The sequence below is a fragment of the Hipposideros armiger genome, unplaced genomic scaffold, assembly GCF_001890085.2.
Source record: "Hipposideros armiger isolate ML-2016 unplaced genomic scaffold, ASM189008v1 scaffold_287, whole genome shotgun sequence".
NCBI lineage: Eukaryota > Metazoa > Chordata > Mammalia > Chiroptera > Hipposideridae > Hipposideros > Hipposideros armiger.
Window position 1 is genome coordinate 36,339 of NW_017731637.1, and position 72,089 is coordinate 108,427.

Sequence of the window (72,089 nt, forward strand, 5' to 3'; positions counted from 1 at the left end):
CAATTCTGCTAAGAGCAGAGTATTTTCAAAACTGGAAGACAGCCAGACATTATTCAAAATCATAATTCTCAAACTTTGAATTAATAAAGGACAACTAAAATAAATTAAGAATTTTGAAAGTGTATTAAATTATTATGTATGGTAAACATGAAAAGAAGTCATTAGTGGGATGATTTAAGATATTGACCAATAACTAAACAAGTGTATCTTTTTACCCCCTTCTTTAATAAAAACTTATTATTAACTGACGAAATATGAAGCCAGCTTGTATCAAAGAAGAAAGCTTCTACAGAATTTTTGGAGGCTTTAAAAAGAATGAAGTTGCCCTGTATATACCAATATGGAAGATCTTCAGAATATATTAGTCTTTCAAAAAAAAAAAGAGAGAGAGAGAGAGAGAGGTTTGCACAGGAAATAGGTTTAATGCGCTACCTTTGATATATAGAATGGATAGATAGATGATATATAGATAGATGATAGATAGGTAGATAGATAGATAGATAAGTAGATAGATATGCTCATCTATACATAGTATATTTTTTGAAGACAATACAGAAACTTGGAAAGAATGGATAGGGATAAGAAGGAGATTTACTTTTAAAAAACATGGTCATCTCTGTACTTTGTATTATTGCCCTGTATATTTATTACCTCTACAAAAACGTTTTTTGAGAAAAAAAAAAAAACAGAATACTCTATATTATACACCTTAGGGCCCTAAGAAAAAAAACCAAACCTGAAACTCTTGATTCCCAATGAAGTTGTCTTCTTTCAGTTTTACCATACTGCCCATCAGGCCCTCAAGTCTCTCATAAGTTATTTCTATTGGTTTCATCCCTAATGATTTCCTAAATAAATTTAAGTCTTCAGCAATCACTCATGTTGCAGGGTTAATAGAATCAAACGTATAGACAAACAATGGACTCAATTAATGAAGGTGCTTTGAACTTACAATAGGTTTTTTGTTTTGTTCCAACTCATGTCAGAGCCTTATCAAAGGACAGTGCATCAATCACCTAATCAGTTTATCATCTTCTCACATATATTGTATTGCACAAAGAATTGGGTCAGTATGTCCATGTTTTACAGGCTTTATTCTAGATTTTTCCATGGTGAAAACTTTGATATTGTTTTTTGAAGCTTGGTATTTTGCTTTGTAAGAGTCCCTGTTTTAAACAATCAATCTTTTATTTTTCTTTTATTAAATTTATTGGGGTGACTTTGGTTAGGGAATTTTTATAGGTTTCAAGTATACAATTTTATAATACATCATCTATATATTGCATTGTGTGTTCACCACCCAAAGTCAGCTCTCCTTCCAACACCATATCTTTGACCCACCTCTACCTTCTTCTAGCAACTCCCTTCCCCCTTATCCTCTGCTAACAACTGCACTGTAGTCTGTGTCAATTTGTTTTTGTTTGTTTCTCTGTCTGGTTCATTTGTTGTTCTCAGTTTTATATCCCACATATGAGTGAAATCATATGTTTCTCGACTGTTTTCTGTCTGCCTTATTTCACTTAGCATGATAATCTCAAGATCCATCCATGTTGTCCCAAATGGTAGTAGTAGTTGTTCATCTTTTCTTATGGCCAAGTAATATTCCATTGTATATATGTAACACATCTTCTTTATCCAATCATCTGTCAAAAGACACTTTGGTTGTTCCCATGTCTTGGCTACCATGAATAATGCTGCAATGATACGGATAAATGTTTTCAGATTTTTGGCGTAGATACCCAGAAGAGGGATTGCTGGGTCATATGGTAATCCTATTCTTAATTTTTTGAGGAACCTCCATACTGTTTTCCATAGTGGCTGCACCAATCTACATTCCCATCGGCACTGTATGAGGGTTCCTTTTTCTCCACAGCCTTGCCAACATTTGTTATCACTTGTCTTGTTGATAATAGCCATTCTAACAGGTGTGAGGTTGTATCACATTGTGATTTTGATTTGCATTTCCCTAATAACTAGTGAAGTTGAGCATCTTTTCATATATCTGTTGACCTTTCATATGTCTTCTTGGGAGAAGTGTCTGTAATGGATTGTTGAGTTTTTTGTTGTTGAGTTGTGTGAGTTCTTTATATATTTTAAACAATCAATCTTTTAGTAAAAATTGTGGTTACTATTTCTGGATTATTTATGTATAACCCAAAGAAGATTCAATAAAATATAAATGGCCTAATCTAAACAAAATATTAAAATGTAAAAGAAAATTAAAGTGAAATACAATAAGAGCAGCTATTTATTTGAATTTTAACATAATACTAATTTTGAGCACTTGGTACCAGATAGCAGAGACTATAGTTTTAAAGAATGTACTTTCTCAACTTCATGATTTTATTTTTTATTCTTTCTAGGTCCTAGTCAATTTTTTAAAGAAATAGAACAAATAATCATCATATTTGTATGGAACCACATAATAGCCCAAATAGCCAAAGCGATCCTAAGAAAAAAGAACAATGCTGGAGATATTATACCCCCTGACTTCAGCTTTTAATACAAGGCAACAAAAAATCAAAACAGTATGGTGTTGGCAGAAAAACAGACACACAGACCAATGGAATAGAATTGAGAACCCAGAAATAAACCCACATTAATATAGACAGATAATTTAAAAAAAAATCCAAAAACATACAATAGAGAAAAGACAGCCTCTTCAATAAATGGTGCTGGTAAAAATGGCAAGTCATGTGCAAAAGAATGAAACTAGACTGCTGTCTGTCATCGTACACCAAAATTAACTCAAAATGGATCAAAGACCTAAATATAAGACCTGAAACAATAAACTGCATAGAAGAAAACATAGGTACTAAGCTTACGGACCTTGGGTTCAAAGTTTTTAAGATTTTAGCAGTAGAGAGAAATTAACAACTTCCTTCGTCATTATCCTTTTGATTATTCTGAACTTCCTCCAAAACTCTGCCCAGTGCCTTTTCCCCTTAACCTGTGCCTGTGGGTGAACTTACTTTCTGTTCATAAAGAATATTCTGGCTTTTTAATTTTGGTAATTACTCACCATCAAATCATAAACCTTTACAAAAATATCTGTTTTGCTTTAGAAAGGGAATATGGAAAGCATGCATTCTTTATGATGAAGTAATTTACGATGTGCCTTGCATTCTAAACTCTTATCCAGTTCTGTTTACACTGAGTTAAAGCCAGACATTCCCCAAATCAGTGCTGAGGTTTTTGATGTCGTTTCTAGACTTTTCACGTTTTCTTTGCTTTTCATTTGTGTATAGCTCTTGATATAGTTGTTCATATTTTCTCAGGGTTTGGCTTGAGTAAACTATTCCATGTCCTCTGAAGCTTGGAAGTGACTAATATATTGTATAAGCCTGTACAGATGGTGTAAATTGATGTTTAGGTGTCTTGATCCCAAAGGGAAGATCTCAGAATGTAATGGTTTTTGTTTTAATGGTGGCTCATGAAACTCTTGTGGATGTTCAAAAGCAATGTGGTTATTTTTTTAGAAAACTGAAAAGGGATCCAAACTTAAGAGACTGGATAGTGCCTCTGCATATAGAAAAGAAGTCATAGTTTGAAAACACTTTACAGAACTTATCATAAGAATGGAGATAAATGCATTCTTTACAGCATTTTCCTCTGCTTTTTTTTACTCTTTCCTCTTGCCGTTTTAGTGTCAATGTAACATAAAACTGATTTAATCTCTATTTTAGTGTAATCATTCTAATTATCAATTTACACCATTACATTAAATGCCATAAAGACTTAGCACAATTTTTAATCAGAAAAAAATTATATTAAAAAAATCAGGGTATTTGAGTAATTTAGCTTAAAAAATTTTGCATTTGCCTGAATTATACAAATGAGGATCTTGTCTGCCCCAGGTGACCCTGACCATAATTAAAATAATTGTGAAAAATAAATACAAAGCATATAAAGGAAGACAGAAAAGAAAATGACATATCTAAACAAATATTTCAAAATGCATTCATGACTAGAGGAAATTGTTTTAGGAAAATTATTTTATGAATTTAATTTTAATAATTTTAATTTCTCTAATTTCTTCCAGTAATAAAAAAACTAAATTCCATAGGTTTGCTGTATTTCTTGGCATGCAAATTATATTCTTGGAAGGCATCTTTACTTGTTGTTTATGAAATATTGTAATCTAATTGTGGTGGCAGTTGAGAATTTTGTGTCTTGAATGTGACCAAGATGACATAGCTGTTTTGAAGAGAATCCAAAGTTAGTTCCCTCAATTCCTTTCTCGTTTAGTCATGAGCCCTGTTTAGAAATAAGATGAAAACTGAGTATTTGATCTAAGCAGGAAGGCTTAGATATCATGAAGTGACACAGACAAATAAACGAGATGGCCTCAAAAATGCAGAGAAGATCAGAGAATGGTTCACTGAGATATTTCCAAGGTGGGAAGACAGCAGACATAAAAATCATTGGCTTCATTTTAAGAATTATAGCTCTAAAACTGTATTGCCTGAGAGGCACTAAAACTTCTAAGTATTTTACTGTGGTTTTATTCTAAGTTTTTCTATAGCAAGGTGGCATGTCCTTTCAGAAACCAACTACTTAGCAAAGCATTTATCATTATGATGAATAATTCTGAAAATGACAATCAAGCTCTGTAAGCTTGGGACCTATAAACTAACTAGAAGATATCAAAATAAAAATTATAGTGTACTCTTTCTTTTCCCTCACCTTTTAATGACAAACAGAGTGTGAGAAACAAATTCTGAGTGTGTTTGCAGCAGGAAGATTGTTTTGTTACCTGTTACTCATTTGAAGACAACAGAAGGTCTGAATAGATATCTTCAGTAGGGAAGCAGAGGTGAATAGAACACCTATTTTGAAAGCCTAATCAGATTTAAAAATGTACACATAAGACTGTGCCAAAGGCTATTTTTGTTGTTATTTTGCCTTATTTAAAGGACAAAGAGACTTTAATTATTTTTTTCACTTTTAATAGTAAGGCCAAAAACTATGCCACGTCAAAACTTGCAATGATTATTTCACTTGGATTAGCCAAACCATAAGGAATAACAGTTTTCTTCAAAAAATATGCAGCCTATTTTGAAGAAAATATGGTTATCATTAAATGTTACTTTTTCTTTTCCTCCAATCATCTATCTGGTTCAAGTAATGAATTTGAAATTTTTGTTTGGTAATTTTATTGCAAATGTGCCAAAATTTGACATCTGCAATTCCTAGTATATGCTCTGTTAAGAAAAACAAAGTGTTCTTTTAATTAGGTATGATTTCAGACCCAAAAACAAAACAATGAAGTAGTTTTTTCCTTTGCTTCCCAGGAATGGATGTTCACCCAGATCAGTAGTTTTCATGGAGGTTGGCATATTGGAACTAAGGTTCAGTTGGGAAACGCCTATAAATTGTAAATCCTTTTCTCCCCCCATACTCTTTCCAGTTTCTTTCCAGCTATTTGATTGTATCTTATGTTAAGAACCGTTGCATCATACTGTCTTGAGGCTACAAGGATCACGATCCTTTGTTCTTCCTTTCAAGGGCCTTCTATTTTCTTTCAATTCTGACAAGACAGCCAATGGTATGATACAGTAGGATTAGTGCTATGATTGGTAAGATGTACTTTATGCAACCAGAATCTGTAAGATGTGAACAGAATAAGAAAATCTTTCTGGAAAAGGTGACATATGAGTTGAGAGTTGAAAGATGACTGGATGTTAGCTAGATGTACAAGGGTTTTTATGTGTGAGGGTGTATGTATTTATGGATATGGTCTGAGTACTAGGATTATTGCAGAGAGCATTCTAAACAAATGTGTATTCTGAGCATACGCACAAGTATGAAGGAGACAGTCAGAATATATTGACTACATCATTGTAGTTTGGGGAACTGGTACATAATGAATGATGTGTAAAGAGATGTTCAGAAGGTAGGGGCTGATTTGGCTAAAGTAAGGTGTTCAGCCTTTATCAGGAAAGCTTAAGGAGGACTTTAAACAATGGTGAGACATATTTGTGAGTGGCTAATGTAGTAATACACATGAGAAATTATGGTTAAAAGAAAGTATCATAAAAGTGGCAATGAAGAAAAGATGAAAGAAACAAATGTTTTATCCATATTTACCTCAACTAGATGTATAATGAGGTCTTTTAGAAACATTTTTAAGCTGTCTACCTTTCAGAAAAGTTTTATTGACAGTTTGTGATACAAAGTGTCTTGCTTCATATAATTTATATTGATTTCTCTTCACTGAATCATTCCAGTAATAATAATAATAACAATAAAATAATAAAAACTTTTCCTTAACAATCACTTCCCTTGATTTCTCAGCCCTCTCCAAGTACTGCCTCATTTTCTGTTCCCTCCAAAGATGAATTGGTCAAAACGTGGTATACGAGTATTTCTGATGGCTTCATGCTCTTACTTTTCATCTTCTCATCAATACACTCTTGGCTTCTGCTCCCAATACTGACTGCCAGGCCTGCAGTAGCATCTCTGTTGGGATTATCAGTGAGCACCCTTCTGCCATTCTCCTTCTTCTTGTCCCACCATTGCTCAACATATGTGTCCACTTTGTTCTTGAGACACCTGCTTCCCTTGAACTATGATCATGTTGTCACTCTGTCTCAATGTCCTTTTCTCGCTTTTCCTCTTCCAACTAGTCTCCAGTTAATGAAGTTCTACAAGATGAGTATAACATTTTTTTCTCTAATTTGTCTCTTTATGTAATCTATTTTATAATTTAAATAAACACCAGTATGGCCAAATTGGTAGTTACAAAATAGTCACGGGAATGTAAAGTACAGCATAGAGAATATAGTCAATAACGTTACAACAACGATAAGTAGAGCCAGGTGGGAACTAAACTAATTGGGTGGATCACTGCATAAATTATATAAATGTCTAACCACTATGCTGTACAAGTGATATAAAATAATATTGAATGTCAACTGTAACTGAAAAACCAATGTGGTAATATGAGCATAATTTATATCAACTCTAGTTAGATTTTCTTCTCTGAATTCTGAAGTCCTGTGTCCAAAAATCTATTTGATCAGGTCCTCTGCCCATTTTTTAATTGGACTGTTTGTTGCTGTTGTTACGTTGTACGAATTCTTTATATATTTTGGATATTAACCCTTTATTGGAGATGTTGTTTGCAAATATCTTCTCCCATTCAGTTGGTCACCTTTTTGTTTTGTTGACAGTTTCTTTTGCTATGAAGAAGCTATTTAGTTTGATATAATTCCATTTATTTATTTTTGCTTTTACTTCCCATTGAGGTCAAATTTATAAAATCCTCTCAAAGACCAAGCTCCATAAGTTTAGTACCTGTTTTCTTCTATGCAATTTTTTATTTGAGGTCTTATGTTTACGTCTTTGATCCATTTTGAGTTAATTTTGGTACATGGTGACAGATAGCAATCTAGTTTCCTTCTTTGGCACGTGGCTTTCCTATTTTCCCAGCACCACTTATTGGAGTGGCTTTTTTTCCCCTGTTGTATGCATTTGACTCCTTTGTCAAAAATTATTTGCCCATATATATGTGGATTTATTTCTGTGTTCTCAGTTCTCTTCCATTGGTCTGTGTGTCTGTTCTTCTGCCAATACCATGCTGTTTTGATTATTGTTGCTGGATGGATCTTGAGATTTTCATGCTAAGTGAAATAAGTCAGACAGCAACAGCCAAGAACCATATGATTTCATTCATATGTGGGATATAAAACCAAAGGCAACAAATGAACAAGATGAACAAGCAAAATCTCATAGACACAGACAACAGTTTAGTGGTTACCAGGGGGTAAGGAGAGTGGGGAGGGGTAGAAGAGGGTAAAGGGGGCCAAATATATGGTGACAGAAGGAGATTTGACTTTCAGTTGGAACACACAATGCAGTATATCGATGATGTATTATAGAATTGCACACTTGAAACCTATTTAATTTTATTAACCAATGTCATCCCAATAAATTTAATAAAAAAAGAAACAAAAAAAACACCCCTATTTGATATATCCACTTGTATGTTTTTAGAGAACACAAGAGTTATCAAATCCAAAATTGTTCTCTTAATTCCGCCCCCCGCCCCCACAATAGGCTTTCCTATTTTATTAAATGGCACCATCATCCAGCCAGGAACCTGGGGTTCAGTATCATCTTCGATTCCTTTCTCTCTTTTCACCTCCCACCCAATCTGTCACCAAGACCTGTCATTTCTACCTCCAAAATATATTTCCTTTTTTTTTTCTTTTTTTTAAAGATTTTTATTGGGGAATTGGGGGAAGGGGAACAGAGAAGTTGCTGTCCTTTTGTTCTTCAGTCTAGTTGTGGAGGACATTGCTTCACTGGCCCAAGTTGGCACCATCATTGCACTCTTCCTGGGTGAGGCAGATCAGTCCTCGGCTTCTGGTCGACTGCTCATAGCAGCTCTTGGCAGCTCACATCCGCTGCCTGCCGGCTGCACATGCTGGCTGCTGGCTACACATGGTAGCCCATGGCAACACACTGCAGCAGGGGCTGCAGCCTGTGCTGCCGCCAGAGACTCAGGACAGCCCTGCTCCAGGTTGAGCTGTTGTTCAGCATCTTAGCTGTAGAGGGCAGTGTCACTGGCCCTCATATGTAGGATCCGAACTGGGGCCCTCTGGTGTCCCAAGCCAGCTCTTAACCATCGCGTCACTCGGCCGGCCCTCAAAATATATTTTCAAACCATCACCTTTTCTTCATCTTCATTGCCACTAGCTTTGTTCAAATCACCCGGATTTCTTACCCTGATTGCCTCAGTAGCTTTCTAACTGGTCTTCATTCTTCTGTTATAGTGGATAGTTGGTCAGATGTTTCTAACTCCGTTCCATTCATAGAAAGCCTTTAAAGAGTCTACACCTAGTTTCTGCTTTTATAAACAAAAGGTAGTGCCTGTCTTCATAAACAGAAAATAATACCTGCCTTTACCTTCCCTTTTGTAAGTCGGAAGAAGGTCTTCCTCTCTGTCCTTAGTTCTGCCTCAGACACATTATCTCATATTCTTTCACACTTGGATGGAGTACATGTAAATATATTACAGCATGAAATTAAATAACTAAAATTTAATTTTTATAACTCTTTTTTATTTTAATAGTGATGCAGCTTAGTTTTTAATTTTTCTTAGCATAGAAAGTTTAATTTTACCACTAAAGAGATCACTTTTAAGACACAGGCTTTCTCACTTCTGAAAGTAGAGTTGTTCCTATGAAAACTTCCATAAGCCAAAATGGTGTAAAGCAAAGAAGCAATCACCTTGGCACACATCTTGCCAACAGATGCACAGAATAAATGGAGATAAAGCACAAATACTCACAGACAGTTCAAAGCTCTGGCAGCTCGGTGTCGCGATGTTCAGTGTGGTTTCCTGGGAAGGAGCTTGGCAGTGTTACTCTCTGTGCTCTGGGTGCCACTGCCATTTTTAAGGGCTCACTGCAAAACAAATGCTAAATGTTATTCTCATTGTTCACCTCCTTTTGGAAATAGTCTTCAGGTTTCTTTTGGTTAGTGAGACAGGTACTAATGCAGGTCTTTCATAAAAGCAAAGTGGCATAAACAGAACTTTCAAAAAGTGGAGGATTACCAAAAGTTGTATTTTTTCCTATGCATACATATTTTATTCAAATAGATCCATGCTGTATATTCTCTGTTAGTAACCTGTTGTGTAACATATTGTTATGTTCTTTTGATTGTTCCATCAGAATCATCAAGAAAAATGTATTAAGACATTTTCTGCCTGAATATTATTCTAACGGCCATAATTTAACCATTCTCTTGAAGTCTGACATAAAGGTTATTTCAATTTTCCACTATTACAAATTACTTTATAGTAAATATTTTAATAATGTGCTTCTCTGATTATTTCCTTTGAAACAATTATTGTAAGTTGAATTACTGGTCTAAAGGGTTGACATGTTTTTAATTCAAAATGACCCCTGGAAAAACTATCTATTTATGTTTTTACTACCAAAGTATGAAGGTACACAGATGCCCAGTCAGAAAAAGGGTGATGGGAAACAAACAAGAAAAACCACATCTTGCAAAGAACATTACTAAAGTTACTATTATAAAGTATATTGTAACTTCTGTCATGTGGATAACTTTTCTATTTTTAATACCAAATTATCAGAAAGTTGTTAACTTTTATATTAAGTGTATGGTGGCCACAGGCCCATACATTTCAGTGACAAGTATTAGGGGGAAATGTCTAAAACTCATGAGTAACAATAGTATTCTACTAAGCAGACACTAGATTGTGTAAGTCTTAGCTTGTGACTTAATATACTATATTTAATATTCTTTGGAAATTTGCTTTAGACTAAGAAGTTAAATCTCATGTTTTTGGTGGTGACTGTTAAAAATAAATCCAACAATTTCTAAAATTGGAGAGATCATGTCCCCTTCAAATTACATGATTACTCCATTAAAATATTTTATAGCTGGAACAATAAAAGAAGTTGATAATGATTTTTAATTGTTTTAAATTTTTATTTTTATTTTTCAATTACAGTTGGCATTCAGTATTATTTTATATTAATTTCAGGTATACAGCATAGTGGTTAGACATTTAAATAATTTACAAAGTAGTTCTCCAATAAGTTGAATACCCAGCTGGCATCATAATTATTACATTATTGACTATACACTCTATGCTGTACTTTACATCCGCATGGCTGTTTTGTAACCACTAATTTGTACTTCTTAATCCTTTCACCTTTTGTCCTAGCCTGCCAATCCACCTATCACCTGACAACCATCACTTTGTTCTATGTGTCTATGGCTCTGTTTCTGTTTTGTTTGAACTTTTGTTTTGTTCTTCAGATTCAACATGTAAGTGAAATCATACAGAACTTTTTTTTCTCTGTCTGGATTCTTTCACGTAGCGTAATACCCTCTAGGTCCAATCATGTTGTCATAAATGGTAAGACTTGGCCCAGCCGACTGGCGTGTTGGTTAAGAGCTGGCTTGGGACGCCAGCTCTGAGCAGCAGGTCCCTGGTTCGGTTCCCACATTAGGGCCAGTGACACTGCGCCCTCTATAGCTAAGATGGTGAACAACAGCTCAACCTGGAGCTGGGCTCCCATGAGTCTCCAGCGACAGCATAGGCTGCAGCCCCTGCTGCAGTGGGCTGCTATAAGCTACGGTGAGCAGCCAGCAGCTGGCGTGAGCCTCCATGAATGGCCATCCAAAGACCAGCGACCAACTGCCTCAGACAGGAAGAGCTCAATGATCATAATACCAACATGGGCCAGTGAAGTGACATCCTCCACAACTAGACTGAAGAACAAAAGGACAACAACTTGTCTGTTCCCCTTCCCTGATTCCCCAACACTGATCCCCTCGCCCAACTCCCCAATAAAATCTTTAAAAAAAATTGTAAGACTTTATTATTTTTTATGGTCAGGTAATATTCTATTGTATATATGTACCCCTTCTTTAATGATCTATCGATGAGCACTTCAGTTGCTTTCATAATTTGGCTGTTGTAAATAATGCTGCAATGAATATAGTACATATATCTTTTTATTTAGTATTTTAGGTTTCTTTAGATAAATACCCAGAAGTGGAATTGCTGGGTCATAAGGTAGTCCTATTTAATTTTTTGAGGAACCTCCAAACCATTTTCCATAATGGCTGCACCAATTTGCAATCCCACCAACAATGCCTGAAGGTTCCCTTTCTCCACATCCTTGCCAGAACTTGTTTGTTGATTTATTGATGATAGCCATTCTGACAGGTATAAGGAGATATCTCATCGTGGTTTTTATTTGCATTTCCCTGATGATTAGTGATGTTGAGCATCTTTTCATATGTCTATTGCCCATGTGTATGTCCTCTTTGACAAATGTCTATTTAGGTCCTGTGCCCATTTTTTAAATGGATTGTTTGCTTTTTTGGTGTTGAGTTGTATGAGTTCTTTAAAATTTTTGGTTATTAACTTCTTATTGGATGTGTCATTGGAGAATATCATCTTCCAATCCCAGTCAGTAAGTTGTCTTTTTGTTTTGTTAATGGTTTCCTATTTAGTTTGATATAGAACCATTTGTTTATTTATTCTTTTGTTTCCCTTGCCTGAGGAAAAATATCCAAAAAAATATTAGTTAAACAGCAATGTCAAAATGTTTACCGCCTACGTTTTCTTCTGGGAATTTTATGGTTTGGGGTATTACATTTAAGTCTAAACCATTTTGAGTTTATTTTTGGTTAAATTTATTCCTAGGTATTTTTTAATGCAATTATAAATGTGATTCTTCTCTTAATTTCTTATTCTTATAGTTTATTATTAGTATATAAAAATGCAGCCGATCCCTAAATATCTCTTCTATGCAATTTATTGTTTCAGGTCTTATATTTAGGTCTTTAATCCTTTTTAGTTAATTTTGGTGCATGGTGGCGGATAGCAGTCTAGTTTCATTCTTTTGCATGAAAGTTTTCCCAGCACCATTTATTAAAGAGGCTTTCTTTTCTTCATTGTATGTTTTGGCTCCTTTGGTGAAATTTATCTGCCCATATATATGTGGGTTTATTTCTGGGTTCTCAATTGTGTTCCATTGGTCTGTGTGTGTTTTTCTGCCAATACCTTGTTGTTTATTGGCAATGATTATTGTCAATTTGGTGTATAATTTGAAGTCAGGAGTATGTTACCTCTGGCCTTATTCTTTTTTTTTCAGGATTGCTTTAGCTATTCAGGGTCTTTTGTGATTCCACACAAATCTGATGATTTTTGTTCTATTTGTTTAAAAAATGCTGTTGAGATTTTGATGAAGATTGCATTAAATCTGTACATAGCTTTGGGTAATGAGGCCATTTTAACTATGTTGATTCTTCCAATCCATGAGCATAAAATATCTTTGTTTTTTAATTTACTTTTTCACCTGTTGTCACTAATTTATTTTTTAATAAGCCTTTTAAAGAAAGAAAGAGAGAGAGAGAGAGAGAGAGAGAGAGAGAGAGAGAGAGAGAGAGAGAAAGAAAGAAAGAAAGAAATTTATTTTACAGTTCACATTCAATATTATTTTATATTCGTTTCAGGTGTACTGCATATTAGTTAGACATTTATATAATTTATGCATTGATTTTCCCAAATTAGTCTAGTATCCGTCTGGCACTATACATAATTGTTGCAACACTATGGACTATATTCTTTATGTTTCACTTTATATCCCTGTGACTATTTTGTAACTACCAATTTGTATTCCTTAATCCCGTTACCTTTTTTGCCCAGCTCCTGAACTCCCCTTGCCCCACATCTTCCCATCTCTCTCTGTCTTCTTCTATTTCTTTTAATAATGTTTTGTAGTTTTTAGTGTGTAGGTCCTTCACATTCTTTGTTAAGTTTATTCTTAGGTATTTTATTCTTTTTGTTGCAACTGTAAAATAAATTTTTCCCCTAAAATTTTATTATTAGTGTATAGGAACACAAAGGATTTTTGTACATTCATTTTGTATCCTGCAACTTTACTGTATTTGTTTATTGTTTCTAAGAGTTTTCTGGTGGAGTATTTAGGGTTTTCTGTATAAAAAAATCCTGTCATCTGCAAAAAGTGACAATTTGGCTTCTTCATTCCCAGTTTGGATGTCTTTTATTTCTTTCTTTTCTCTGATTGTTCTAGCTAGGACTTCCAATACTATGTTGAATAGCAATGGTGAAAGGGAGCATCCTTTTCTTGTTCATGATCTTAGAAGAAGAACTTTTAGTTTTCACCATTAAGTATGATATTAGATCTGAGGGTTAGTCATATATGGCCTTAATTATGTTGAAGTATTTACCTTCTGTACCCATTTTATTAAGTGTTTTAATCATAAATGGGTGTTTTATCTTGTCAGATGCTTTTTCTGCATCTGTTGATATAATCATATGATTTTTATCTTTTATTTAGTTTATATGGTGTATCACATTGAATGATTTGCATATATTGAACCATCCTTGTGCCCCTGAGATAAATCCCACTTGATCGTGATGTATAATCTTTTTAATGTATTGTTGTATTCAATTCACTAATTTGTTGTTTAGGATTTTTGCATCTGTATTTATCAGAAATATTGGCCTGTGTTCAGTTTTTTTGTGTTACCCTTACCGGTTTTGGTGTCAGGGTAATGTTGGTCTCAAAAAATGAGTTGGGAAATAGTTTTTTCTTCAATTTTTTGGAAGAATTTTAGAAGTACAGGATTAAATCATCTTTGAATGTTTGGTAGAATTCACTAGTAGAACCACCTGGTCCTGGACTTGTACTTTGTGTGAGGTATTAGGTGATCATTTAAATTTCCTTACTGTTGATTGGTATATTGAGATTTTCCAGTTCATCAGGATTCAGTCTAGGAAGGTTATATATTTTAAAGAACTTGTCCATTTCTTATAGGTTATCTAATTTGGTGGAATATAGCCCTTCATAGTATTTTTGCATAATCCTTTGTATTTCTGCAATATCCATCATAACTTCTCTTTCATTTCTGATTTTGTTTATTTGTGTCTTTTCTGTTTTATTCTTAGTGAATCTAGCCAGGAGTTTGTCAAGTTTATTAATCTTTTCAAAGAACCAGCTCTTTGATGCATTAATTTTTTCTATTTTCTTTCTGTTCTCCATTTCATTTAATTCTGCTCTAAATTTTATTATTTCCTTCCTTCTACTGAGTTTGGGCTTCATTTGTTTTTCTTATGCTAGTACTTTATGATGTAATGTTAGGTTGTTTTTTGAGAATTTTTCTTGTTTCTTGAGATAGGCCTGTAATGATATAAACTTCCCTTTTATTACCGCTTTTGTAGCATCTCAAAATTTTTGATATGTTGTATTTTTATTTTCATTTGTCTCTATGTATTTTTTTATCTCTTTTCTTTCTTCTCTGACTGAGTCATTCTTTAGTAGCATATTGTTTAATCTCCACATATTTGTGGTTTTCCCCCCCTTTCTTTTGAAGTTGATTTGCAATTTCAAAGCATTGTATTTGGAGATTACACTTGGTATGATTTCAATCTTCTTAAATTTGTTGAGGCTAGTTTTGTGTTTCAATGTATGGTCTATCCTTGAGAATGTGCCATATGAACTTGGTGTTCTGGGATAAAAAAAAAACTCTATAAATGTCTATTATGCCCAGTTGGTCTAATGTGTCATTTAAGGCCAATATTTCCTTATTGATTTTCTGTTTGGGTGATCTATCCATAGCTGTCAATGCACTATTTAGGTCCCCTACTGTAATTGTGTTTTTGTCAGTTTCTCTCTTTTGTTCCATTAATAGTTGCTTTATATACTTTGGTGCTCCCAGATTGGGAGCATGTGAGGTCAGACAATTAAGTTCGCAAACTCATCCTAGAAAAAGTACTAACTACATACCTCACTGCTGAATATCACTAAGTTCACCTTCGAAGAACTCTCCTTGGGAAGCTATGCACTGATGCCAGTGCCTAGTCCACCATTCAAAGCAATTTTGGAACTCTTTTTCTAGAATAGCCATCAGAGCTGTTGTATTATTACCCTTGATGTGCTGAATGTCATCAACATGTTTTCCTTTCAATATTTCCTTTATCTTGAAGTAAAGAAAGAAGACATTGGGGGCCAGATCTGGTGAGTAGGGAGGGTGTTCTAATATAGTTATTTGTTTACTGCAGCGGTTCTCAACCTGTGGGTCGTTGTGCCCTTTGGGGGTCAAACGACCCTTTCACAGGGGTCGCCTAAGACCATCAGAAAACAAAAAGATATTTACATTACGATTCATAGCAGTAGCAAAGTTACAGTTATAGAGTAGCAACGAAAATAATTTTATGGTTGGGGGTCACCACAACATGAGGAACTGTATTAAGGGGCCGCGGCATTAGGAAGGTTGAGAACCACTGGTTTACTGGCTAAAAATTTTCTCACAGACAGTGCCATGTGAGCTGGTACATTTTTGTGATGCAAGAGCCATGAATTGTTGGCAAAAAGTTCAGGTTGTCTAACTTTTCACACAGCCTTTTCAGCACTTCCAAACAGTAAACTTGGTTAACTGTTTGTCCAGTTGGTACAAATTCATAATGAATAATCTCTCTGATATTAAAAAACGTTAGCAACATCATTACAACCAGTTTGTGAACTTAACTGTCAGGCCTGTGTGTGTGTGTGTGTGTGTGTGTGTGTGTGTGTGTGTGTATCAGTGTTATGTCTTCTTGATTTATTGTTTTCTCATTACAAAATGTCCAGCTTTGTTTGTTGATACTTTTTTATCTTGAAATCTATTTTGTCAGATATAAATATGGCTATACCCTATTTGCTCTGAATGCCATTTGTTTGGAGCATTGTTTTCCACCCTTTCACTCTGAGTCTATATTTGTCCTTGCAGCTCAGATGTATCTCTTGAAGGCAGCATGTGATTGGGTTTTGTTTTTGTGATCCAATATGCTACTCTGTGCCTTTTTATTTGTGAGTTTGGTCCATTTATATTTAGGGTGATTATTAGTATATGAAGATTTTCTGTAGCCATTTTTCTTTTGTTTTCTGGTAGCTCAGTGTCTCTATTGTTTCTTTGCCTTTGTGTTTCTGTCTTTTATTTTAGTTTGGTGGTATTCTATCATATTTTCCTGGGTTTCCTCTTTCTTTATGTTATGTATCTCAGTTCTGGATTTTTTTTTTAGAGTAGTTACCATTAAGTTTATGTAAAATAAAGTTTCATATACACAGGAGTGTTTTTTCTTTAGCATGTTTCTTATCTCTATTCCCCTTTAGAAATTTAGATTTATACTCCTTCCTTTTATGTTTGTGTTGTCATTATCCCTATTTATGCTGTCAGTTGATTTCTGAGTTGCAGTAGCAAATTGTCTTCTTCTGCTCTTTTCCTTTTATTATGTTTTTATCTTCTTTACCCTTTATGTCATGTTTAAGTGTATAATGCCCTATTCTCTGTAGAAGTTGCCATTTCCTGCTTCTGTCTGTCTGTTTGTAATCTTGCTCATGGTTTTTTATCTTTCTGTCTTTTTGTTTCAGGTCAAATATCCTCTTTTATTATCCTGTAATGCAGGCCTAGTGGTGGAAAATTCTCTCAACTTCTATATATATGGAAAGGTCTTTATTCCTCCTTCATATCTAAAGGATAACTTGGTTGGATATATTATTCTTGGCTTGTAATTTCGCTCAGTAGTTTGAATATTTGATTCCATTCCCTCCTGGCTTGTAGAGTTTCTGCTGAAAAGTCTGATGATAATCTAATGGGTTTTCCTTTGTAGGTTACATACTTCTTTTCCCTGTGTACCTGGAGGATTCTTTCTTTGTCACTAAGTTTGACAGCTTCAATATAATGTGCCTTGGAGAAGGCCTGCTAGGATTGAGGTAATCAGGCATTATGTTTGGTTCTTGGATTTGAGGATCCAGTGCTTTGCATAGGTTTGGGAAGTTCTCATTGACTATTTGTTTGAATATTCTCTTCTGTGCCCCTCTTCCACTCTTCTCCTTCTGGTATAACTCTTATCCTTATATTGCTCTTTCTAATGGAGTCAAATAAATCTTGTAGAGTTCTTTCATTTCTTTTAACTCTCAAGTCTTTGTCTTCTTCCATCTGTATCATTTCCAGATTTCTATCTTCAATATTAATTCTTTCCTAATTTGGTCAGCTCTATTTTCTAAGCTGGTTCTGTTATTGAGTTCTTCAGGTCCAGAATTTCTATTTTTTTAAAATTTTAATCTCTTTGGTATATATATATATATATATATATTTGCTTATTTTATTTCTGAGTTTATTAAACTGCCTACCTAAGTTTTCTTGCATTTCATTGATTTTTTTTCAGAACTTCAATCTTGAATTCTCTGTCATTTAAGTCACATATTTGTGTGTCTTTAAGTTTGTTTAATGGAGATTTATTATTTTCTTTCCGAGCTGCCTTGTTACCTTGGTTATGCATGGCAATTAATGGACTGTTTCTCTTCCTAGACATCTTCAGGAGTGGATTCTGCAGCAGGTTGATATAAAGAGGCCTTTCTTTTGCTTTCTAATAGATGTTGCTGGAGTGTTTTATTTTCTCTTGTGCTGTTCTGGCTTCTCACACAGCGGGAGAGACCCTGGGGAGGTGGGCTTCTCCTCTGTGACCAGGTCGCCTCAGTCTCAGGGCACCACCCCCATGGGAAGATGTGATGGGCAGTGGGGTTCTGAACCTCTGAAATGCCAGTGCTGCCCCTGCAGCCAGATGCAGAGCTGTGTGCCTCAGCAGCACTGGTTGCCCCCACTGTGATCAGCTGGGAAAGGTGGCAATGGGGTGGGCTGGAGAAGCAGCAGGTGTGTTTGTTGCTTTCTACTGTTTTGAGTAATGGTGAATGCCAGACCACAGCTGCCTCACCCTTATATCTCCTCCTTTGTCACTGGATTTAGCTGCACTGCGTGTCTGCTACTCACGAACTATCTCTGCAGTTCTCAGGGTTTAGTTATTCTGCTCTTCAATCTGACACTGCTATAGTGTTTTTTCTGCTAACACTGGGAGGGTGTGGGGGAGGCGAGCTCTGGGAGGATGGAGGAGAGATATCCAGGCTTCATGGCTTTGTTTTCTGCCTGGCAGTGAGGGCTGTAAAACCACAGTTGTTGTACTTCTGTATACGGTCTTTGCCCCAAGGTCTCTGCCCCAGTTGCTGGGTTCAGCTGTATTCTATGCTGATCCCTCAAGAAGAATTGCTGGGGCTACAGACGGTGCATCTGCAGTCTCAATCCTCCCCTCTCCTGGACCACAGTGAGCTCCAAGCTCTGTTCTGCATCCTCCATCTCTTTATTTCTCCCTTCTTTCCCTCTTACCTGTTTGCCCTGATTCACCCACCTTCAGATGTTTCAATGTGCGGATCTCTCAGACATGTTTGTGTGTTGTGCAGGCAATGCTTTGTTCAATTTGTTGAAACTTCAGGGGGAGATATCAAGGAGAACCCTTCACACCACCATATTTCTGACATCACTCTTCAATAATGGGATATTTTTAACAACATTATGCCAATAAATTTGAAAATTGCGTAAAATAGGCAATTTCCTTGTAAGACACAAACTGCCAAATTTCACTCAAAAAGAAATAATCTGAATAGTCCTATATCTATTAAATAAATTGAGTTTGTAGTTAAAAACCTTATGTCAAAGAAAACTCTAAGTGTGAATAACTTTACTTGTGAATTCTACAAAACGTTTAAGGAGCAAAATAATATCAACTTTACACAAACTTTTTCTAAAAACTGAAGAGAAGAGAATTCTTCCCAACTCATCCTGTAAAGCTTGCATTACCATGATACTAAACTCAGAAAAGGATATTAAAATAAAATAAAACTATAGGCCAACATCCCTCATAAATATACGATATAAAATTTTTAACAAAATTTTTGCAAATTGAATACATCATGACTAAGTGGAATTCCATCCAGAATAAATGAGGTGAATGTAATGAGGGATTTCACATTCAAAATTAAATCCATGCAATTCACCATATTAAAAAACTAATAAAGAAAAGCCACAAGGTCATTTCAATAGATGCAGAAAAAAACATATGGTAAAATCCAATGGTTATTCCTGATTAAAAATTCTCAGGGAATTTTGAATAGAATATACTTTCTTAAATATGAAAGTGGATCATGACAAAAGTAGTGATTGCTAACATCAAATTAAACATCATACTTAAGACTAAAAGACTTAATGAATGTTTTACCTCTAAGATCATGAGCAAAAAGAATGGCCGCTCTTTCCACTTCTATTCAGCATTATACAACCATTCAACATCAACCAATAAAATAAAGCAAGAAAATATCAAAGGCATCGAGATCGCAAAGGAAGGAGTAAAACGGTCTTTATATGCACACAACATGATGGTCAATGTAGAAAGTATGATGTAATTTTTAAAAAGTTACTCGTAGAACTACTAAAAAGTTGTTATTAGAACTAATTCTGGGTGGTGAACACACAATGTGATTTATAGATGATGTACTTGTACACCAGAATTGTACCTGAAACCTATGTAACTTTACTAACCATTGTCACTCCCATAAACTTAATTTTAAAAAAAGAACTACTAAAGCACTAATAATTGAGTTTAACAAGGTTGCAGAGTACAAGATCAATACACAGAAAATGAACCATCATCAATTGAAATAAAAACAATGCTACTTATAAAACTGTTAAAAATATTAAGTATTTAAGGAGAATCTACAAAAGATGTGCAAGATCTGTACACTTAAAATGATAAAACATTGGTAAGGTAATTAAGGGAGACCTATATAATCTGAGAGATGTATTGTAGTCATGATTTGGAGTCTCAATTTGATGAAGATTTTAATTGTCCCTAAATTCATCTGTAGATTCAACACAACCTCAATTAAAAATCCAACATATGTCTTATTTTGTTTTCTAGAAATTGCCAAGATGATTTAAAAATTTGTATGGAAATGCAAATAACTTAAAATAGCAAAACAAAAAGTCTTTGAAAAAGATGAACAAATTTGGACTACCTTATAAGTCATGATTTCATGACTTATTTTAAACCTACACTAATCCAGTCAGTGAGGTATTTTGATTAAGATAGACAAATAGAATAATGGAACAGAATAAAAAGAATAGAAAAAAGAAAGAGATATAGAACCACAAATATATGAATTTTTGACAAAGCTATAAAAGCAAATCAGTAGACAAAGAATAATCTTTTTAGAAAATGGAGCTGGAATAATTAGCTATTTATAGGGAAAAAAGAACTTCAGCTCATACCTGAATCATAAACAAAAATTAATTCAAAATAAATCCTATACCTCAATGTAAAACTTGAATAAAACTTCTAAAAGAAAACGTATCAGAATATTTTTGTGAACTTTAGTTAACAAAGGATTTCTTAGATATGACACCAAAAGCACAATTCATAAAAGGAAAAAAATAGATAAATGTGACTTTGGTATCTTCAAAAACACTGCTAAGAGAATGAAAAGACAAGTCACATACTGGGAGAAAATATTTGCAACTTATATAGCTACAAAAGGAATTATATCCATAATATGTAAGGAATCTCAAAACAATATTTTAAAAAACTAACCCAATTAAAATATGGCAAAAGATTTGAAAAGAAACTTACTTCACCATAGAAGATATACAAATGTCAGGCATATAGAAAACATACATTAGGGAAATGCAACTTAAATATCACAATGAAATATTACTACACACCTATTAGCATAGCTAAAATTAAAAAGATTGACCATGTCAGTCGTTGGCAAGAGAAATTGGAACTCTTATATGCTTCTCTGGGGAGTGCAAAATAAAGCTTCTCTGGAGTATGATTTAGCAGTTTCCCAAAACGTTAATCAAACACCTTTTATATGGTCCTGCCATTCCATACCTACATATTATTCCAAAAGCCAGGAGAAAAGCCAGACAAAGAAGCCATGCATACTGAGTGATTCAATTTATATAAAAGTCTAGAAAATGCTGTTTTGTATAGTGATAGAAAGTAGATCAGTGGTTACTTGATTGGGGACTTGTGTTTTCAGCAAAAATCTCTGTAAAACAATATTTCTCAAAGTTAAGGCTATGGACCTCGTGCATCAGGATCAAATAAAGAGGCTTATTTTAAAATAATCTTAAATTCAGTGCGCTCAATCCTGCTAAATGCAATTTATGCAGAGAATGGCTAGAAAAAGAGCTGAAATCAGGTAGTACAGAGTCAGCACAAATGTGAAAACAAATCGTGTTTGCTTTGTTCTAGTTTGTACTTTCGTAATGGACATGTGGCAAGTTGATTGATGGCCTGATTTAAGTGTACAGGGCAAAACAAGAAAGAAAAGTTAACGTAAACTCATTAGGACTCTTTCTTTTTTCATAAAAAACTAGAGATAATGATACTCTTCAGAATTTTTAAAAGATTAAATATTGTGTCTAAAGGTATATACTACTCTGCCTCTTCAGTTTGAAGAAAGTGAGTAGGATTGGTATCTATCTATCATCTGTCTATCTATCATCTACCTATCTATCTACATATTTTAAATAGTTAGGGTTTTAAATTATTATTTATTTTCACATATTTTAACATTGTTTCTTTGTATTGTTTAATTTGTTTCTATTTTGTTAACAATTCTTGAAATTTTATCTTTAAATATATTTACATGTGTCACTTGAAAGACTCTGTCCTTTATCAGAGAGAGGGATACTAGGTTTTCTATGTGTACGAGCCAATACTGATTTCTTTTTCTTCTAGGGGAGAAAAAAAAAAGCCTTAAAGTTAGAAGTCTTTAAAAAGACCTCAACCTTTCAACCTCATTCTTGCTGTCCTGGATTATTATGTTCAAAATTTAACACTGGAACACTTGGTTCATCATCAAATGGAAATCCTGAAGGGGGTGAATGAATGAACGTATTTACTGTTTGTGTTATGCAATTAACTTGTGATCTTCTAGGGGATCACGACCAACATGCTATCTGTTTGGAATAGCCATCTGTGTTGATGATAGTTTAGTGTTTCCTGCCATGCTCACCTCATGTCCGCCTCTTCTGAGTCATTTTGGGAAGATCACAGCCACACCCCATCCAGTTGAGATTGAAGTCCCAACATTCTCTCATGAGAACCAAGTTGTAGGAGATTTTGTTTCCTGGTGTGGGTTGTATATGCTAGACATTAATCTCATCACTATTCAAAACTAGAAAGCATTCTGTAAAACCAAGGCTATTGACACGTCTTCAGTAAGTGGCATTATCAAAATTTTATATCCCACTTATTTATCCCAATCCCTCCTCAGATGCAGAGCCAATACTTTCAGCTACCCAAAAAGCTTTCCAGGTTCTTTAGTGGCACCTTAGAACTGAGCCTCTGATCCAAGGTGGGCATCTATGGTCTCGACTGGTATCTTCAGTTTGGCCTTCCTCAGTTTCATAGCCTCTTATTCACTGACTTCCAATGCATGACATAATTTTATTACATAATCACCACTCCGTTTCTTGTCACTATGAATTCTATTCCTTGAATGTTCTTATATCAACTAGTCCAAGCCAGCATGACACTTGTTGAGACCTGAATAGATCAAACTGATACCTTTAGCATTGTCAGCAAACAAATATTTTTCTTCCCCTCTATCGTCATGTAATGGACTCTAGTGTTACTTCGGTCTTGGTTTAGAGCATCTTTCTGGCTCCTTCTCATACTAGCCCAATCCTGGGAAAAATTGATTGATGTACTTGTGCTTGTGTAGTGCTGATTAAAGGACACAGTGCCTTGTAGATTATTGAAGATTTGCCTCTTTACCCTTTGAGGACAGTAACTGCCTAATTAATCTTTTGAATCCTCACACCTTAGTATAGTTCTGTGGTTATATTAGATACTCAGGTCGTGTTTAATGATTCCTTTATTGTATAATGATCATAGTACTTTAAAAATTCAAGAAACACTAAATTCATTCAATTTCCTTTAATGAGTATTTGTTATTGAAAAGGAGTATAAAGTCCTGTTTCCAACTCCAAACTTATTAACTTAAACCTTGAGTTTTCTGAATTACCCAATTTGAAGTAATTCTTTTTATACCTGAAAAATGGTTTTATTAAAATGTTTGAGATAAACATATGTATTGAAAGAAGCATATGACAAACATTTCAAGAGTACAAAATTAGTTGTAGAAATAGCATAATTTACCGGTAGATCCACATTGCATTAGAAATGTGCAAAACAGTTTGATGTAAAAGCTTTGTTTGTTTTTCTAATACTGATCACTCTTTTTTATAACTTAGCTTCCCATGGGGAGGTAACTGGTTGCATGCATTTTACCTATCCACTACAAAAAAAATTCAAGGCTCAATCTTTTCAGTGGGATAACCGCTCACCACTCTGAGATTTGAATTGCAATGATTCCTGTGATAAGGATTTTCTTGGATGATCCCAAAGTTAGCCAGAACTTCTAATGAAAAGATGTGAAAGCCTGTAAGATATTCTAATTCCCTCAGTTCCCATCCCACAGGAGGCTAACTCCACATTTTTCCTCATGTTCCTCATTCAGAAAAAAAAAATTGTATTCTGAATTGTTCAGTGATTGCTTTTTTGTGCTGACAGTTCATTTCCTGAAGTCAAAGTGACTCTCATAATTTTCCTTTAAGATCAGGTTATCATTTTAGGGCTGCATAAACTTTGTTGTCTTGTTTGGATTTTCACTGAGAACGACCTTCTCTTGATCGTCTTCTGGATCCTGGTTAGGAAGAAGGGAAAACATATAGATTGTAAATGTGATGCAACTTTAGAGTTTAAAAATATGATATTCTATACATAACTATATCTATAAAAGACCATCATTTCTGATTGTAATAAACTTTAGATTTGTTTTATTATTAAAATCCTTCACTTATGATGATGAAATCAAGGTTATCCTCCATTTAAAGTATATGAAAATAATAATTTAAAGTGCTGATTTCAGTTCTTCAGAAAATTTGAATGAATTTAAATGTTTAGAAGAAACACTCAATTTAAAATAAATACTTCATAAGGCTTCAATTAAAAATTACTTGTACAATTGATTATTTAATTTTAAATGTCTACATTGGATTAACATAAAATCAGATATGCTCATAATAAGCCATGCAACTTCTTTTGACTATTATTATGTAATTACTTTAGAAATTCCAAACTTGTAATTTATTCTAAGTTCCACAAGGGGAATCTTTGATTTTTGAATGTATGAGAATGTAAGGTGATTTACGTAGAAGATTAGAAAGTGCACATAAGAATAGCTATGAAAAATACTGTAGTGCATGAATGATATATACATGATTATAATCTACAAATTATATCAAAATGTGATACATAATTATATTAACAACTTTCTGTATGTGTACAGTGTTTATGCTTCAAACTGTAGCATAAAGTTATCTCAGTTAATAACATTTAACAGAGTTTGGGTCCTCCTGAACCTGCTTTTGCTCGGCTCTGATAGTCAAGGATTTCTTTTCAGTTTAACTTTATTTGAGTCTTCCCCGCGCGTTCAATATATTTAGCAGTTTACATAAGCATGATTGTCTTTCCTTTAACATTTGTTATTCTTATATTTTCCTGATAGTGCAGAACATGAACAATTTATTTTCTGATTTTTGTTATTAAAATACTTTGCTCCCACACTGGCTATCTTTTCTCCCTGACAGACTGAACAAAGTCCAGTAAAATGTATGAAGGCACTCTCCTTTTCATTGGTTTCTCTTAACATAAAATAATTGTGATATATGCTCATTACTGTCGTCAATGCATTTACCTTGAGCTCTTTTGTTGGCTTGTATCTTCCTCACAGGTGTGTCTAAAATTAAATAGTTGTAGTTAGAAAAAACTTTGAAATTATGGCTAACATCAGACGGGAGACCATAGTAAAGTGGAAAAGTATAAAGTCTTAAATAAACATCACTTAAACATGTGGATTATCTTTTGGAGTAGTGAATTTCATAAACATGAGACTTTTGCATTGACAACAGACAAAGCAGACACTTGTTGTTTTCCACATAGCATGAAAATGTTCACTATTGCAAAGCATATTGTTTCATTATGGCATTTGGAGCCCATATAGCGAGCCACTTTTGCATGGAGAAAATACTTACATGACTTTTTCATCTTTTTTGTAAAAAGTATGGCTTTAGGATGAAGGGATGTAAAGTTTAGCAGGAGTATCGTCCAAGAGATAGCCACTAATTCCTATTCATGATGTGTCAGACTACTTACTGCCTCTATAAATTCTCATTGTAAATTAATTCATGATTACCTTATAGCAAATGAAGACAACAAAATAGCATTGGCCTAATAAGTCAAGAAACAGATTTGAAATGTAATGAATCCAGTGATAAGGGTTTTCTTTGATGGATCCCAAAGTTAGCCAGAACTTCTAATGAAAAGATGTAAAAAACTGTAAGGTTATGATTATATAATAATAAGCAATTCAGGAAATGTATGACAACATAACCCCAAATTTAATTCCAATCCAACATGACCATTTAAAATAAAAAATAACTAGTTAAAAATAATAAAAGCTTTCATATTTAAGAATTTCACATGTCCATCACTATGCAGTTTTGGGTTTTTACAGTGGCAAAATGTTTCTCAATTCCTTTGTTTTTCTTTTAATTCATTAATAATACCCAGCTTGTAGGTCTAGGGTCAAATTTTCACTCTTGGGCATTTGTTCTTGGGCATTTGAGATCAAAGATGCTCTCCAACTTCATTTTTCTGCTTACCTTTATTTTTTTCTCCAAATTTTGACTTCTGGTGTTTTATATATCATCCATATTAAACACTTAAGTCAAATTTTTTCTATTATATATATTTTTTCAATTCTCTTAAATTCCATAAAATGTAAGGCATAAAATAGTCACCCACAGTAATTTTGACTGTATGTCACCAAATACAAAAAAAAATTTACAAATTTTTTTAAAGAATTCCCTTTCTGTCTATGTGGCACATTTCAAACATGTTCTTTTTTCCTTTAGACTATGAGATGAATAACCATATTAATGCTGTAACAAAATACTGAACTGTGGAAAAACCTCATTAAATTGGATAATGGGGGAAAGTTTATATGGATAGGCACTTTTGAATTTTGGAATATGCTCCAATTGATATACTTTTCTTAACCTTAGATTTAATTGGTAACAAGTTATGACTTATAAAGTGTTGTCAAGAAAAGATGGATCCAAACTTTAATTAGTGAATAAGACCACTGGTTATAATAGACTTATTAAACTCCAAATAGCTGTTATTATACAATTTAAAACAAGATCATAGAAGTATTCACAGCATTACTTTTCAAATCAAGGTCACTTACACTTAGATTATCTTTCATACACTTGACAGTGTTCAATTGATGAGAAACCAATTAACTATTTCATTAATTTATTACTATTTTACTATGATAATAGCAAAATATGTGTTCATTGTGGCAAACATACATCTTTAGAAGAAAACGTGAATAAAGTGCACAAAATCAGATTTCTTCCCACTGGCTTCCTGCTCTCAAAATGAAGAGTTGTATCAGGTCATGTTTAGAGAAGCATGTTTTTTGAAACATGCAAAATGCTTCAGCTCAATTATTTGCAACATTTTTGCGTTTTTCTGTGGCTATCACTTTGGAAATTTAAAATACTGTGTAAAATATTACTTTATTGACCAGGTTAGTGTTAATTGAACATAATTCTGATAATATCTAACATTACTGAGAATTTATATATGCTGAACATTATTCCAAGCACTTTTCATATATTAACTCATTTGGACGTAGGTAACATTACTATCCCTACTTTTCAGAAAGGAACCAAGGCAGAAAAGAAACAGCTTGCTTAAGTTAGTTTGAGTTGGAACCCAGATTGGGAGTCAGATCTACAACCTGATCCCCTGTTCACTAAAGAAGCCATAAATCTTTACATGTTATATTGGTAGATTTGTCAAAACCTTCCAAAACAACTCTTTTTGGTTCCTTTCTCCATAGCCAAATATTCTCCCTTTATTACTTTAGCAGTTTTAGTAAACGCAGTTCTATCTAAGAATGAAACTCTTTATGCATTTTGTGAGAACATTTTTTACTTTAGGGCTCTGAAGCGTTTCAGTGACAAATCAAATATTAGTACTGAAAGGACCACTTAGCCATATTGATAGTCATGACTTAAATGACTGAGGAACACACTCAGTTCATCAAAATGTACTGTACGTACCACAACATGAGTAGTTCAGATAGAAAACTCCAAGCTCAGAGATGAAGACCATAGTTTGGATATAGATCAATTATTTATACTCTCAAAGAAAAAAGCCAGTGTCATGTGACATAATCTTTATTCATGCCAACTTCTTTGTAAATCTGTGTTTCTTAGGATCTAGGCAAGAGGATACTTGTAACTCAGGGGTGACCTAATGACTTTACAGTGATGGAAGAAAGAAAGCTAACATGTCCAATCAATGTCCAGACACTAGTGGCTATACTGAATATACTGCTAAGAAGATAAATCTTGGAAATGTTTTGGTAAAAATTTATGGCATGCATTGTGGAATATGATGTTTTATTGATATGTAGATAAACCATATATTAGGAACTAAAGGAACCAACCTCTGCAATGAACGGAATCATGAGTTAAGGGAAAAGTCCATTAACTAAAAATAGAATATCATATTCTTAACTTTTAGCAGGTATATCTTTTATTCTTGGCTGAAGCTATTCTTTAGTTATTTTTTATTGTTTATAATGGACTTGTTAACAGGGGGCTTATTAAAGGGAAGGAAACATACTTACCTGAAGTATAAGCTTAAATAAAGCAATATAAACAAGTACAACTAGTAATCAATTCATTCTCTAAAAAGCACTGCTATTCTACAAAGCTGCTTACTATGGCAAGGACTAAAAAAAAAAGAATTCAATTTACTCTTCATAATGTCTTCGCTTCTTCCCTCAAATTTGTGTGTTTACCTAGCAGATTGTTAGGCATTTGGAGGTAGACGAGTGAATTTTGTATTACATCTCACAGAAATCTTTTGTTTCATTATGCTTTATGTATGTCATATACTCCCTGTGGTCTGAGAGGAAATCCTATAATTTTCAGACACATACCTTTCTATTGAGGGGAAATTCAATCATTGGTTGAACTAAAATTATTTATTTTTACTATTGCTGAACAGTGTTAACACTATATAAAAGGTTTTATCTACATTACACTAAGGAATAAAGAAACAATAATTGTCAAATGTGCAAATGGTCCCTAGATAATTTACATCTTTTTGGACATAGTGATACAATTTTTAAAATTTTAAGCAGAAAAACCATCTGGACCATACTTTGGATAAATACCCAAAAAAATATAGATTTTTCTATATAATTTAAATACTTGTTTCTCTAAAATAATCTGTCATCTAAATGCTTTTGTTCATAAAATGGACTAAAAATTCATTTATTCTAACGAAAATTATCCAAATTATATTTATAACATTTACTATTTCTTTGAATAATTACTGTTTTGAGTTTTCATAAGATTTTGAATTCTTTTTTTTCTCTTTTGCTTTCAAAAGTAGGTCCTTTTAATGCCATAGACAGAGAACATTCCATATTTTAAAGATTAAGATTAATTTCATATGCAAAATAATTTACATCTCCAGCTATAGATTATTACTCAAACTGTTAGAAGAAACAGATACCCATTCCCGAGAATGTAGTTTTAGAAAATTACTAAGTGCACTGTTGGTTTTTCTTCTAGATCTATGCACTTAAAGAATCCATAAACATGCCTTTATTATTGTTGTGGGGGCAGTGAATACATTTTTTTAAAATATAAAAAGTGTGTCCATTTGAGCTTGTTTAAACAACTACCAATTTAAAAAGTTTTCCCCTTTCATGTACTTAAAATATCCTTACAATTATCTGTGTCAAAGCAGAAAAAAAATATTCATTGCTCCCCAAGTTTTATATCATAGAACTTTTTAAAGACTGCTTAAACTAGTAATCATTTCTTTATAAATATGAATTAAACTACCATTGAACAAACCAATGTGTTAAGACACTACATGATGCCATCTTAAAAAAAAAAAATCCTGAATGCTCAGTCTTTAAAAAGTTGAAGAACTCAGTCACCAGAACCTGTTAAAGGGTTAGTTATTTCCCTTTTACTAACCTCCCTGAAGCAGTCTTTTAATATCTTCATCTTCAAATAAATGACCATCACCACCTTCAATGAATTTGGTGACCTTGGTGACCTCTGATAGGATACATGTTTATAGCAGAAATAGGTTTATGTAACGAAAAGACAGGAGACGTGTTGTGATATATAATGGCATCTAACCAACAATGAATTCCAGACCAACACTTGGTTCTTTCTCAGTTTCTAGTGCTGTCTTTTGATAAACCAATTTTCTTATAAAGCTGTTGAAGAATATATAACAAATATATAACATAACAATAATATGACTGTCATTTAAATTTCAGTCTATACCTTTGGACTTTTTCCTTATGTTGGTATGGAACTTAAACAAAGAAATGACATAGAATAGAAAACAAAATGAGGCCTCAAAGATTATTCAGACTTTGATACAGGTAGCTTAGGTAAAGTCATATACTTATTTTTTTAGAATGCTGACCTTCTTGAAATAATTTCTTCAGAGTTTCTTCTGTTTCTCCACCACCAGTAGTAATCCTAGTGTATTTTATTTCAGGACCTAAAAGAAAGACAATTAAAAAAAAAAGTCTAATACGGGCAGGCAAACTCCTCTAGAAAGAACCAGACAGTGAGCATTTTAGACCCTGTGGGTAATATGGCCTGTGTTGCAACTATTCAACAGTGTCACTATAGTGTGTAAACAACCATAAACTTTAAATAAATGAATGGACACTGTGTTCCAATAAAACTTTATTTACATATGTATGTGGCACAGGCCATAACTGCTGACTGTTCATTTAAACAAATACTTATAACATAGATGTATTCAGAATTTTGGCTAATTTACTAGTGGAGACTGATACAGAGGTTGACTAATCTTATTGATCAGTGGTTTTATACAAATTTGCGTACATTTTGGTACATAGATGTGTAGACCTTAAGAGAAATGGAAAATCAAAGGAGGGAATGGTTTTGATTCTAGGTTATAATAGTATATTATATAATATGCATGAATACATATAATAAAAATACTTATAGATTTGTCTAAAAATTTCTAATTCAGAGAAAAACATAGATTACATATTTGGAATATTATATATGAAAAAAAGGTGATGAAACAACTTTAGTAACCACCACTAAAATGACTTACTCTGTCTCTCAAATGATTCTATACAGCTATTTTAGGTTAACTGTAGTTTGATCTTTATAATTCAAGTATAGTTCCATGTGTAAAAGTAAAGATTACCTGTAATGATTCGTTCTTCCCTTGTCTCTTTTTCAGTTATTTCCATGGGCACTCCATCAATGATTTTGGTGTACTTTTTAATTATTGGCTCTGAAAGTAAGGAGAGAAGAATGCATTTGATTTATCCCCTGATGGGGTCTAAACTGTCACAAACTAGACATTTGAATGATTAAATGTATTTCTCAAAACAATACCATTTAAAATTAAATCATAATTATTTTAAGGGATGTATCTCAAATAAATTTAGATCAACAGAGGTCTAAAAGGTACTAATTATGCCCTGAATCTTGGGTGGGGTAAGAGCTGGCTGTCAGGCTAACTTTCCATGTCATATTTGTTTCCTGACTGGAAGGAGTGTTTAGTGAGAATCCAGGGAGTTAGTTCTATTGTACCTTATTAGAATGAGAACCCTATGATAAGTCCTAACAGTGGCCTGTTAGTCAGTCTTATACAATGGCCATGTTTTTTCTTCTAAGTCCAATATGTTCTTTTGTATTGACATTATTGTTATTATATTTCATAGTCATCACTGCATATGCAGAAGTAATGACAGTGTTATTGCACATGATGACTTAATGGGTAAGTTAATTCCAACTAGATCCATTAAAAGGTAAACTATATTTTATTTGACAGGCCCATAACTAAGAAAAGTAGTCCCACAATTTATATAAAAGTCCAGAGAGAACATCACATGTTTAGTATATTTAAACCAACACAGTTATGGCAACTAGGCCCCAGGAAACACATAACACACCTCCATGGATCACTTCAGTTACTGTTTCACCTTCTTTAATCAGCCTGAATTCAGGTTCACCTTCAATTTTCACCTTTGTTATTATGGGTCCTGAGACATTGTTTTAGGAGACAAATTATCATGTTAAAGCAGTCCTTTAAATATACCAGAAGAGGAAATTTAATTCAACATTTGGTGTTACTGAAACATCGAAGTGGTTTCAGGCTTTATGAAATCCATTTAAAACATTTCCTATTTTCTTCAAATTAGGCAGTATTTATGAGAACAAATGCCTCAGTCAATTTGTGTGCTGCTAAAATTACTTTAATCTGAAATTAGCATTTAAATTGATATATAAATCCATCCACTGATTCATAGTTGTAAAGTATGATCACACAAAATGTTATATGTAGCTATACTTTCTGAACCTAATTGTATGTACAAATTTGAGTTGCTCTAATGATAACTAGTGTAGATCTTACTTACCATACTGAGATTGTCTATTACTCCTTCCTTATTAAAATTTAATTTTAATTTTAATCACTCAGTATCTTACACTTTTTCTCTAATGGGCATAAAATTGAAAATTTAAAAATCCCAACATTAAGCCTACCTCTAAGATACTGAATTTCAGGTTTTATGAAAAAATGGATTTGCATACTTACCTTCTATATGCAAATGATGTAAAATTTTACTAATTAATAATTAAACAGTCCTTCAAATGCAAAGTTAAACTAGTGTTGCATTTGACTTGCAAAATGGTTTTTCTCCCAGAGAAAATCATTTTGAATGTTAGAAAGCTGATTATTAGTTAATCAAGACTATTTCATAGAGAAGAAAAATGAAGTTCAGTACATTTAACTCATACTGTAACACCTTTTAACAGTTGAACATAATTGTATTTGCTCATCTTTGAGAGGGTTTATTTGCTTGCCCAGTAATTGTCAGAGTACACCATTACCCAGAAAAAATAATTTAGAACAATTTCAAATAATGAAACTAAAAGTATAGTTCTTTCAAACAACAAATACTTCACACCATGATATTTGATCTATGGGGCTAAGAGAGTATCAAAACATAGGCCAGGTTTTTAAGATGTAGAAATTTCAAAAGGAAAGTACACTTAAAGAGTTTAAAAGCAGGAAATAAGTTAATATATTATCCAAATCAACATTTATTTAAAAGAACCTAAATTGACATTTCAAAAATACCCTCTATAGTTAAACTCTATGAAGGCAGGATTTTAATCTTTTTTTTTTCACATTTATTCATAGCATTTAGGAGAGTAATTAACACAAGAAGTGCTCAATAAGTATGTGTTGAATTGAGTTTCAGTCGATTTATTCTTAATTCTATAATTTTATTAAGTATATTTTTTAATAAGAAACATCTCAAAATTGTTTCTTGGAGCCTAATTTATTTAGTGAGAATTCAAGTCATCAATTAATTTCCAAAAGTGCAAACTGTGAGAAACAAATGCCAGTAGCAGTCTTAGAGCTGGATGATTGTAAATGGCTGCCAAAAGAAGTATTGGTTTCCTTCATTATGTTACACAAAAGCAGAATTTCTGAATTTTTTAGTTGAAGAGTTATTAATGCTTAGATGACATGATTCCATTTTTCATCCTTGTTCTCCTTATAGGAAGAACTCAAATATTGTTGATGCTCCACTGTGTTCCTAATTGAATTAAGATTAATACAATAGAATCCCACTGACAAGACTGGAAAGATAAATGGATTGAATGAAGAAGCTTGAAAGAAAAGATAGGAATCTCCGAAAATAAGAACAATAGCACATGTGAATGATTTCAATATAGAAGCTCTGTACTAGTGATTATATAAAATTTTAGGGAATCTAATTTTTAAAAACTGTACATGAATTTTAAAATCAAATGTACTTCAAAGGATCATTTGATCATTTTTTCATTAAAAGGATCATTTGATCATTTTTTCATTAAAATGATCAAGAAACATTTTCTCAACAAAAATTTTTGTGATTTAATTTCTTCTTAAGACACCTAATTTTCTTCATCAATATATAAATCAAATGACCATAGTATACTATTTTTAAGAAAAGAAGCACAGGTTTCAAGGAATACCTGAATTTTAGTTCTCAAAAGTTAGTAAAAATGTAGATAACTAATTAGGTAGGAAATAAACTTTTACATATGTGTTTCCAATGTACAAGTTTTAAGCCATAGCTAGTTTTTAAAGGCTTAGACAAAAGTATTCAAGAAGTTTCCATCTCAATTCAGAGAATGAGAAGAAATATGAAAATCAAAGATAATTAAAATAGTAGTTTTCTTGAGATTCAACTGAGAACATGGTCTACTTTTTTTTTTTTGAGGTCTGTTTTTATCCTTTTTACAAAATAAGTAAGATAACATCTTTTCTCTGTGGTAAGCTGCCACATTAAGATGTTTAGGCATGGAAATAAATTACCAGAGGGTAAGGGCAGAGGGTAGTAGAAGCGGGTAAAGAGAGTCAAATATATGGTGATGGAAGGAGAATTGACTTTTAGTGGTGAACACACAATGGAATATATAGATGATGCATTATAGAATTGTACACTTAAAACATATCATTTTACTAACCAATGTCATCCCAATAAATTTAATTAAAAAGAAAAACTCAAGCAGTGTAGAAAGGCTTAAAATTAAAACAATAGTCACCCCACCGCCTATAAAAGGAGATGTTTAGACATGGAAATAAAAACATCTTAAGGTCTGACCCTTAGCAATAATTAAAATACATGAAATGAAGGAGGGATTAACGATGTTGAAGTTGGCTAACATAAGCAGTAGGGTTAGAGAGAAAAGTGAGTGTTTGTTTAATGTAGTCTGAACATCAGGAGAGATGTTTAAATATATTATATATAATACAAATTATATATAATAAATATAATATAACATATATATATTATACTTATATATATATATATATATATATTCTCATATATATAAGTTCAGGGCTGGATTAAGGATTCCAAGGTTTGACTCACTGCACCAGCAGCTAATTATTCCCTCGTCTGTTTCTGGTGGTCTAATTTCAAAATATATCATGTGTGGTTATAATTTTAAAAGCTTTCATCAATGTTCAGCTTCTGTGCTTTATTTCTTAAGTTGTTGAATGAAAAACGCCTGCACTTTTTGGAAGAGCTTCTTGTAACAGTACAAAAAAGATCCATGTGAGGACTGGAATTAAAAACTACACGGAGTATACTCTGACAGAGTCTAACTGCAATAAAAAGCTCAGGATTTATTTGTTTAGCGAGTATCTGGGTACTAGTGCTAATGCAATGGCCAATTAGGTTCATTTGAAACTACTGTTCTGTCTCAATACAGAACAAGCAAATGTACTGAAAGGATTAAGAACGCACCATCTGCTCGGCTAAACGATTTGCATTCCGCATTCTGCAATAACACGAGCATGCCATTGGTATAGAAATATTTAGCATGTTAGTTTCGAAAAGAATGTAGATACATTCATAGAAACCAGTCTGTTATATGATGTTTTTCAGAATAAAAGGAACCATATATAACACTGATTTTTTTTACCTTCAGTTTTGATAATAGGCTGAAGACTGCCTTCAATCACTTTAATTTTGGGTTCCACAACTTTGGTTATAATTTTAGTTGCTGAAAGTATAGAAAGTGGAACATAAATGATGTTTGCATAAAAAACATCCTTAAGAAAATTGTTCTTTTTTTTTTTTTTTGGTTTTTGGTGGGTACTGAGATATCGGATATGGTAATATGAAGAGGCAGTCAGATACAGGAATTATTCATGGTACATTATCTAGTATTATCTTCTCATGTCCAGATGGTGAACTCTGACGTCCAGGGACTTGGATTTGTTCCAGTGAAATATACACTCACTAAGTGAGGAATTCTATCTAGAAATCTATAATTTTGAACTGTACCACTAAAGCTCTTTACCTTCTTTTGTACTTCTTGAAAATATTGGCTGCATAGCAACAGAAGACAAATAAACATGATTAATTTCATGCAATTCATAATATCTCAAATTGCATTGTTGAATTCTTTCTCAATTAAAAGAAAAAAACTAAAGGAAAAAGACTCAAAAAGTTTTCATGCATTTTATAACAGTAATGTAGAAAGGAAAATATGAAAAATAGATCACTATACTTAAAACTAAAAATAAATTTCAGCCAGCCAGATATGAGCTCTATGCAACAAGCATAACATAATCAATATTTAAGTTACAGGCTAAAATATCTTTAATTTTCAGCATTATCATCATTATTTTTTTTAATTTAAAGGTATGAATTTTGAATGTATGTCATCCATCCCACAAAGATAATAATATTCAAAATTTACTTAAGGTAATAGCCAACGATTTGGTTGGCTTTTGGTTGTACAGAATAACTGGAAAGGAGCCTCTGGAGCCATTCAACCAGAGCTACTGGCTTGTTGCCATTTCTAATTAGAAGCCTGAAAGGATGGCTTCATTCGGAAATAGGCTGCATTAAAGCTAACAGTACAATCATTAACAGATTGTGTTGACACTTTAGAGGTGAATGGTTAGCATTGTTTAGAATACGGCCACATTTTTACCTCAGGTGTCTGAGATATTTACCTGAGTTCTGGGCCTTAATTGTGACTATGTTTCAGTCATATCAGATTTTATATCTTTTTTTTTTTTTTAGCTGAGCCATCCTGCCACCTGTTGGCAGCTCAGTGGCAGCTCAGCTCTGGCCAGGAATCGAACCGGCAACCCTGTTGCTCAGAGCTCACATTCTTGAGTGAGCTCTTTACCAACTGAGCCACTCGGCCGGTCCTAGAATTTATATCTTGAAATCTCAAATTATGAAGCTCTAAAATTCATCAAATTTGTGTATCCAATTATTGATTCCACAGGTGGTCTTTACTATAGAGGAACCTTTCTATGAAGGTCAAATCCACAGGTCAAATCTGCAGCTAGTATCAAAATGGATTAATTACTTTTTGTCTTAAGGACTTGCAATTTTGGATGTTTAGTTGGTTGTTAGTTTCGTTTCAATCTTGCTTTTCTGAAGACTTAAATAGTTTTGATAGGTCACAGGCTGAGGAAAATATACTGATTTTACTTCTTTCCACTTCAAATATTATATAGTTCACATACTAAAGAGCATTTTTTCCCAAAACAGTTTAAAATGTGTGGGTTTTTTTGGGAATAACAATAATATGTATCAAGGAAATTGTATAGACAAATCAAGCAAGGAGCATAAAAATGAAATCTTTGCTTTAATTGGCCTCTACCTCTATTTGAAGCACATCTAAATAACAGTATACCCATCTGGAGAGGAGTTAAATAAACATCGACATCAGACTGTAAACCTCAGAGCTATTTCAAGAGCTCTGAGTTGGTAGGTGAGATTCATTGGACTTGCATCATCTCATAAAGAGTAACTTATTCTCTGTGAGTGAGGATTCCATTTCAGTAGATGAAAATAAAGGGATTATAATATGTTGGCTTATTGTAAGCAAAATATGACATTGACATATGTGGAAAGTGGTGGACCTATTATGGATAAAATAAGAAAAGTAAAGAAATGTAGCGCAGATATACATCTTTAGTGGAGAAAGATGACATAACATTTCTGATGAATAGAGCCCATAATTTGTTACAAAATATATCTTTAACAATATTGTACACTCCCATACTGAAATTTATACCATGTTGAATCATAACTATTCCAACTATATCTTTCAAACAGTGCTGGGCTGGCCTGATACTGGATTTGCACATGTTACTATTACATAATTGAAATCAGGAAGAGCAGCAGACATTTTGTTTTGCTCCTTACATTATTTTTATTCCTTTTCTATATCTAGTGTAAATCTTAAGAAAATTTTTCTTAATTAAATAACAGGATATTCACGTTGTAAAATATAATAATTTTCTAGCCAGGATAAATGTGGGAATTGATGTAATGTTTTAGCTACTGATACATTTTGAGTGTTTAATTGTAGAGTCAAAACAAAATGAAACAAATTTCTGCTTTGAAAGCTACAAGAAAGAAAGAAAAAACACAAATGAAGAAAAGTCACATTGAAAAAGAAATACCACAAGTTATGTTTATGAGAATGAAATACCCTTTACCATTGTTAAGTAGTAGAGGTTTAATTTTGATAATCTGGTAGTCAGGGATAAAAGGATATTGAGATCTAGAAACTTTAGGTTTGTTACCTAGCAATTTTGTTATTCCTTTATCTAATTTTTGGATGGAGAGAGCTTTTTAACCACCAACTCATACACATTAAGACTCTTTGGCACACTGTGTCCCACTCTGCCCTCAGATGGCTGAGGGCTTGTGAGTGGAATGAGTGACAAATCCTTCAGCAATGTTATTTGTGTGTCCACACATCTGAATTTTCAGATTGCTCTGGAGTGCCTTTTATTTATCTCTTCCCTTTTATGATTGTGTGCCTTTTTTTCTGCTTCTTTGTCATGATAGCTATTATATTTTACTGTTATTCTTATATATCTTACCACTTCTGTTTTTTTGGATGAATAAGGAACCGGTTCATTGGAGTTGGAGGTTATGGCTAAATTTGGAGGTCTCATCCAGACCTCAAGCCCTATTTCAAGTGGGATGAAATTTGCCATTGTTTGGAATTCTAAATACCAGATTATCAATAGTCTCTGTTTGTAAATACAACAAATACTATTATTTTAATTGTGTTACTTATATATGACAAATATACATTAGTACTTACTATAGACAGTCATGGGGATTTCTTTGAAGGTGCTGCCACGAACAAACTGAAAATAAATGTTTATACTTAGTAACATAAAATGTAGTAGTTATATTAATAAAATCATGGCACTACTTTAATTTTTACTAAAATAAATAAAGTGAAGCTATCATTACACTTGGAAATGAAGCCTTCATATGTTTCATCTTTCAATTTCATGCTATGGTGCAGATGGCATAAAAATTATTGGAATTATTACTCAAAAATTATAGAATAGTAAATCCAAAGTTTAATAGATTTATAAAATAATATTTCATATACTTTCTGACACTTTGACCCTATACAGATAAAGAAGCAAAATATTCCTTTGTCTTTTAACTACTGTGATTAATGACAACTTTTTATAAGTAAATACTATATCTTTTCTTTATATTTAGTAACAAAGACAGTTGATGATAGAAAGATTATAGGTTTTTTTTTTAATGTACATGTCTTAACTGCCCAACTGGACTGTAAATTTTTTAAATAAAGGGTCCTATCTGATTCAACTTAATATCTCCCATAACACTTAATACATGTAGATTTTAATAGGTATTTGTTGAGTAAAACCATAACAAAATTATGTCACTTCTTTATAGGTGGACTAGTGGTACACAATCAACAGAGACCAATCCAAGCTTAGGGTACATCTACTCATTAATGTATACATTTGTAGTCTCTTACGTTCAGCATATTAGAAATAAATCCAATAATGTTCTTTACCTTAATTTGGATGTATTTGATCAGTTTATTAAGGATTTCCAGGAGCTGATCATTTCCAATAGGTGTGTCTATGAAGAGGAATATTAAATGAATATTGGCAAGAATGTGTGAAATAAAAACCTAGGTTTCTATTGAAAAAAATTTAGTCCATTAATTAATTAAATAATTACCAACCTGCTGGATAAAGGAGTTTATCTACAACATGAATGACACCATTTGTTGTCATGATGTCAGATTCTTTTGATTTCAATTCATTCACCAGAAGCGTGTCATTTACCTATCAAAATAGAGGATAATGTCAATGAGAAATTTAATGAAAAATGAATATTAAGATAATTAAATGATGGGTGAACATTATCATAAATTCATTCTAGAAAACTCACTCCTTTCAGATAGATTTTGCTTCCTTGTGTGGTCTTCAGAATGTTAGTAACACCAGGTTCAAATCCCTTTCCAATGAAAACTCCTGGTGTCAGGTGATAAAGGATGATGTTTTGAAGGGCATTTTTGTCCCCTATTGGGAAAAACATATATTTATTTAATAACATGTCATTTTTTGTATATTTTGATACTGTGAAGACTAAAGAGAAAAATATTTCTTTGTCTTTATTTTTTCCACACTGTAATTTGTCATAATGTCATTCTCTTAAGTTGATATCAATGCTATGTTAAAATATATAATCACTTCAATCAACTCAATCAAAATATTATCCAACTTACTGGGAGGAAAAAAACCCAAATTATTTTTGAAATTATGACTGTTTCCTTCTTTTTCACCTAATTATGTGGCCATCAATAGAAACAACATAAGTGAACATCTAGCCCAACTACATGCCAGTATGCAGTTAATTAAGAACATTAATTGGTGACCCTCCACATATCCCAAGTAAAATTAAAGAAAACTATGGCTAGACAAGAATATGAAAGAAGAGACGTTTTGGAGGCTGATGTCTGGGCAGGGACACTTGAGGGAGAAATGAGATCCTGAAATCAAGGGGCAAATATCTGGTATTCACTTCTACTTACGAATCAGAACTTCCTTTTCTTCGTTAGTCATTCCCTTAAAGGCATCATTAGTTGGAACAAATAAAGTCCAATCCCCAGGTTGTGTCAGGAGCTCTTTCAAGTCTGCAGCTTCTAGAAGGCTGAGGAAGATGCTAAGCAGGAAGAACATATGTTTATTTTGTTAGATTTAGATTTAGGTATCATATGCTCACCCACAGTGCATGGAATAGAATAGAATCCATGTATTGCAGAAAGCATGATAAAATTATTCATACATTTTCATGTTTCAAATGCAATTTACCTGTTAAGAAAGCTTTATCATGGGAAAATTATTTAAATGTACATATGATTTTTAAATTTCCTATGTTTTGTTTTTATCCTATGAAATTAACAAGATTATACTTTATAACAAATAAGCATTTTTTTAAAATGTAATATTTCACAAAACAGTATTTGCTGGTATATATTGTTATTTTTTTAAAAATTATAGAAAATGTGCAAGAAACAGTTCAGTTTATGAGATTTTTTTTTACTCACTTAATTATATGTATTATGGTGCACCAGGAAGCAAAATAGTGTTAAGAACATATTCCAATTTTGAAAACATTTGCATAGACTTCTCATTCTAAATTCTATTCTCAGCAATACTGAATACTAAATACATTTTGGAATACTAACTGTGAAACAAAAATATGCCTATAGCTCTCATTCTTTTGTGGAGGTGGAACTAATAAGCTCACCTAAAGCGTTTGTCTTGTTTTAATTTTTCATGGAGAGATTTCTCTGCTGGTTTGATGATCTCTCGGAATATGTGAATGGCACCATTTCTTCCTTGCTTGCTTCCTCTCACCATGCATGAATTTTCAATGCAGACAGCCTATAAAGAAAAGAAAGATACAGCTGTCCATTTCCTCACTTGAAATTTCCTATGTGAAAATAGTTGCATAATTAAGTTTCTGGACTGACTCTACTAAGAGTTCACCGAACTCCCTGGCCAGAGGAAATAGCTTCTGTCCTCTGTTTTTGAGATCTTGCATAATCTGACATCATACTTCTTATTCAAGCAGGTTTTCTACTAGTCAAGCTACCCTATGTGTCAGGCAGGTAGTTTTTTCAGTAAATAACAAAAGTTCCATAGAATTCTACTTCTACATTTTCTATCATTCCTTTCCATGTTCTAACCATTTTTCTAACTCTGTTAGGAAACTGTAACCCTTTAACTCTTTAGGACCCTTTTTAACCATAAAGTTTCATGACTTCAGTGCCTCTTATGATCTTCAGAAATATTCACTATATTTCCTTGACTATAAGATCAATTATAAGTGAAATTATTGATTTTGTTACAGTATTTTTGAACAAAACATAGGTATATCTATAATTTAGAGTGGACCCATATTCTGCATCCTTTAAAATTTGTGTGTTGTAATTGTGAAACTATACTGAGCAGCTGCTGAGTGTCACATTCAGTTGTAGGTAATGCTTGGCTTCCTGTGAAATATTTTAGCTATAGCTGCATGTGTTGCCTGGACAGAAAGTGAACAGCACCACTAGTTGCATTGTAATTTTGATAAGCAATATTTTCTAGAAATTTTTCTTTAGATAAAGTACATTAGAACCATTTTATAGAGTTCAGAATTTTTATATGTCTAGAAAAGTTTACCTTGAAAGTCATTCAAAAGAGATTCAGTAGCTGAATTGTAATCTTACAGTAAAAGACCATCCTTCATATTTGAGTCTATATAAAAATTACCTTGTAATAAAGGATGCTATAAATCGACATACAGATGGCCAACAGACATGAAAAGAGGCTCAACATCACTAATCATCAGAGAAATGCAAATCAAAACCACAATGAGCTATCATCTCACACCAGTTGTAATAACAAGTGCTGGCAAGGATGTGGAGAGAAGGGAACCCTTGTGCACTGTTAGTGGGACTGCAAGTTACTGCATCCACTATGGAAAATAGTATGGAGTTTCCTCAGAAATTAAAAACAGATCTGCCATATCACCTAGCGATACCACTTCTGGGTATTTATCTGAAGAAATCCAAAACACTAATTTGAAAGATATATGCATTCTTATGTTCACTGAAGCATTATTTAAAGTATCTGTGATATGAAAGCAACTTAGGTATCCATCAATAGGTGAGTGGATGAAGAGCATGTGGTATATATGTAAAAGGAATAATTCTCAGCAATAAAAAGAATGAAATCTTGCCATTTGGGACAATCTGGATGGACCTAGAGGGTATTATGCTAAGTGAAATAAGTCAGACAGAAAGACAAATACCATATAGTTTCACTTATATGTGGAATATAAAACAAAAACAACAGTTAGAAACTTGGATCAAATTGATGGTTTCCAGAGGCGGGGATGAGTACAAAGAGGGAAGGGAAATATAGTCAATAATATTGTGATAGGTTTGCAAGGTGACAGGTGATTACTAGACTTAGTGCAGCAATCACATTGTAAGGTATATAAATGTCAAATCACTATATTGTGCACCCGAAATGAATTTGCATACCAACTACACTTAAATTTTTGAAAAGCTTATTTTAGAGGAGTTTTAGTAACTTCTGAAATTGAAACAATGCTTTAGAATATAAAATTACTTATAATGAAAATGCAAACCTTGTGAATTATTAATACATAGCACTTTTTATGTAATTTCCTAAGCTGTTTCACACGTTACTCAGTTTCTGATCTTCCTATCCATATTTATTATTAAAATCGCAAAATAAAATTCTGAGAAACATTTGTTGTAATACCATTTTTTGATAAGTGCATGTCATTTGACATTTAGGCCAATGTGGATATTTTAATTGTTCTGATTCACTTACTGTACGATACACGAAGACTCTGAGCTGTTTGCCTCCAATGGTCTCAAGTTTTTGTCCATTGTAAAGCTCATTAAGGCCAATTTTTACTTTCAATATGTGATTCTGCAGAATTAATTTAAGAAGACGCTGATCCATGCTCAGAGTATCATCTATAAATACATTTTTTTAAAAAAGATAATTTTATTTAGAGAGCATTAAAGTTTCTCCTGGTAAAATAAAATTATGAAAATGGATAATTCCTAATGCTATTGATATTATAAAGTCTACAGTCATATAATATATTACTCAACTAAATGCTCAAGACAATGAATTTTATGCACTAACAGAAGCTCTATGAGCTTGTCCATCAAGTGCCTATAACATGATTCCAAGCAGTCCAAACAATGGGTTTCATTTCTATGAGGGCTACATAGTTTTATGTGGTATTTGGCAAAAGTTCAACTCTAATGCTGGTCAAGACTTTTTCTGAGAATTAGATACCCATTAGTCACAGGAAAGACTACTGATGAATCATTTGTTAATTTATCTTTATTACTGAACAGAAAATCAATGCACACAACCTGTTAAAGTGGGTTGACTTTGACACATAATGGACATTGTTATTACAAAGAGGAAAAACGACATTTCTAGAAATTTGAATTTTCATTAATAATCTCTATATCACAATTTGGTATTTAGAAAAATGTAAAAATATGATGCTCATTTGTTTTCTTAATTACTAAATTAAGCCTAACAATTTAAATATGTCTTTGTGAATCATTTTTCTGGAAAAAAGGGCAAATTGCATTAATGTAAATACTGCCCTTGACTAGCAGTTACTAGGAAAAATACTTACAATAATAGTCACATCATGTATGTAGGTGTATAATAGTCTCCTGTTTTTATTTGTTTATAATTTAACATCTTAAATAAGGTATGTTAAATAAGAAAATCAAATTTATTTTTCTTAATGTCAATTATATGTGCTGGAAATATGGTTATAGCCAGAGACCAACTGAATACTCCTATCACAAACTTTCACTCCCTAAAGTCTATTATCTATTATAGTGAAATGTTTTGAAATGAAAAACAGTTTAAAAGTGGCTACATTGTACTGACATACAGTATGTGTAGCCAATACAGAAACTAATCAATACCTTGTAAAATATCTATTATTTCTTACTGCAAATAATCATGGTGAAGAAAAAAGGTGTGTATGGGTGGGGGGCAAGGAGAACAGGAATGACAGTGTCCAGTACATACCAGAAAATGCATTATTCACCGGAGCCAGCAAAGTGTATTCTCCATCTGGCCTCAGAGTGGATGCCAAACCTAATTGGGCCACGAGGTCTGTGAAAGTGGTTTGCTGATTTCCAGCCAGCTCAATAACTTGTTTGGCTGTAAAATAAACCATCACCATTCCCCAAATGTCATCATTGTTATTATCATCATCATGAAATTAGTAAATCAATTCTTGGCTGTTTTCTATAAGCTATTTGCTACGCTGACAATGTGATGAGACATCTTGCCTTACCCTAGTTAGAATTTCAGCTTCCCTTTTTTGGGGTTGATAACGACAAAACATTTCAGAAGGAGTATATCATTGTCTTCTTACTTTCCATTTTCTTTGATTCTGTGTTGCTCATCTCTTGACTCTAGTGAGAGCCATAGCTCTTTCATTTATCTAAAATGGACCATTTGGTTACATCTTTTCTCCTGTTTTTCAGAAAATGTTGGCACTGTGAGAACCTTTATAAATATTAGGTGTTAGAAACCCTAGAAAACCAAGGTTCCATGCATGGACTGCCTGTGGCTATGCAGGCTATCTAGTTAGCAGTCAGCTCACTACTTTGTGCTTGTGCTTCACATGCCATTTCTTATACTACACACTCATTTTTCATGGACTTACTCCTGAGGCATCATAATTGATAAACAATAGTAAGTAGAAGAATATGAAACTGTTGCTCACCAGAATCAGGGATTAGGACCTGATCAATCAAATGGATAACACCATTATTTGTCACAATATCTTTTTTGTTCACCATTTTGATTCCATTTACTGTTATGCTGTCACCATCACATCCTATCTCAATTGTGTCTCCTTCCAGAGTCTCAAAGACTGCTCCTCCCATAATAGCCTCAGAACACTGGAGAGTGTTTAAAATGTGGTACTTCATGAGAGCTGGAAGGCAAAATAAAAAGTGCGAGCATTTAGATCAAGAGAAATAGCATTTGACCCTTAAGATGTGTTTCACTGTGGAACTAAATATTCCTAATAAATATAATGCATATGTAAGGCCTAAAGATCGACTGAAGGTTTTAAAATTCTGTTTAAGTTACACAATCTTTTTTTAAAAAATCAACTATACAATCAAAAAAGCTTAGCTCAGTAGAAAGTAGAAGAGAAGATCAGTTTCATGAAATAATTTGTGTAGTACTTAATAATATGTTAGATCAAGTTCCCACTGTCATAAGGAAGTAGTTTCTGATGTGGAAGCAAAAAAAAATTATTTCACTCAGAAGGTTTGTAAAATTATTCATTCAGTGCTACGTATTCCCAAACACCCAAGCAGTATCTTGCATTAGCCACTCTTAATTGAATACCTGTACATAATTTGTAAAGAGTTTAATAGAGGCTGAAGTAAGACAAATAATTCCCTAAAGACAACATCTAGAAAATAGCCAAAATACAGATATTTCTTGAAGGAATCTATGCTTCAACTACATTATATTGCTATGTACATCCTCAAAATTTCTCATCTTAAATTGGTTAAATGTGTTTTGGCATAGCCTGAGTAAGTGAAATGTACTCGTCACAATGTAAAATCTATTTGAAAAATTCTGTGTATCAGTAAGGAATGGTCCAAGGGAACCATGCAATTTTCTCAACTCAATTATGTCTTTTAGCATAAATTTAGAATTAAGAGCATAATATGTAGATGATATTAAATCTTGATCTAATATTTCTTTTCAACACTTGCTAATCCTTTTTAATGCTGCTATGTATTTACTTGAAAGCAGTACAAAAATGTGATCTTCAGGATATTCTTATTATTTTAATTAATTATTAAATTGATTACTTTGCATACTCTTTCAAGGGCATTGTTTTTTAAGATTTTTATAGTCCACCTCAGAAAAGGTTTTCTTTGTCTTTGCTTATCAAAGCTGATAACATTGGCATGACACTCTCTTTCTCATTTCTTTTTCTTCTTGGAATTCTGGGAGGCTTCTCATAGAGGAAGACATTTTTGTACCTTCAGAAGCCACTTTATCTCCCATGATCCTTTGTAGGACACCTCGTGGAAGTTTCTCAAAAGCCTCGTTGGTGGGAGCAAAGAGTGTGAAATGACCATCTCTTCCAAGAGCTTCCAGGATATCAGATGTGATGGCAGCTGTCTGAAACATAAACATGCTTTTCAGAGGTTTGAGCATTGCAAATGCAAAAGAAAATTACAATGCACCTAGCTTAGGCTGACATGAAGAAGCTCATTTTATAGAAAACTATATAAATTTGTTCTTGTTAGATCTTTTAGACATTACTTTTTGGCATACCAACTATGTCCTTTCTAACTTTCCTCAAATTATATTTGTGAGAATGAAAATGTTGCCGTTGTTGGTGTGGCTGTAGCAATACCCAGCAGTACGTATAGTAACTGAGAGGGACACATCTTAAATGCACTAAATATACTACAATCACATAGCTAACCATTCTTTATATTGTCCACATAAGTATTATTATTTAATATGAGATGATTTCTTCTGTGTAATATGAAAATCTTTTCATTTCAAGAAGTGTATTTGTTACATTTCTGCCAGATTTAACAGCATTTTTAAAATTATTTTTAAACTCTGACACGGAAAGAGAAGAAATTCAATGATTCAAGCAAGACACTCTACTGTTACTTCATGTATTTACCCTAAAAGATGAGAGCTCATCTTCTGCTTCGATGAAGTCCTGAATTGAGGTACCAATTTGTGTAAGGACGCGGTCAATGACATGAACAACACCATTTGTTGCGATCTGGTTCCCATGGATGATCCGAGCACAGTTAACAGTGACAACCTATAATTATTTGGGAAAATCAAAGTATAAAAATCAGAACTATTTATTGACCACTGAGACAGCAAGCCCACTCTCTATTTTCATTTGTACTAGTAAAAGCAACAGTGAAGGAACTGGCATTCTGATATAAATACTGAGAATGAAGAGTCACATATTGTTATGTCTAAAAAAAAATAAGGGAAAACAGAGATAGTAGAGAACCCACATTTAGTTACACTTAGCATATCATGAAACATAAAGCTAAGTATTTTTTATTTGAATTTTGGATTTATTCTTTTCTTTCTTCTATAGAGATAGTAACCAAATATTTCCAATTTAGATCAATGAATTACATAAAGAAGTCTAAATAGTCCTAAAATAAGTTCTGAGAGAGAAAAACATAATTATTGCATAATTATAACCATTTCTATTATAATAATTTCCTGAATATTGCCTCCTCAGTGACCCTTTTTGTCCCTGGGAATTTGACTATTGAAAGGGCCCTATGAACTTGTAAGTTTTGCACAAAAACTCTTATCTAAATACACAAGAACCTAAATTAGTAGACAGAGGGTGAATAAAGGAATACTTATTCTATGATTATTCCTTGATAAATTCTCTGATAAATTCTTATTTATTACTTTTCTCTGATTATTATTTTTTCAAACACATTAACTACTAAAATGTCCTTTTTTAGAACATCGAAGTCTACAATCAATGAACTGTCAATTTCTTCCTTACACTCTTTTGTAAAAATCAGTCACTGAATCAGAAATTTCCATGCCCTAAATGTGGGGGAAAGTCATGATATTGCACTTATAGTCACTAAATTTTATTATTTATGTGAACATTATATAAAAGGTACAGAAAAAGTTACTCATAAATGTACTATTTATTAATGAAACTTACCCCATTAGGATAATGGTTAATGAAAAGGCCCAAGTTGTTATACATTGAAGGAACGGTCATGCCATTTTTTAAGTCCTTGGTTAACATTCTTTTATTAACCATGTGGCTATGTAAAGCATTCAATAATTCGACATTTACATTGCTCTCCAAACCTCTACGAATATCCTAGAATAAATTATAATGATAAAAGTTTATTTTATTGTGGTTCATTATTAATGCTCTTATAATTATGCTATTTGTACTCTCTTGGTATTTTCTGATTTCATTGTCCAGCTGGGCAAACTAAGTTGACATAAATAACTTAATATTACATTATATTATTTGAATTGATTAAGGAATTTTGTACTCAGTTAAAAGTCCTGAGTGCTTGGGCATTTTTAGAGACAAAGCAAATTTTTTAAATGAATAACTGACAAAGAGACAATGTTGATATAAAGGTTTAAAGGAATGTGAAAATTATCAGATATTTAAATTATTTTGAGTTGTAAACAAAACAGAAAACACTATATTTGTATATATTTGAATTTAAAAAAGGACTTAATGTTCATTCAAAAACAAATTTAAGAATTCAACCATTCTGTACTTTTTTATTTATCTAATACCATATATTCTATCATATCCTACATGGTCTTTTAGGAAACAGAATGGTAAGTAAGGTGAAGTTTCTACCTTTAAGGTCCTTATCATACAACAGCATGTAAAAATAAACACAGTCATATAAAGGACAGAAGGAGGAAAAAATGTTTTCAGAGGTCAAATGAAGAAAACCAGCTATTCAAGGTTTGGAGATAGGCCATCTAGGATAGACAGGATAGGAATGATGTAATGATCATTCTAAATCCAACTGCTGACACAGGATGAATATTGGAAGAACAGAAATTGTCCAGTGTAGTTAGCACATACTTTTATGTTTCTCAGATAATATTAAGAAAGAAATTTAGAGAAGTATGTGGGACAATAACATGTAAGACTTTAATGCCTGAGTAAAGCATAAATTAAACTGGCAACGGGAAGCCACTGAACATTTTGTGGCATTGGGACATAATAATTAGATTGGGCTTTAGGAAGGTTAATATGATGGTAATGTATAGTAGAAATGAGGATATTAAGAAGATGAAACATGGGATATGGGTGACTAACAGCAGGTTGTAAGCATTGGAGAGAGAAGCAGTGAGGATGACTCACAATTTTCAAGTCTGAACACTGAGATTATTTACTGCCAATTATGGAAAAATGGCAGCTGAAAAGCACTTGTTTGTTTATGGGGAGAAAAAAGTGGCATATGTTTTAGATATCTTTTTGTTTAAAAATAAAGATGGTGTATCTAAGGAGAAATATTAAGATGGATATCAGAAACAGTCTCCTAGGGTTCCAAGGGAAGCAAGAACAAGAAATACAGATTTCATGGTTACATGCACTAAAGTGATAGCTGAAGCTTATCAGAAGTGCATATAAAGAGCAAAGTCTACTCCTGCAGAGACTTTAATAAGATTCATTCTTAAGGCAAGGAAGAAGGGGAGTCAGCAAAAGAAAGCAGAACTGTGGCTAGAGATGTGGTCAAAGGTAATCAGGAGAGAGGGTTCAAAAATGCAAGCAATTAACCAACCACACTAGAGGAATCCACCTAAGTTTTACTAAGTATTATTTGACACTAGTAGTAATTATCAATTCATCTTCATATCAAGTAGAAAGTAGGAATATATTTCTATACCAGTTTTACAGATTTGGAAAATGAGTTATAATTTAGTGTGTTATAAATCAGACTATGCACAAAAAGTCTGAAAATCAAATGCATTGTTTACAACACTTCATTTAAATATCCACACACTTGTTTATAAACCTGTCAATCTCTGAACAGCCACACGTATTTACATATAATTAAAATAGTAATTCAGTATCTCTATAAAATATAGCTTAATAAATGTTGAATTCCACGAGGCTTCTTAACGTACTTTTCTATTAGATACGTCATCTAAAATTACATACATTTTCTCACAATCAAAAAAGAAAGAGTAAAATAGAGTAATAATAAGCGCCTATTCAGTTCATTCTTGGTTTGCCTTTTCTTTATTAGGCTATGAGTCTGCTGGAAAGTTATTTCATTTATGGACATATTAAACTGATTTACTCCTTAACCTCAATAACATCCTTTCATCTTCATATATGTATAATAGAAAGATATAAAATTTTGATTTATTTCCAAGTTAATAAAGCAATTAAAATACAATAAAAAATAACAGCAAAAATAATTATATTAATAGAAATAATGAATTACAGGATCCAAGTTGTCCCAAGCCTCGTTACTTGGTGCGAAGTAAGTGAATGATCCCTTTCCTTCTATCTCTTCCCTTAGTTTTGAGACATCAGAATAGCGCTGTGTTGTGGTGGCTCCCACAATGCCCAGAGTACCATAAACATGGTCAATAGGCATAACTGAAATAGCAAAGAAAAGAATAACTACTTAGGATTTTATGTCAAGAATATTATTTCACAATCACTTGAACTTTACACTAAGTTCCCCAACACAGTGAGCTGATAATTTTAACAATAAAATTCTATGAGTCATCAATTTTATATGAAAGTTGCCTTTTGAGTGCTAAATAATGAAATATTATTGAAAACTATTATTTCACATATTCTTTGTTGTGAGGGAAAGTGAATTTTAAATTGTCATCTGGTTTAATCTATTTCAGTGTCAAGCAGCTCAACTATAATTATCAGTAAATATCTCTGATTATTTCATAGTGAAAGTAATATTTTCTTTCATGTTGGCTTAAAGTTCCTAAACAGTATAATATTTTTAGAGATAGGGATATAATTTTATAGATCTGGGTCCCTAAAAGAAGTATGTAGACCTGATTCTTTTCATCATGATTTCAGGAAGGAAAATAGATCAAAGTATTTAACACTTCTAGAATAGTTTTCTTGCTCTTCAGAAGAAAGATTAATATAAGAATATATGAATATATGATATATGAATGTCAACTTGAAGTTTAGTGCAGCCAAATTACCTTCTTATAACTCTATCTTATTTGAGAATTTGTCTGATTTGGACAATTTCATAAGAGAAATGTTTATCAGGTTTGTGACTATAACAGTAGTAGGTGATATGATTAATATATTAAATAATAAAATCAGGATTTAGAAAGACCCCAACAGGATGAGGAAAATGAGTCAAAATGAACAAGTTAAATAGAGGAGGATTCCATGTAAGTTCTATGCTTCAGTTGAAACAAAAAAAAAAATCCTAGAAAAAGACATGACTTGATAGTGTTCATGTAAACAAGACCTGTAATCAAGTTTAATTGAGTACAAATTCAATATGAGCTAATGATATGACATGGTAACCTATGACATTAACCAAAGTTCAGCAGCCCCCCAAATGGAGGCATTTGTCTTAATACCTCTCAGTTGCTTGGACACACATGAACTGTAAACACCAATCTGGGATCACAATCAGAAAAGAAATGACTGGGCTAAAGGCTTTTTATGGGTTAGTTGGTGTCCATGATGGTGAGGACTCCAAAGTCTATGGAATTTTAGAGGAAGTGGGAATGCCAAGCCCAGAGAAGAGAAGGTTCTGTTGAGGAAGTCAAGATAGTTGGAGCAAGGGTGTGATGATTGGTGCTAAATATCAGAATGTCTCTCATTTCAAAGAGGAAAAAATGAACTATTTTTTCTCTAGTTGGCAGAGTTATAGGAAACCAACGTGCACTATGAAGAACATTATAAAATCAGAGCTGTTCAATTAGGAAAGATGATGCTTTGCCAAGTAGTCAGCTACATGTTTCTAGGCAACTTCAGAGAAAGGGAGTTTGTAGAGGGAATTTTTGTTCATGAAGGAAAGTGGAACCAATTTAAATTTATGACTGAGCTTCTGTTGTATTGTCCAGCATTCAGTGCATGAGGACTGTATGTTTTAATATTTTAGCACCATGATAAATTCAAGATTAACATGAAAATATGGGGTGTATCTAGGATTTATCATGATGCCACACACACACACACACACACTCACACACACACACACACTCACACACACACACACACACACACACAAATTGGCTTCTCTACAAGCTACCTCAAACTTTTTTCTTCACACAAGACAAGTTCCTCATTTAATTCAGGAATTGAGATTTTACCTGCTGGGCAGCCTTTCATTCCTTCCATTCTCATGTAACCAGGGCAACATTCATATAACACAGTCCTGTACATTGGAAGAAAATTAATATTAAAACGGGGAACTAAGTAGGATACATTTTGACATAAACTTAGTAAAACATATCACTTATTGCCATGATTTTTTTAGATTTTAGATTTCCCAAAATCAGTTCTTTTTCTGATACCAAAGTATTTGTACTGGTTTTCTTTTTCTCTATAGCCTCATGGCATTGTGGAAAAGTTCCAGAATCTTGAGCCAAAACAATGGAGTTTGGTTTCCAGTTCCACTGCTTGGTAGATGTATGACCTTGAACAAGTAATTTAACAAAGTTAAGTCTCAGTTTCCCCAACTATTTAACATGGATGTAATAGCTATAATACCTACTCACAGGGTAGTTGTGAATCTTAAAATTATAGTTTGAAATAATTTTGTAAACTATAAGTAGCTAAAATGTTTATTAGTATAAAGTTATTAAAAACTAGAAACATCAGGAAACGAGTTAACCCATTCCAATCAATAAAAGCTTTTGCTAAATCCCATTGCTAAATAAAATAATGTTAATTTTTGGTTTGAATTTCCAGTAAAGTTTTTATTTGATTATGTTAAAGAAAACCTTTAAAACCTTCTATTTATTTTTGTAGAGTTTGAAAAGATAATTTAAATGTTTGTTTCAAGTTATTAGAATGAAATATTCAAGAAAAGGCTTCCCCATTCAAAGTTAACAAAGTGTGTTAAGTTATATACAGGCAATAATTAATTAAAGCAACAGGCCAGAAAATTTAAACAAACAAAGACATGTCTAAAATAACTCTCTAATTTACTGTATTTGTGGAAAAATAGTAACCTGAAATCACCTACATAATTTCTTTCATTTTTTCACTTTACTAAAAATATAATCCTGATTTTCATTTTATCAAATTCCATTTGACACTTCTGGACTTCTTCAAGATCTATTATACGTAGTATTTTTAATTAAAATTTTACGTAATGCTTTGTTTCCTCTCAATATAAATATGAAGAATATATAAAACAACAATTGGAAATAAGGGAACATTATAAGAGGAAATATAGATAATTTTGTAATTTTTAATTGATAAATTTCATGTCATGCCACTTAAGATAATTACTTATGAGCTAAGTATCTTGCAATTTAGTAATTTAACATATATTAGCTCATCCCGATATTATTTCTTTCTGGCTAATTAGCTGTGATAATTATACTCAAGAAGCATTAATGAATGAAAGAATTTGGGTATATTTAGGAGAAAGATTGCCAAATATAAGAATAAAAAACTTTCTTAGTATGATAAAAATTATAATAAGCAAATTTCCAAAAGGTAGAATTTTTAATGATATAAGAAATGGTCTTATATATTTAACAAAAAGTAAATGAGCTTTACAAATTGAAACCAGGTCCATTAATTGTTTATTTATGATTTTTGGTCCTGCTTATAATCTTAGTTGGATTCCTATTTCTCTATTTCTTAATGTAAATTTTAAAAGCATAATGTAATGTTTTTGTGGATATACATATACATGTTGTAAAATATGAAAACATGGATGAGAAAGGAATTCTGGCATGGAATGTTGGCTTAAGAATATTCAACAGATAAGATGATATAGACAAAGTGGGAAATGACAATTTAAAATTGTTCTCTGATTTTAAATAATTTCAAGATTAGTTGGTATTAGAAACATATGCAAAAATGGGGACCCTCATACAAATCCTAATATGGCCCCTGAAGTAATTTTATTTACATAGACCCTCATATAAGCATTTGAATATTTTAATGTCAAGGGACTGATTAAAAATTACTTACACATTCATTTTATAACATATTATAAGCAATAAAAAATGAGATACTTATTTTATAGCCCATGACTAAAAATACTTGAGATAAAATAGTGAATAAAAGAGGAAAATGTTAATGTAACAAAAATTTTTATAACACATGCTAATATAACCCAAGGATCAGTCTTAATGTAGAGAATACACCAGATGAGTTAGAATTTCAAAACAGTACATTGCAAATTCAGCTGACAGTTGAACCATATGGTTATTTGAGTTGACATTTTAAAAAAAATAAAAAATAGTTTTTTTAGAAGAACATTTATGCTACACAAAACTCGAAGTTCCCATATGGTCAGTGGGACAGATAAGAATAAAGAAAAAAATTACTACTATGCACATCTATGAAAGTAGGAAATTTATCCTCATTTGCTGAATAGTATTTAAAATCTCATGGAAATGCCAACTGGAAATGTCACTGACATTCTTTAAAGGCATTCTATAAAATACTATATTACTTGACCAATATATATTTTGGGAAATATCTTAACCCAGGAAACTTCATGTTTTTCATTAGACCTGCCCAGTTACTACCCCGTATCCCCAAAGCAACTGTTCAACCAGAAGACAAACACTTCTGTCAAATGATACATAATATCCTAAAGATGTCATTGGAAACTTTAGCACCTGAAAGCAGATGGAAAATTAGGCATTCTTCCTGTCAATATTATTAATTTCTTTGGTTATTTAAAACTAGCAACTAGCATTTACATTTATCCCAGAGCACAGATATAAATGTGTTTGTGAAAAATGAAGTTACTTGGGAGAAATAAGCTAATATAATTAAACAAAGCAGATATTGTTATATTTATGGTAAAAAGCCAGACTTCAAAGCAGAAAATTTTTTTTTTAGTGGAAAGCAGGAATGAATCTTGGCATATGCTTTGTACAAGCCTTGGCATCTCTAATCTATTTGGATGGTTAAAATAAGATTATATCACACTCTTAACTTCCAGGAAGGATGAAATAAAGATTTTCCCTAAATATTTCAGACAGCAGTTCCTTTCTTATGTAGTTAGTATGCTTTCCAAAATGCCTCTTGGTAACCAAGAATATAAAGAACAAAGAGAAGAGAATCTAGAGCCTTGGAGTTCCCAGCTGGCCTGCCTCGTGACCAAGATCATTGTCACCACTGACTTATAATTGTAAATGTGTGAATGACTCACAAGTCTAGCAGATGTCTGCAAACTAATAGGAATAACGTCCAGGTCAAAAATTAACATCAGCTGAAACTCTGTTAAGTCAATAAGTGAATTAGACTTGGTTACCATGGGGAGGTACAGCCCACCTAAAGTTATATACCTTGAATACATGAATCTTATTTGGAAATAAAGAAAATCTTATGGATTTTAAACAGGCATCTTCTCACAACTCCTTTTCCCACTTCATATACCCATTTTTTTAAAAAAGTTAAAATTTAAGGAACATTGGCATTGTCAGTTAGTTACTTAGCAATTTCACATCTATCCATTGAATTTACCTTCAGAGACTCTCTAAGTATTAAATCCATATTTCACAAGTAAAGAACATAAAAACTGCAAGAAGTTAAATCATCCCATGTGTATTACTTGTACCAATATTAAGTTAGGAATAAGTTTTTCACAATGCTCCAATTTTTCCACCCTATTTGGGGTGACTGATGGTTAATGATGACATGCTAAGCAGGTCCTCCTTGACCTCCTCTGGTTCTCAAGGTGCCCTCACTGAGGGTGGGGTCCAAATTAACAGGAAGCAAGGAGGGGCCGTTTCCCCTATTTTCTTGACGGGGGAGAACACCTTTACTCTTTCTGACCTAGTAAATGAAATTCTCTTTGCGACTCAGCTCCTTCATTTTAAAAATGAAGAATTTGGACCACATGAGTAGTTCTCAAGATTTATGTGCCCAGGTTCGTATTTTTCTACTACTACTCTTTATTGATAGATTAAACCAATAAGCATGTCTATCAAGTAATAAAAAGTGTTTTCCAATTTTAAGTGAATCAGTGAAATATATAACTAAGTTAAAAAGTAATTGTCTTTTTTGGCTATTGAAATAGTAAATACAGTGGTGGGCTTTATCACCTTGTGGACGCCTGGGCACCTGGCATTTTGAAATAGAATGGTTGGATTAGATGAAGAGATGAAATCTCAGTCATTTCCAACTTTAAGCTCTGATGAAAACTCTGAGGTAAATTCCAGTGCTTTAGATAATTTCCAAATGACTATAGACAAACATTAATTTGTTCCTTTAAAACCCTGATATTTCAGCTCATTTTATGGGGTTTTTTATTTTGGCCTATTTTTTTATATATATAAAATGAGGAAACTGAGGCATAGAGATTAATTGACTTACCTAAGAGAAAAGAGGGCCAAATCAGGAGTAGAAATGACGTAGTCAACCTCTCACACTGATTCTATACCAAATCACATTGCCATGCATTTTGCCTCCTGTGAACCTCCATGACACATAGGTTCAGGAAGGAGAGTTCCACTAGTATATGGAGAAATGCAGGGTAATTTCTTTATTCATGTGTGATTCATTTTTCTAAAGCTCACAATTTTGAAGAGTATTTTCAAGAAAAATGGAGCTTATACCCAAGGAAAGGCACAGACATCATGATGTTGCCTTAGAAACTGGCACATGAAGAAAAAGATGAGACTTACGTTTTCTTTCCACAAATGGCACCTTGATACCAGTTCCTACAAGTGCTGAAGTATTTCCTTTTGGTGCCTAAAATCTGTTGGAGGGCACAGACATTTGGGCTGAAAGATACAGGGAAAGAAAGATAGTCAATGTCCCAATGATGACTGGTTTTCTATATCTACAGGTCCAATAGCTAAAAAAAAAGTTAATGTGTGGATTTGATTTTCAAAGATGTGATTCTAGTCTTGCACAAATCTGATTCTTGATCGAATCCTCACTGACTCACTGGAACAACTAAATTCTATGGGAAAGAGAGAGAAGAAATGATACATCCCTGAGTAAAATGCCAGTGTTCCAAAAGTTAATCCAATAGGAATATAAAAGCAGCATTAAGTTTAACATAATTTTATTTTCATGTATCTTATTACTTTTAATAGCACATAATTCACTGGGCCTTTTAAAACCAAACATGTGCTTATTTTGGGTGTTGGGGAGTCTTTAGGGCTCTGGAACAATGAGAGATCAGCGATCAAAAGAGACCAGTTTTATTATGTCCACAGACACTATACACTGTAATTGTTTAGGTAGGTCATCACAGAAATAAATGAGTGCTAAAATTAACTTAAATAATATGGCTGCACAAAGGATAATTTATTTCTTTGAATGGAAGTATTAATACATCCTCTGCCAGAACTTTAAGTGTTTTTGTCTCTTAAAGAAATGGAAGTCTTATTAGCACTGCTAGGCAAAGGAGCTTTTGAGAATTATGAATAGCCCTTTAAGACATAGGAAAAAGTGCCAAGATCCATTTCACAAAAGTCATAAGTAGTTGCTTAGCAGACAAGTATGACTCTTAACTAAAAATGCTAAATTGTAGTTAAATTTATTCCAAGACATATGAATTGTTTTTGTAATTTTACAGAATGTAAAATTTAAAAGCATCCTTAAATGCTTCAAGAAATTCAGAGAACTGGTTACATTACCCATTATTTAATTTTCATACACTACTTAAATAAAATTTTCCCTAATGTTATGTGAGATATTGCAAAACTGTTTACATAATGACAGCCTTTAACCATAGATTCTTTAATTTTGAAAACCTCATTCCAGATTTTAGGAAGACAATAAAGACACAAATAAACTGAATCATAAAGAAAAACCCTGTTACATGTTATTAATTAGAATAAAATTATATAACATTTCATAAAAAGCAATTCTACACAAGCTATTTTGACAGTAATTCTTAAAGTTTAAAATATATCACAAAATATTTATTTTTCCTTTTTATTCTTACTTTTTAATAAGTAGAAAAAACTTTATAACAAGCTAAAGGCAAACAAAAGATTTATAACCACTGACTTACCCCTGATCTCTGCCCCTGATTCGGCTGTGAGCCAAAATCTTGTCATAATGACCATTGGCATTTGCAGGGTTAACAACAACCAGCAAGAGTAGAGAAAATATGGCAAAGAAAGGAATCATCTTTAGTCTCTCCGTTGCAGTTAGTCCACGAAGAGAACTGGCAGTGGGCTTTGGAGAGCTCAGAGTTTATATACATGTCAGCGTTGTGGGAGGGAACGCTGTATCAACTTTGGGAATCTGAACTCTGCAAAACACCCCAGCAACTTCACGTTGCCAGCTAAAATCTGCTTTTGTTAGTTAGGCTTACTGAACTCATTGAGCCTCTTTTTCTTCTCATTATGAAGAAGATACTTACTTTAATAATATGTGTATTTCTCTTTATTTTTAATACCTGGCTTCTTGCATGCTCGTATTTTAGTTTTATTCTTTGGTATTGAAGAGGGTTTTTTTTTATGGAAAATGATTTTTTTGGGGTTTGAAGGAATATTCTGCAATCTGTCCCTTTCAGAGTACATGTCCCTGTGCTCGATGAGATCATTGTTTTATCTTATCACATCTTGTCACATTTAATTCACATCAGAAGTGGACAGTTGATGTTTTTTTCACCAGAAAACAAAGGTAGATGTAAGTTTGATAAACACACAGGAGTAATGGCTGTTGGTTAAAAACAAAGGTTGAATGGATCTAAAACTTGCGCAAAGTCTAAAATAAGAATTCTAACTTCTGACAAACCATGTAGGAGAGACATTTTCCTCACAATTCCACTTAACTGAGGAGACCCCTCCAATTTTGCTTCTCTCTTTAAATATCAAGGAATAGATGGAGTTAACATAAATCTACTTACTTCTGGCAAGTTTCCCTAACTCTTGAAATGAAGCAGAAAAGAAAAACATTTGTGCTTTATTGTTTTTTCATCACATACTTCACATGACGTTGAAAATCTCCAGGCAGCACATCTACTGATAACCACTGGACAAAAGCATCCCCTATTGGAAACAAGTATTATCCATCTAACTCTAATAGAATAATTAGACACATATTAAGAAACAGGGACATTGCCAGAATTAGTCTTCTGATTTTATCATGAGTAACTAAAGTTCCTTTAATGTCACACTATGCAATTCCTAGCCAAGGGAATATGTGTTCTCACCACTCCACACATGATATATCAAATCTTCAGAACATTTTGGATAAAAAAAAATCAGAAGTTTAGAAGTCAGCACAGCAATAAGCTCAAATGATAACTGCAATGAGTCTCCTTGAAGGAAGAAGTTATACATCCTAAAGTCACAGTGTAATTCAGGTATTTCTTGGGACAAAGTGCTCCTGTTGTCATGGCACATCAGTGTTTCCTCACTGGTGGCACACAGAAATTATACACCGAATTTCTATGTTGTCCAATTGGAAGGGCTTTTAGGGGAGTCTGGATTGGACCAGAGGGAAAACAGTGTGTCAGGAAAGTTATATTAAGCTTGCTACAAGATTTTGTCTTAGGGCAGTAAGTAATTCTGCAACTTGCTCCTAGTATACTAAAATAACATACAATGAAACAATAAATTCTGAAATATGATTCAGAGGCTTTTTTTCAATTTGAAAATCTTGGTAGTAAGGTATAGAAAATGATAGAGCAATTCAAAAGGGGAGCTGGAGAGATGTCATTAGGTAAATTATACTCTTTCCCCGGTCACTAGTGGGCAGAAGAGAATTAGCTTATTGCTTATTTTTCTCTGAATGTAATTATTCTAACTTCATCTGTATGCCACTGGCATGCTTTACATAATAAATCTCTATTACTCTTGTGCAAAGAGTAGTTGATCAGTAATTGCGTATTGAGTAAGATGGAAAGATTTTATGAAAATGAGGTCTATTTAATACCAGAAAATTAGATATTAGAACATTATTGATAACATAGTTATGTAAAAGTCTTCAATTCTAGACTGGTTAGATATTGTAATGTAGATTACTTATTTTCTTAGGACATAACAATAGAATTCTGGAATTATAGAAAAATACATCAAATTTGAAATACAGAAATCTCTCTAACTTCACCCCTATAAAAAATAATTTACTGGGCCGGCCGAGTGGCGTGTTGGTTAAGAGCTGGCTTGGGACGCCAGCTTTGAGCAGCAGGGCCCCGGTTCGGATCCCATATGAGGGCCAGTGACACTGCCCTCTATAACTAAGATGGTAAACAACAGCTCAAACTGGAGCTGGGCTGTCGCGAATCACCAGCGACAGCGTAGACTGCAGCCTCTGCTGCAGTGGGCTGCATTAAGCTACCGTGAGTGGCTGGCAGCCAGGGTGAGCGGCCAGCAGCCGGTGTGAGCTGCCAAGAGCCGCCGTGAGTGGCCATCCGGAGGCCGGTGACCAATCTGCCTCAGAAGGGAAGAGTGCAATGACAATACCAACATGGGCCAGTGAAGCAACGTCCTCCACAACTAGACTGAAGAACAAAGGGACAGCAACTTGTCTCTTCCCCTTACCCTGATTCCCCAGCGCTGTTCCCCTCTCCCAATTCCCCAATAAAAAATAAAAAATAAAAAATCTAAAAAAAAATAATAATAATTTACTCTTTCCTGTGATTCTCACTATTATTAATACAACCTTTTTTGTTTTAGACAGCTATAACATTATAAGTTGTTCTGTAATGAAGCCAAAATCTGCTGAAAACCAGTGTGGTTTGATTGGAGAGGAAGAAATGAGGTATAGAGAGAAAGAGTTATAGACTTGGAAATTATGTATCAAGAGTAAAAGAGCTCTTTAAATATAGTCCAGAGTGATAACAGATAAACTTGATTATGACTATAAGGGTGAAGGAAGAATAAATAATTTCTTACCATGTCACCTACATTTTTAATAGTGCCTGTAATAAATTGAAAAAATATTGATTCTTTTCAAGATCAATTTTGACCTACTTGTTCTCTGTGATCGCAGTTTTATCATTTGGAATCAATGGATTTCATTCATCCTGTTTTCTTCAGTGGTCTAAATGGACAAATAATTGCATGAGATGAGTAGTGAAAATGGAAATGTATACATATTTCAAATGAGGACTACTCCCTTCTGATGGAGATATAGGTTTCCTTTCTGTAAAAAGCATAATACATACAGGAAGTTCTTAAATCTTTCTTTTTAGATTTTCAAATAATAGAGTCTTAAATCTATCTATCTGAGCATCCTAGCTGGAACTTGAGTAAATCCCATGGAAGTCAACAAATGCTAGCCCTCAAGAAATATTTACACTCAAGATGAGTGTAACAAATATTTACACTCAAAGAGGATCTTGAAAATGAGGGCTGGATTGTGCATATGAACTACATGTAAATTTAGAGGTTGGAGAATATTTCAAGAGAAAGAAAATTTTAGGGTAAATATAAAAACATTAAGGCACTGAAACTTAAAAAGCTGAGCCCAGCCCAGAAATGTGATATAGCAGGAAAAAGTCCAAGCAACTGCTTTAGCCAGAATCCTGGCTTCAGGGAGGCTCATAATTAAATTCTGCTCCACAGCTGACAGTTTGGTGTAGGGGGAGGGAAGGAATGGGAAGTTCCAAAGTTGGGGAAGAAAAGATGGTCTAAGTTACAGAGAAAAGACTGAAAAATCTTGAAAGCAGTACAATTCTCTTCTTCCAGAGCACTCATCAAAAGTCAATCTCGCTCTTTCTCTCCACATAGGACCCTTATTCTTCTCCTTCATGGAAAGATCCTGCCCCTGGGTTAGCTACATAATTTTCTTAGCAGTTTGGAGGAAGGTTGAAATCCTGGTAATTAAATCTGACTTTCAGGGTTGCAAAGTCTGACCCGGAAATGTAAGTCATTAATGAAAAAGAAACCGTTTATTATGCAATCAAACAAAAATAATGTGTCTAAAAGAGACATTTGTTTCTAGCTATCAGGATGCTAATTTATTGGCAGTTCCCAAGTTATCCAGTGGATCTTTGTAGCCTCTGGAGACTGTGAGGTCATTGTATTATCATGCTTACTGTCACTAGCATGTCATCAATATTGAACTTGCTCTACACGCTCTAGGATTGGACATGGCATATGGATTCAACAAACCTAGATACTCAAGCCAAGAGTAGGTTTTTAGGACAGGATTTCCTTGGTTTTGAATGATCCAAAGTGATTATCTGCCCTTGGTTTATATACCCCTGCTTTTTAACATATGATCTATGTGATCCTGACATTTCTTTAAGTATTACTTTCCTTTCTTATTGTTCTGGAAAAGACTCAAGAAACAAAAGATCTTTGTTTCTTTTAAGTGGGGGGGAAATGTTTTCTTAAAATTATTAGATTATGCTGAACGAAACCAACAGTAGAAGGAATTCAAAGTAAGCAAAAATTAAATTTTGTGATTTTTTTTTCCTTTTATAAAATATTCTAACAGCTAAAATAAAATTAAATATCAATGGCCAACTGAAGGAGGTAAGAAGGGCAATATATAGGCTCAGATATTTGTGGCTGACTCATTGTAGAACCTAAAAGAAGTGGGGCCTCCTGAGCCCTCCTTCCCAATATTTTCCAGTGGATTTTCTCCTCTACTCCCACAGGTCTTCCAGACGTTTCCTGGCCTAACATATATAGGATAATGAAATAATATTCAGAGGAAGAGATGACTAACTTGACCCCAAAGGAAACATTAAATGACGTCTCTTTAATGCTAATTAATTTAGAAGCAGAACAGAAGGCTTTCTTTGATAAATGTAGGCAGTAAGCTATCAAGTGACAGAGCTCACTCTCATACTAAGTAATCAATGTAACTATTTGTCTCTAGTTGAGCCAAGTACTTTTGAAATCTTAAAACTGGGTGCGTATTAACAGCATTTCTTATTAGCAACATTTACTTGTATTTCTCTGGAGACATCTAGTGGAGAAAGTACAGTATACATTTTTGGAATCGCAGATACCATTTATTACATTTTGATTAAAATAATATGAAATCGATATAAAAAAATCTTAAACATTTTATACGCATTTCAAAATGCCAAACAAGTGAAGATTAATAATTGTCTCTTATATAAAATGTTTTAAATTTGATTTAGATTGACCACAATAAAAGATGTCAAATCCGGAAAAAAAGTGAACAATCTAGTTTTGATTTTGTATGTATGTGGCTGAAGAATGAATTGTTTTACTTTTTATCTGAGTTTGTCATTGTTGTTCTACACTGACATAGAGATAAGAATAAGAAATTGTGACTAGGAAGTTGTGATGGATTTTTCTACTTCAAATAAATGATTGGAAATAATCACTTCTGCAGTCTATTTTCACTCATTGGTTCCCCTCACATTTATACACCCAGTATTTATCATTGCTGGCCTGCTTGGTACTGCTAACATTGTTTCTTTCGTCTTTCACTCATTTAGATCCGGACATTGTGTTTCGGAGGCAATTAAGGCTCTAGTCATCATCTGTTTCCCACTTACAAATAACTTCCAATATTCTTTTAGATCAGGCCCTATGATGAGGGGATGGGTAATTGCTGCAATTAAAAGAACTCTGTAGACATTCATCCCTTATATAATAGTACTAGAATTTCAACATCTGGCACATTTGGTCTGCTGAAAACAATGGTCTGAATTATGATAACTCCATAATTCATGATCGCTCATTTATCACCCTCCTTGGACCCTGTCCTTCTGAAATAGAAACAACCTCAAGTCCCATATTTAGGCCTTCTATCTGCTGATATCTCCTTTGTTTATTTGTCCAAGGCAATGTTGTCCTCAAATCCTCTTCATCTTCTGTTCCCAGTGTTTGTAATACATGTTTTATACTCTCTGCACATCTGAAAACTTTCTTGTACTTCTTCCCAGGAAAAATGCCAACCAAAGTTGAGTTACTTCTCATTTAACCATAATCTGTCTGCTGTCCTCAAAGACATCGAATATAGTCTACCCTAAAATAAACCGTGTTCCTCCTCTTTTCCAGATATTGATCATAAGTGATTAATTTCCAATTGTAGGGATTCAGCATTATTACTATTAGAAGTTCTTTCTTCTTGCTCTCCCATGCGTTATGAGGGTTTCTGCTTTCCTTGTTCAGATTTACTAAAAAAATGTCATTTCTTCTCTAAATACATGCATCTAATGAAAGTTTGTATTCACTACAATTTTCTTGTATGCTAACCAATCGTAGGGCATTTTGTTAATACCATGGAGGAACAAAAGTGGAAAAGACCTTCTATTATTCTTATGTTAACAAATGTCTAACGCTCTTTATATATTTTTTTCTTGTTTCCAGAGATACCCATACTTGTGGAAAGTAGAATTGGACAAGTCACAGGACCTCAGGTCATGTCTGTATGCAAGACCTGCACAGAGGTTTGGAAATCATAGCTTCCCAGTATATAATGAACAACTAAAGAGATGGTGATCTCATTAGAAAAAGTTCTCAGGAAAAAATTATTCCAGTGGACATAGAAAATAATTCTGTGGTTCTTGCTCAGAAAACAAAAAGGCCTATAGTAATGAACCCTTTGACCTTTAAATGAGAAAAGAATCTTTGATTTTATAAGTAGATTTTAAGTCTCTAACACAGACACACACACAGTTGTACATTTTTGCATTTAGCAAAGTATTTTCAGTTTAATTAAAATAAACTCTTAGGTATGCAGAAATTAGTTAAACTAAAAACAGCAATAGCATATATTCATTATAATGACTATATTCATGTGCATTAGCAGTGTTTGGAATTCATACACAAAGTAAAATATGTAGGAAAACCATCATTTTGTGTGGGAGTTGATAGTGCTGGTATAAAAAGAAACTTTAGTAGCCAAACAGTATTAAGCCATAGAAGTTGTAAATGAATACTTGTTCAGCCTGAGAGAATATTTGGGGAACTTCAGTTTTGAAACAGATTATGTTAAATTTTCAGTTGTATTTAAACATTTCCCACTACATATTTTTTACCATGCAGCAGCTTTTTCTCCATTTCTTTTTCTTTTTCTTCTCCCTGCAATTGCATGGCCAGTGGGTTATTGAGAGGAGCAAACAAATCATTTACCCAAGTTGATCCAGATTTTGGGTATTTCTGTTTTAAAAAAAGTCCAGTTGAAGGGCGGGAGCTCAGGATATTTCACTGGGTGGTCTAGTTAACTTTTGCTTGCGTAACACATCACTCAAAACTTATTGGCATAAAATAGCAATCAATTTATTACATTCATGGTTTCCATGGATCACAGGTTGCAACAGTGCACAATGGGGACTGCTTATAAGCCATCCTGCTCTGTTGTGTCTGTGGCTTCAGCAGGGAAGACCAGAATGGCAACTCCAGTGACCGCCAGGTGCCACCTGGAACATCTCAGAAAGGAGGAGGCTTTTCTTCTAAAATGGCATCTTCGCTCACATGTCTAGCACGTTAGCAAGGATACTAGAAGACTGAGCTCAGGTGAGACTGTCAGCTGGAGCATCTTCATGTGGCCTTGCTAGTATGGTGGCCTCAGAGTATTTGCACTTTGTACATGATAGCTCGGTGAGCCACGTAACAAGCAGAATATGCATGATCTTTTATTAGCGAGCTGAAGAGCACACATGGTGATCTTCTGCCGTATATACTAATGATTGAAGCTGGCACAAGTCCACCCAAATATAAGAGGAGAATACATAGACTCCACCCCTCAATGATAGGAGGATAAAAATATTTGTGGTTATGGCAAAATGGCATTTAGGCCCTGGGATTCCTGATAAACCTAGACATGCCTACAGAGTCCTCTAACCCATTGACAAACTAGATCATGTATGTGGAGATACTACAGAACTAATAGTTATTTTATTTTTATTTTATTTTCATAAAATTACCATGCTGTTAGGGCTTTATCTTTCTGATTTCTGGATTACATTTCTCTTTGGAATTCTGCAGCTTGGATTAAATATAGCATAAAAGACCTATCCACACAGACTTTGAGCTTTTTTTTAAAGGAAATGGCTTTTAATAATGGGAGGAAATTTAGAAAATATTTTGAAAATCAGGATACAGAATTATAGACTGGATGATTTTAGTATTTGAGAATCATACTGCAGTTAAATGCCTGACCTCTAGTGGTTGCAACTAAGTTTTGCAACTGTACATTGATATGCAATTTTTAAAGTTGCATCTTGGTAAAGTATTTTATGCTGTTTGATGCCATCACAAATGGTTGATTTTTTTCAATTTAATTTTTCAATTGTTCATTGCTAGTAAATGTAAATAAAATTGATTTCATATATTGATCTTGTATTGTGAACCTTGGATATTTTCTATATGTCTTATTGATTTCTGTATAATTTCATTCTGGTCATAGAACATACAATGTATGATTTCAAATTTTTTAATATTAATTGTGACTTTTTATGGTCTGATATTGAGTACTCTTATTTAGGATTTTTATGCCTACTTTATGAATTGGCTCTTTGATAATTATGAATTGTAAATCTTTATCTTTGGTTTGAATTCTACTTTAACATTATTAAATTAGTGATACCAGCTTTCTGTAGATTAGTTTTTAAATAGTATATCATTTTCTCTTCTATCTCATTATGTTTTTTTTCTTTTATTTCTAGCCTTATAGAAATATAATTGACATATAACACTACATAAGTTTAAGGTATACAACATGATGATTTGATACACATGAATTTTGAAATATTACAGCAATAAGGTTAGTTAACACATTCTTCACCTCATATAATTACTATTTTGTTGTTATGGTGAGAATATTAAGGCTTTACTCTCATTGCTACTTTCTCCTTTTTTTTTCCAGCATAAAAAAGGTTTATTAAGGAAAAACTTATAATCAAAGAAGCAGTAGAGTGCACAATCCCTGAGCTCTCTTGATCTCACAGAAAGGTGGTTACAGATGGACACACTGACAGAAGTGCTCCAGGAGAGAGACCTGCCCCCATGCTACTGCTATTTATAAGGAAATGGGAATGGTGACAATGAAAGGTTTCAGGTTGAGAGAATGCCTTTGTTGGGAAAGGAGTCTTCCAGAGCTCAGCAAGGGGAGCTTACATACAACAGCCAAGATCTTGCTGTTGGGCTTAGCTGGCCTAGTCCCCCTGAGACAGCTCTTCCATGCTTCTAAAAGGGGGGAGAAAAAGAATGACAATCCATTACGTAAAAGATTCGTATATCCTCAGGCTATATCTACAAACAATCAAAACATGAAAAATGCTCATAATCTGAAGTAAAGTTGGAAAAGTAGATATAAAATTACATATACTGAGCAAGTTTAACTATATATTTTTTAAAGCATAGGAAATATCCTGGAAGAATACATAATGTGCTTGTCTGGGTAATGAGATTATTGGTGTTTGGTCTTTCAAGTTTCTATATTTTGCAATTTTTATTTAATGAATATATCTTCTTTAATATATCTCAGGGTATATAATACTTTTTTAAAATTTTTATTAAAAAATATAACTAACATACAACATTATATCGGTTTCAGTTGTACACCATAGCTGTGGTCATAGAAGAATGCTTGACATGATTTCAATTTTTTTAAATTTATTCAGACTTCTTTTGTGGCCTAACATGGTCTGTCTTGAAAAATGTTCCATTTTCCTTGAGAACACTTGAGAGCACTTGAGAACAATGTATATTCTGCTGCTTTGGGGTGAAATGCTCTGAAAATATCAATTAAATTCAACTGGTCTAAAGTGTCATTTAAGGCCACTGTTTCCATGTTGATTTTCTGTCTGGAAGATCTGTCCATTGGTGTCAGTGGGGTGTTAAAGTCCTCTACTATGATTGTATTACTGTTGATCTCTGCATTTATGTCAGTCAATATTTGTTTATGTATTTAGGTGTTCCTATGTTGAGTCCTTAAATGTTTACTAGATTTATGTCCTCTTGCTGGATTGATCTTTTTATTATTATGTAATGTCCCCCTTTGTCTCTTATTTTAGTCTTTGTTTTAAAATCTATTTTTCCTGATATAAATATTGCTACTCCAGTTTTTTCTCATTTCCATTTGAATGAAATATCTTTTTCCATTTCTTTAAGACTGTGAGTGTCTTTCAATCTGAGGTGGATCTCTTGTAGACAGCATATGCATGGGTCTTGTTTTCTTATCCATTCAGCTACTCTATGTCTTTTGATTGGAGCATTTAATCCATTTACATTGAAAGTGATTATTGATAGATACATAGTTATTGCCATTTTATTATTCATATTTTTAATCTTTGTTTTCTCCTTTCTTCTGCTTAAAGAAGTTCATTCAGTATTTCTTGTGATACTGGCTTGATGGTGAATTTCATTAGCTTTTTCTTTATCTCTCCTTCAATTGTCAATGATAGCCTTGTTTTTCATCACTTTGAATATTTTCTGCCACTTTCTTCTGGCCTGCAAAGTTTCCGTTGAGACATCTGCTGATTGTTTATGGGAGCTCCATTGTAGGTAACTAGTTATCTTTCTCATGCTGCTTTTAGGATTCTCTCTTTGTCTTTAACCTTGCCATTCTAATTATAATGTGTCTGGTGTGGGCCTCTTTGTGTTCATCCTGTTTGGGACTCTCTGTTCTTCCTGGGCTTGTACATCTATTTCCTGTCATTATTTTCTGTCAAGTTAGGGAAGTTTTCTGTCATTATTTCTGTAAATAGGTTCTTTTTTTTTTAAGATTTTTATTGGGGAATTGGGGGATGGGAACAGCACTGAGGAATTGGGGGAAGGGGAACAGACAAGTTGCTGTCCTTTTTTTTGTTCTTCAGTCTAGTTGTGGAGGACGTCGCTTCACTGGCCCAAGTTGGCACCATCATTGCGCTCTTCCCGGGAGAGGCAGATCAGTCGCCAGCTTCTGGACGGCCACTCACAGCGGCTGCTGGCCACTCACGCTGGCTGCTGGCTACACACGGTAGCCCATGGCAACCCACTGCAACAGGGGCTGCAGCCTACGCCGTCACCAGCGACTCACGGCATCCCAGCTCCAGGTTGAGCTGTTGTTCAGCATCTTAGCTGTGGAGGGCAGTGTCACTGGCCCTCATATGTGGGATCCGAACCGGGCCCTCTGGCATCCCAAGCGAGTTCTTAACCATTGCGCCACTCGGCCGGCCCTAAATAGGTTCTTGATCCCTTGCCCCTCTCTTCTATGTCTGGTACTCCTATGATGCAAATATTGTTATGCTTCATGTTGTCCCACAGGTTCCTTTAAATCATCTTCATTTTTTAAAATTCCTTTTTATTTTTTTGTTCTGATTTTGTATTTTCTGCTATTATACCTTGTCTTCTAAATCACTGATTCAATCCTCTGCTTCATCTAACCTGCTGTTGATTTTTTCTAGTGTATTCTTCATTTCAGTTATTGTATTCTTTATTTCTGACGGATTCTTTTTATGGTTTCTATGTCCTTTTTTATGCTTACTATTTTCTTTGTTGCAATCCTCACTAAGTTTCTAAAGCATTCTTATAACTAGTGTTTAAACTCTGCTGGTGCATGGGTTGCCTCCATTTCATTTAGTTCTATTTCTGAAGGTTTCTCCTGTACTTTTATTTGGGACATGTTTCTTTGTTTCCTCATTCTGGATGCCTCTCTGTGTTTGCTTGTATATATTAGGTAGATCTCTTATGTCTCTCAATTTTATTATTTATTTATTTATTTATTTTTATTTTTAATTGTTTTATTAGGGATAAGACATGGTCATTGGTTACACATTGCTTTCATGCTATAATGGCATAGTTGACTCTTTTAAGGAGGGCGTAGCTCACAGTAGCCCATGCGCAGCTTGAACTAACAACCTTGCTGTTATCAGCACCATGCTCTACCCACTGAGCTAACCAGTCACCCCTGTGTCTCTCAGTTTTTGTTGAGTGGCCTTATGTACTAGGTGTCCTGTGTGGTCTAGTGGTACAGTCTTCCTGATCACCTGTGCATGTGTTCCTGGAGTGTCCCTTGTGTATGCTTTGTGTGTTCTTCTATTTTAGTTGAGCTTTGATTGCTTTTGGAGTGTCATTGAGTGGGATTGACTCCAAGGCTGATTGGCTGTGAGGATTGGCTACACCACAATGTATGAGCTGCTGTGGTGGAGGGTGACCTTTCAGAGGGGGATTCACCTCCATAGTCTATTATGCCTGTTGAGACCACCCTTTGGGTGTGCTGCTTGTGGGACTAACCAGGTAGTGCTCTGCTGTGGTCTGAAGGCGACATCTGGGTGTGTTGTTCCTAGTGTCTTTTGGGAGGAGCTTCCATGCAGACCATTGCAGTCTTGCTTGTGAATGGCCTGAGGCTACTTGGTAGGAGTTACAAAGCTATATATGGTTGTTTGCTGCCTGTGCTAGGCCTGGAGGTATGTGGGGTTGGCCTCACTATGAATTGAGGCCAGCTGACCAATATTGGGCGTGGGTCAGCTTAGCAGGAGGCCCAGGGACCCCCTACACCTGTTGCCACCTGCTGGCTGCCCATAAGGCTCAGCTGTTGAAAGAGTCTCTTTTGGTGTGCAGGCAGGGCTGGTTGAGTCAGTGTTGAGAGTGCCTCTGGCAATACAGCACTAGCTGGGTGAGGAGGGGTCCCAGGGAGTCTGGAGGCATGGCCGGTGGTTTTTACAAGGTTAATGCAGATTCAGTTCTTGTGCCAGTGCCTGGGCTGTGACCACATTGAAAAATGCCCAGAGGATACCGCAGCCAGCCACCTCTCACCTCAAGAGCTGCCCAAGAGAGACTGCAGTACAAATTGTGGCTCACTGTCCAGGGAATTGTTTTCTCCATTGTCTATATAATTTAGGCTCTAAGTACTATTATATAAAATGTAGATCAGTGCTTGTCAACCATAGTTGCACATTAGGCTGACCTGAAAAGCTTTAAAAATCCAGATAGCAAGACACCACCTCAGAAAAAAATAAAGCAGTTCTTCCCCAGAAAACAATAATAAGCAGCCAGAATTGAGAACCACTGGTTCAGGTGATTCTGACATTAAGTGTGTCAGTGGATTCAGTTGTTGATCCCTTTTAGTTATTCAAACAAATGCTTTCAACTTCTAGGATGTAAAAATCTTGACTAGATAACATATTTAGAGCTCAAAAGTTGTTGTTTTTTGAGATTAGTTCAAAATAAAGCAATTATTATAGATTAGATGATTCTTAGGACTACTTTTTTATTCAGTGTTATATAACTTCACACAGTTGAAAGGTATAAATGTGAGATGGACGGTGTTTAGGGCTAGCCTAGACTGGTAATGACCCAAACCATACATCTACTGAGTATGTTTTCAGAGACTAGCACAGACACTCTTTCCTTCCTTCCCAAATTCTTTATCCTTCAGATGTCTGCCACTGTTTGATGTAATATGGAATTTCACTGTATGAAAGTCTTTTCTTGTCTTTTAAGAATTTCATATGTTAAACAGATTCATAGATACAAAGAACAAGCAGAGGATTACCAGATCAGAGGGGAGTTGAGGGACAGGATGAAAAAGATGCAGGCATTAAGAAATACAACATAGTCACGGGGATGTAACATAGAGATTATAGTCAATAATATCATAATAACTATGTATAATAACCAATGAGTATTGAATTGATCAGAGGGATCACTTCGTGAATTACATGGATGTCTGACTACTTGCTGTACACCTGAAACTAATATAAAATGGTGTTGGATGTCAACTGTAATTGAAAAAAAGTAAAAGGATTTCATCTGTTGAAGTATACCTTCTCTGAGAGGTAGGAGTAAAACTTTCATTTGTTATCAGCTGTTTATTTTTTAAGGTAAAAGTGAGCTTATATCTTTCTGTATTAGATCAGAGTCTGATATAAAAAGTTAGGAAAAACTCTAAGTAAACTTATGAAATTGGTAACATGTCTCTCCCTCAGTAAAGACCATTTTCTCTTCACTTCTCTTATTTCATTCCTCTCTATAACCTTTGTATTAGATCATTTTTTCATAGAAACTTACATATTGCTGTTAAAATTTAAAGGGATATTGGATATTAAAGAAAATGAAAAGACAGAGTAAAGAAATTAAAACTTAAAGACTTGAAGCAAAGAGAGAGACAGTGGTATATACAGTAATACCTTGGCTTGTGAGCATAATTTGTCCCGGAAACAAACTACTTGTATTGCAACACATCGCTAGTGTACCACATTAAAATGTATTATAAATGTTTGCTCATCTTGTGGAACACTTGCAAACCAAGTTACTCACAATCTAAAAGTTTTACCATATTTTAAAGTGGCTGCTATTGGGACGTCAGATGGCCTGGGTTGAAGCTTGATTATCCAGTTGTCAACTGTGATCACTGGAAAAATCATTTAACATTCCTGTGCCTCATTTTCCTTAGCTGAACAATCAGCTAAAAATATCTGCCCTTTCAACCCCTTGGAGATGTTTTAGGAGTTATTTTTAAAGTAGGAGGAAGTTTTTAAGTAAATGTCTAAAT

General features: G+C 33.6%; 1 protein-coding gene across 7 annotated transcripts; it reads right to left on the reverse strand.

Annotated features, from left to right (window-relative positions):
* Positions 1 to 23,326: 23,326 nt before the first annotated feature.
* Positions 23,327 to 57,976, reverse strand: POSTN (periostin). Of its 7 annotated transcripts, XM_019658714.1 has the most exons (23): positions 57,739 to 57,956; positions 56,396 to 56,494; positions 51,884 to 51,948; positions 50,017 to 50,174; positions 47,742 to 47,906; positions 46,707 to 46,853; positions 46,045 to 46,186; positions 44,760 to 44,972; positions 44,054 to 44,188; positions 42,812 to 42,960; positions 40,710 to 40,846; positions 39,991 to 40,121; positions 39,348 to 39,478; positions 39,139 to 39,241; positions 38,965 to 39,032; positions 38,224 to 38,269; positions 35,059 to 35,139; positions 31,524 to 31,613; positions 30,770 to 30,859; positions 30,005 to 30,082; positions 29,542 to 29,625; positions 25,164 to 25,205; positions 23,327 to 24,110 (listed from the first exon to the last, which is right to left on the reverse strand). In XM_019658714.1, the coding sequence occupies exons 1-23, from the start codon at positions 57,855 to 57,857 to the stop codon at positions 24,073 to 24,075; spliced, it is 2,511 nt and encodes an 836-aa protein (XP_019514259.1). In that variant the 5' UTR covers positions 57,858 to 57,956; the 3' UTR covers positions 23,327 to 24,072. The 7 variants fall into 7 exon arrangements, with proteins under 7 accessions (XP_019514259.1, XP_019514255.1, XP_019514261.1 ...); XM_019658710.1 differs by lacking the exon at positions 29,542 to 29,625 and having other exon boundaries at positions 57,739 to 57,976; XM_019658716.1 differs by lacking the exon at positions 31,524 to 31,613.
* Positions 57,977 to 72,089: the final 14,113 nt, after the last annotated feature.

Excerpts from the sequence above, each read along its gene's own strand:
- POSTN (XM_019658714.1), bottom strand. The coding sequence starts at position 57,857 with ATGATTCCTTTCTTTGCCATATTTTCTCTACTCTTGCTGGTTGTTGTT. Across the intron at positions 38,270-38,964 it reads TCAAATACATCCAAATTAAG|TTTGTTCGTGGCAGCACCTT; the intron begins GTAAAGAACATT and ends ATTTATTTTCAG. Across the intron at positions 30,860-31,523 it reads AACTGAAGTGATCCATGGAG|AGCCAATAATTAAAAAGTAC; the intron begins GTGTGTTATGTG and ends CCTTACTTTCAG.